Here is a 61,900-nt window from a genome sequence, read left to right as displayed (position 1 = left end):
TAATATTTTAACATTCTCATGACTGTGATTTATATATAACTTATTATTTTAGTGAAATGCATATCTCTCAAGGCAAACAACTAATTATCCTAGTAAACAACCACTAAACTAAATAGTAATAAATTACTATTTATTTTTATTATAATTTTTTTGAGAAATTTTATTTATTTTAAAAGTAAGTGGACCAACATGTTGAACCCACTAAATATATAGTACATTGATTTTTAACATTTTCAAGATTTAGTAAAAGGTAATTAAAGTGCAGATCATCATAAATTAGTTAAACTCAACTAACAATGGATGTGTTTTGACATTCAATCGTTTATGCTTTTAAAAATAAATATTTTATCCATGTTAAAAATCATAATAAATAATTATTTTTTGGAAAAAACTAAAAGAATTATTAAAAAAAAAACTCTTTCAAGAAATCATAATTTTTAAAACTTTAATTTCTTTTCTATCATTCTAAATAACCACTCTTACTTCTCATTTGAATCAAAGGAAGTATGTGTAATTTGAATTTCTTGGCATAACATGATTAATTAATAAATTACGTGTCATAAGAATTTGTCTTAGTGTGAGCATCTGATACGTGAGCCTTTAGTTAGCATGCCATGCATAGGCTATGCTTGATTGACACGTGTCTTGTTGACGTCACAATTCATCACCACGAGACATATCACTTTCTTTTCGAATAATATAATGCCACGTCTTTCCATAAATTAACTCTTTAAAATAATAAAGGAAAATGATAATAGTTTAATTAAAAAAATTAACAAATTTTGAGAAATTATCTATTTAATTAAAAAAGTATTATTTTATTTTAATTAAAAAATAAAAAAGTAATATATTTTAATTTTATTTATGAAAAATTGTCAATTTTGTCAAAAAACATTTTTGTCAAAGCATAATTTTCCAATAATAAAAGTATTGATTTCTCCGAAGATGTATTTTAACTCACCTATTAAAAAAGATATTAACTTAACATCGGAAGAGTGAGGCTCATAACTCAAACATTTGTATCTTTGTGATCTTATATTCAACATGCTTATAAAAGCAACTTCAAATATTACTTTATTCAACTTCTTTTTCTTTTTTTTTTCATTTTTAATATTTATAAAATCTCAAGTAACCCATATATATAGATGTAAATAAATTTGTACCCGTGAATATATGTAGATAAAATCTACAATAGGTAGGAAATAAATATTGTAAATAGATATTTGTGGATAACATGTAGAAATATTTTTTATACTCGAATATTAACGGAGCGGATACGAGTATCATAATATTTGTACCCGCGAATACTCGTACCCGCTACATTCTAATTTAAATTGAAAAATTAAAAAAAGATGATTAAAACATTAACACATTGATTTTGAATGCATTATTTTTTATCAATTAATTTTAAAACAAAATAATTTCTTTGTATTTAAATGAGTTGTTTGCACTATGCTTGAAATTTATAAATTTTATTCATTGTATTTTCATTTGAATTTATGCTAAAATATGTTATTAAATATTAAAATTTATTTTTGTAAATATTTATGGGTTTCCGTAGATATCCATAAATATTAAAAAAATATGTAGGTATCCGCATAATGGATACCCACACAGATATGAATAAAGGTATGAAGAGGATATTTATCTAAGGAATAAGATAAGAGGAGTTATTATCCATATCCTACCGCTTTGTTGACATCCTTATCCATATGTATGTATGTATATAGAATAAATATCAAATATAGCCGCATATTAATGATGAAATAGTAACTAAATGGGTGTATAATAATATTTATTTGTGTAAAGACCGAAATAATAATTGAATTCTTTTTGTTAGCAACTAGATAATATAGTATTAGAAACTAATAAAAAAAATTGTTTCTAATTTTTTTTTCCGAAACTTTGGTAATTAGTGACTAACTTTTAATTTAATCGCCAATTGATTTGCAATTAAGATTTTCATTATTTATTTTGGGTCACTAATTTAATTGTTAAAAGATTTGTAGCAGCTGGAAAAAGTGATTGTTAAATTTTTGTTTTTCGTAGTATTTTGAGAGGTTGTCATGATAAGTTTTTTTAAAATAGTTGGTTTATTAGTGTCATTTGTCCATTAAAAGGGTTGAAGAAAGCAAAAAATTAGGAGCAATAATGAAGGAAAAAAGTGGGTGGAGGCTATATAATATACACCTTTCTTGAAATTGGTTCTTCCGCAGATCCTCATTCCTAGCAAATGCTGGTCCAAACCCGTTTCTGCCATAAATTACAATCTTACCATTTCTCTAAACAACAAATTAGCGATATAGATATAAATAAGTGGGGGCAAAAAATCCAATTTTCATACCATCCAATTCACTTTTTCTCTTATCCAATCCATTTAATATTTATTTTATTAAAAATTCAATTCATTTAAAATCCATTTTATTGGATCTGAATATCAATCTGATCTACATCTTATATATTTTATGGATTGAATATCCATTATCTAAATCTAGATTTTCAAGATGGGTAATCCAAAATATCTAATTCAAATTTTCAATTTATATTTTTGGTTAGGTTATGCTAAAGGTTGAGACGGACTAGCCCAAATTTAGTCGCATTTGATTATGTTGGCGTGACCCTATACGAAATTTGGCTGAACTCGACCAAATTCAGTCAAGTCGGTCCCGATCGAAATTTGGTCCAGTTGGTCCTGGACAAAATTTGAAAGTATTCGGTTGAGTTCACCTTGACCCAAATTTGACTGCATTGGGCTGAGTCGACTTAGACAAAATTTGACTGTATTCGACCGAGACAACCGCGATCAAAATTTGGTTGTATTCAGCCTAGTTGGCTCCAGTCAAAATTCGATTGAATTCAATCGAGTTGACCCCGATTGAGATTTGCCAGAATCGACCCTGGCCCAAATTTGGCCGTATTCGGCTGAGACGACCTATGATGAAATTTGGCCGTATTCAAATGAGTCAAACACGATCAAAATTTAACTATATTCAACTGAGTCAGCCACGATCGAAATTCGGTCGAATTCAGTCGAGCCGACTCCGGTCAAAATTCGGCCGTGTTGGCATCGATCAAAATATGATATAAATAATATTTTTGTGTATGAGATGTAAGTGAAATAGAAAATTATTTATAATTGGCATGATGGTGATGGTGGAAGCGTTGCATTTGCATGCGAAACGTAGTGTTGAATTGAATGAAGAGGGACCATGATTTGGTGCAATGGAGTAAACTTGAAAGACACAGAACAAGATTATGGAATGGCCTACATGGCTACACCAAAACACCACTCACTTAAACCCATTTTACCATTCTTTCTTCTCTTGTCTGCTCCAACTATACACAAACTTTGCTATAACCAGATCAGCTCTTAGCTGTGGGCTCACTTTTCCCATCCCATCATTCTAGAACAAACCAATTCTTCCACCATTTTTTTATAAATATTTTACGTTACATCAATTAAATCTTTTCTTACGTGAAAAATAATAAAAACTTATCTACAAAAAATATTATATCATAAAACTAATATTTTGTTTTCAAGTATGGTTGGAAGTTGCTTTTATTTAGTAAATAAAACTAAACAAGTGATATATTCGTTCCTTTTTTTTCTTCTTTCTTTTAACAAATAAATTACAACAAACAAAACACACACACACACATATATATATATATATATATATATATATATATATATATAAATATATAAAGTGGTTGTAAATTTTAGAAACTAATATAAGTTAATTTTGAGATTTGTGCTTATCTAGTGAAATTTGTTGTTTATTGCTTATTATGGTATTTGTTATCGAGAATTGAACTTATCTAGTAAAATTTGTTGTTTGTTAGGTCCATTATTTCATTTACTATCAGGTCGCTATCAAACCATCCACTAATATCTAGTCTCACGTCTAATATGTATACCCTTCAGTATGATGAAAATGTGTTAACAATCATACATTGGACTAATGATAAAACGTTAAAGTCTCACTTTACAAACAAGTTGAATTATGTTTGAAATTCACTTATCATAAAAAAAAATTGATTTTTTTAATTTAATAATATATTCGAGCCTAGATTTCTTAAGAAAACATGAAACAATTTCTTGATGATCTTTTAAACACCACATTTCTATTATTTTAGAATATTCAAAATTGATATTTACCTTTTAAAATACTTAAAAATATCTCTAAAATTAGGTACGTAGGAGAATATTATTCAAAAACATATATAAAGTAAAGGAAGAAGGAAGTATGGAACTTGAAAGAATATAGATTTTTATTTATTGTTTTGCTATGAGATGTCCGCGTTTAGCGAGAAAAGAATATTGACAGCATTACATAAACAAATAGAAAGCGATGCACATATAGTTGGCGGGTCAACTACAAACTGATGTTTCATATATAACGCATCTTCTTCTACATTGGCGTTTAACCAAATCACCATAGATTTTAAAAATATAATTTATATATGAAAATTCGTAAAAAATAAAAATATGGTATATAATATTAGATTTTGAGTGTAGGAGTCAATTAAATATAATGTATTAACATTTTATCACGCTGGTTTGAAGACAATACTTTTATTTAAATATGCGTAAAAGATAGCAATGAGTTTATTTGTCTATTTTGACTTTTTTACATTTAGTTCACAAAAAGTTTGTCGAGCTAATCCATTTTATATAAGAATTATGAATTAATTTTGCTAGTTTATCTTTTTTTCTTTATATTCATTTCCCTATTTCTCAGTGTCACCAGAAAAGGCCATAATAAACAACCTCAACAAACCATGGAACACAATGTGACCTAGCTATTTTCTCACATATTTTTTCAAATATATTATTCAATTTCATCTAACAATACCGGCATATTTTTGCATTCCCTTGCATCTTAAAATGTTGCACCTATCTGACCCAGGAATTTCATAAAGACAAAAACAAAACTTCGGGATCTAGAAGCTGTTCATAGTAGCATAACTTGAATATGAATTGCGAAAATTTGTTTGCTTGATCCAACGTGAAAAACCAAATATATATTTTTTGAAATCCAAGAGACTTCTACCTTTTTACAGTATGCTCTTGGGAATTCTCTGTCACCACTACGTGAAGGAAGCAGCTGTTTCAATGTTCTGCAAAAGAGGAAAAAAAAGTTGAAAACGTTGAGAGCATGTATTGATATTTGCCACGTTGTTTCCTTAATGAATAGTTTAGTTAATACATGGTGGTTCCCTATTAATGTTGTTTAAGGAGTTGAATTATATTAACCACGTTAAAGCAATTCATTGTTGTTATCTCAACCGACTTAACCAAACCTCGCTTTTTGCTCTGCTTCTAGTGGGATGAGACAAGTACATTTTACACGTTGTCATTTGAAAAACACGTTAACACAAAAGAGGCCTCTCTATGTCAAACTCACTCTCTAAGCTATCTCCATTTGGCAGTCCTTCTTTCCCTTTAGCCCAGAGAACCAAGTAGAGTCCACTGAACATGAGAAACATGCCTCCAAGACTGCATTGAAGGTGTTTGTGAAAAGGAACAAATGAGACATCATAAATGGGAATACAATTTGTAGACTTTACACCCAACAAATTTTTACCCAGAAGCTACACACACTAGCTAGGAAACTTAGCAATGTACCTTCCGGTACTCATACTTTCTCCAAGTTTAATAACCGCGAAAATTACAGAGCACACTGTACCAATGGGGCTAAACATGGAGACAAACACTGGCCCTTTTTTCTTCAGTGCCCACCCGTTGAAACTCAGGCATATTCCACTCACAGCACCTGCCTGTGCATTCACAATGAAAATACACAAAGTTTCATACATGGTTGGTACAAATTTCTAATGCGCTTTAGTGTTGCTTTTCAATGAAAATGGAAGTTTTATTTCTAAATATCAATGTGAATCATCAAGGTAAAATTCTATCAGGAGAGAAAAACACTTGCAAACCATTGCTATGAAATGATGAGAGAAGGGAATTACCAGAATAAAATAGCCAATTAAATTTCCAGACCTCACAAGAAGCTGCCCAGTTTTCAGCCTGTGTTTTTCAAGTACCTGAACGGTTGCAGTCATGAATGCGCTCAACAAGGACGTTACTGCACCCAAGGACATCGGTGCCGGAAAATCTCCGAGAGTAAAAGCCTTCAAGAACAACAATTTTTGTTGAGTTATTAAATTAAGTACATTTGTGTTCTCACCCACATTTTATAAAACACGTTACCTGCAGAACGACGTTGCTCGACAAAATCACGACTGCAACCACGAGATAGAAGCAACCGATCATCTTTTGCGTGTTAAAGACAAAACCTGACGGAGTCTTTGATAATGGAAATGTGGAATTTTTCTCCGGTGCACCAGTCGAAATGCTTTGCATTATGCTCATTGTGAGAGCTCCCAAGACACAGAGCACTGTTCCCATGATTTTTACTTTGCTATACTGATTCCTTAAGTCCACTTTCTCTAACCTGCCCAATACCGAATTTCCATCTGAGTACCAAATTGAAGGTCCATTTTTGGAAGATTAAGCATTTTCTTTTCTAATCTAACAAAATAGTTGTTTTTGCAATAAACCCGTTTCACTTTCTGGCTTACCTACTACATTCAAAATTTGGTGATGATTTAAAGTTAGAATAAAAGTACCAAAAGTCAAGTAGAATAAGATTACCCAGAAATCCATGCAATGAGGAAGATAAGACCTGGGGCAATGTTTGGCATAGCAGTTCCCATTGCTGGCGAAGTTAGATCGAGTCCTTTGAGGAATAAATACTGGAACAGCAGTCTGCATAACAAGAAAACCAGAAATGTTTTATCTCAAATTTTAGAAATCGAAAGGAAATTAAATTACATTTGCTTACCCTCCAAACGATAGACATAATAGCTGTTTAGTCAACTTGAAATCACAATTCTTCGGCCACTTAGTCCTGCAATAGATGCAACATCCAAAATGAATATATAGCAGAAAAATAAAAAAGCAGAAGCATTTTTGTGATTTATTTAGAAGTGGAAGCAGAGAGAAAGAACCTTTCAAAGAAAAATGAAACGGGGAACAGAATAAGGAATGTAGCCAAAGATGTCAAAATGATAATGGTGAGAGAGCTGAAGCCTAATGACAGTGCATAACCCATGAACACAGCATTTCCTGCATAAATAAATTGGACTCCAACCAATCCTCCAATTATTGCCACATCTTCCATAGTTCCCCTACTCATCTTTTCCTCCAAACAAACTTATCAAAAGGGTTCTTTGATTTCTGTTATCGAGAGAGGAACTTATCCTCTCTTCATTCTCTTTTTGCGTTTTCTCAACACCACCACCACCTTTCTTCTGACTCCTCTTCAATTATGTGTCCAAAGTCAGAATTTTATTTTCTTGTTTCACGAAATGGTAATGCGTGTGCTACTGCTTCCTCTGCATTTGCCTCTTATGGTAAATCTTCGGTTCATAACATGCTTGAACCAACCCAACCTTCACGATGGTTGTGTCCGTACCAACCATGGCCAGACCTGTTTTACTGTTGCTCCGTTTTCCGGTACATAAATAGTGATGATTGGTTGGTTGGCGTTGATATGCTTCTTTTTTCTAAATCTAGATTTTTTCCTTTAGAATAGAAGATTATCATCCCTCCCTTTTTGCTGCTTAACAGATGAAGAGAAATTTTGACAGATATTTGGAAAAGTTCGATTAACTCTATATGTGGATTCAATGAACGGTGTGGAAGTGAGTTCCAATAACCCCTTCTACGTGACCATGTTCTGAATTGGAGGGCAGAATCTGAAAAGTCAAAATTTTGTCAAAAAACAGAGTGAGAAGATATTAGAAAAGTTGTGTTCTATCATACTTCACAAATCACAAGAAAATCAGAGCACATTTTTTCTAATTTTTATACTTATAAAGACATCTCTCTCCAACAAACTGCTTTAACTCAACTATATTTTTGTTGATTGGATTTAGTCATTAGGTGGATTGATTTTTAAGAAACCTAATTATAATTATTATAAAACATCTAATTTGAAATTTGATTAACATTTTTCTCTTAAAAGTCCATTTTTTAAATTATTTAATCCAATAATTCAATCCCTCCAATTATATTTATTAGGAGAATAATATATAAACATTATAATATTATTAAAAATAATTATATTTCCTTAATGTTATTTTCTAACTTGAGAAAGGGAGAAGTACATTTACATATTATATGAATAATTATATTAACAAAAATATTATTTTTCAGATGGGAAAGAACACTACTGTTAGAATGATAAGTATATGAAAGTATCGAAGTAATCTAAGAGCATGTGCAAAATAAAGTTAACAATACATATGTAGTGTAGTGTTTAATCTTCTTACAGTTTTATATTGTAAACTGATCATAACCTAAGGCATGCGAAGGTTTGTGTGCAATGAAGCACGCAAATTCCCATTACTATGTAGTACCAAAATCTTCAATCATATGCATTATATCGGACACAGTAATTTTCATTTGGTGGATGTTGCTGCGGTGCATTCCGAATGTGGAACAAATGCTGAGTTAGCATTATTTGAAGCCACTCGTGGAGTTAAACCAAATTCTTTCGCACTTGTTAACCTAATTGGATTTGCCAGTCAACTGAAATGTCCCTCGTTCGGAAAGCAAATCCACAGTTACGTTTCACGTTCTGGCTATTTTTCCAACATCCATGTCTCCACCTCCCTCGTCAAATTTTACGTCAGAATGCACTATTTTAGTGACGCACACGCACTGTTCGATGAAATTTCTGAACCGAACGTCGTTACTTGGAACACTGTGATATCTGGGTACGTCCACGCTGGCCAGTTTCGAAGCGCTTTGACGTTTTTCATGCGTCTATACAGGTCCCACGTTCGTGCCGACGCGTTTTCGTTCACGTCTGTGTTGTTTGCTTGTTCCCAACTGAGCCTTTTCAAACTTGGAAGCTCAATTCATTGCAAGACAGTGAAACTGGGCATGGATGATAGCACTGTGGTTGCAAACTGCTTGATTGACATGTATGGGAAATGTGGGCCTGTGGAACATGCTGTAAAGGTGTTCTCCGAAACTGTTGAGAAGGACGCTATTTCTTGGAACTCAATCATAGCGGCAAGTGCTAACAACGGATACATTGAACTTGCTTACAAGTTTTTGCACCTTATGCCCAACCCTGATACCGTTTCCTATAATGGCCTCATAAATGGAATTGCTCAGGTGGGGAACATGGAAGATGCTGTTCGGGTTTTGTCAAGTCTGCCAAATCCAAATTCTTCTTCATGGAATTCTGTAATTACGGGATTTGTGAATAGAAATCGAGCTTGGGAAGCTTTGGACATGTTCTGTAAAATGCACTTGAGAAATGTACAGATAGATGAGTTCACATTTTCAATCATTTTAAGTGGAATTGCAGGTTTGGCTGCCTTAAAGTGGGGAATGTTGATTCATTGCTGCGCAGTAAAGTGCGGTTTAGATGTTTCTATAGTTGTTGGGAGTGCCCTAATTGACATGTACTCAAAATGTGGGCAAGTTAAGAATGCTGAATCAATGTTCCATTCTCTGTGTGACAAGAATTTGGTAAGCTGGAATGCAATGATATCTGGCTATGCTCGCAATGGTGATTCTGGATGTGTTATCCGTCTCTTCAAGTTGCTGAAAATGGAAAGAGATATAAAACCGGATGGTATCACGTTTCTTAACCTTATATCCGCTTGTTCCCATGATGAAATACCATTAGAAGATGCAATTGCTTACTTTCAATCTATGATTGAGGAATATAAGATTGCGCCATCCATTGAGCATTGTTGTTCAATGATACGGCTCATGGGGCAAAAAGGTGAGCTGTGGAGAGCAGAAAAGTTTATACATGAATTTGGTTTTGAGTCTTGTGGAGTGGTCTGGAGGGCTTTGCTTGGTGCTTGTGGAACTCAGGAAGATTTACAAGAAGCAGAGATTGCAGCTGCCAAGGTGATTGAATTGGAGAGGGATGAAGATTATGTTTATGTGATGATGTCTAACATGTATGCATCTTTTGGAAGATGGGAAGATGTAAATTTAATGAGGGGACTCATGAACAGGAAAAGAGTTAAGAAAGAAGCGGGTTCTAGTTGGATAGAAATAGATAGCTCTGTCTCGTCTCTATGAACCCTAAGGGAGCTGTGTTCTCGAAGCCAGGAATGAACAAAATATTAACAGCCAGCATTGTCAAAAGTACAGTTCTGATTACCTTATCCGAAGATAATGAACGGAGCATCAACCATTGGTGATGACAATTGGTAAGAAAATGTGCAAGGGAAAAAGGTATTGAGGGAAGAGAGAGAGGTTAACCATACAAAATTATTATGTATACTATTCATATTATTTATTTAATATTTTTATTTATTTTGCAAATTCTATTTGATCCCATTATAAATATAAAAGATTGACATATTTAATTTTATGAAAAATCAATAATTTCTGTTCAAATGAAGCTAGCAGCGGCAGTTAAAGATGCAGTGATTGATTTCAGTACAATTTCGGCATATTCTTGTGTCGTTAGCTAAATTTTGACGGAAACAGAGAACATTGAATTTTTTTTTTAGAAGATCAAGGGAGCAAAAATAAACATTCTAAAAATAATCCTCAAATTGAATTTTCTGAAGAGATTAAAAAGTACTTTAACTTATAATATTAAATTGTGTTTTTACATAAATCCTGAAAATACTGTATTATACTTTTATACAATATTATTATATTATACACTTACCATCCCTGTACTCTTTTTTTAGTTTAATTAAATAGTTTATTTCATTGAGTGAAATATCCGTGTACTGGATATTATTTCAGTATCCGTGTCTTTCCTATCATGACTTATTTGTACTTCACCTTGGAGAGGCAAAAAAATAACAGTGCTTATGTCTTGCAATTTCAAGATATATAACTTTAGTGTCAAGTACTCTGGAGAAAATTTACTCTAATGGCCTAAGAAGAAACTCATATGTAGAGTGTGTTTTCAGATAACATTACTTTCCGTCTCTAACTTTCGGATCTGATGGCAATGGATGTGGAATAATAGGAACTTGTGAAGTTGAACCAATCCAGTGGATAGCAAATTTGACCCCAAATAGGAAAATAGTAGGAGCCTTGGGCGGGAATGTTAGTTAAGATTGATACCTTTTACGCCCATGTGACAGTTATTTATACTTCTTTCTGTCTATCTTCAATACACAGATTCCTTGGTTCCTCCCACCACTCGGGTTAGGTTAGCCATTAACTTACGGAATCTTATTCTATCCTCTTTCATCATTGTTTTTCATTGCCTTCTTTTTTTATTCCCCAAACCTTTTCATTTCAATCTTTCCTTTTCCATCGGTCTTGTCCTGCAATTTTTCCTCAAATCCAATCAAAAGTGTACTCACCTTTCCCCTCACAAAAGTTCTGTGGTGCATCTAATTTTCTATGTTGGGAAATTAAACAAATATCTATCGTACCCATATAAGATGAATCACAAGGGCTTCGCCCACGTGATCGAACTTTACTTTCTGTGCTTTCTTTTCCTTTTTACATACACATATATATGATCAAAGAATTAAAATACAAGTATGAAAAAATCAAACACATAAAAATAATACGAGCAGGGCAAGAGAAAGGGTCCATCTGAAGAAACGGGCTTCCAAGCCCACTGCAGCGTTTAATGAATTCTGCGACTGCAACAAAGAACTGAAAGTAAAGTTTGGGTTAGAGCCATAAAGAGATTGGACTCCTGCCACGTCATCAATCTTCAAGTCAACCTTTTTTCTCCTGGGGCTCAGGCTTGGGTACATCACCGCTTCTTTCACCGATGAGTGACCCAACCCAAGCACGTGACCTATCTCGTGCGTCGCCACGGATTCCAAATCAACGGCCACCCTCGAATCTTCGCGCTCGAAATCCACGGACCACATTTCCGCCGCATCCAAATGGAATCTCCCGTTCTGGGGGGAGAACGCGTGAGCCAGAACCCCCAAAACTCCATCAAACGGTTCTCCGTCGCCGTGATCCCCGAGATAAAACCCGATCGTGATGTCCGCCTTATCGTACTCAGGCGTCTCCCGGAAACTCACCGGAATCACCGACGCCCACCGCGAGAACGCGCGCTCGAACACCACCCTGATTTCCGGCACGCTCACCCTGTCGATCATGTTATACGGCGAGAACGCATACGTGAGAGTCATCGGAGTTCCGCGAGTCCACCGCGGCTTCCCGTTGAAGTAAGCGTAGTGACGCGAGGCGTGGATTCCATGCGTGGCGGCGTCGGAGACGCCGCACCTCGGCGCCACGATGGCAGATATAGTATCGGAGTCGAGTTTCCCTGTGACTGGCAGGCCGAGGCGCTTCTGGTAACGGAAGACGGCGGTCTCGAATTGGGAATCGAAGGTGTCCGTGAAGTTGGGCGTTGTTTCGGGGAGAGCGAGGTATCCGAAACGGTGGAAGTACTTTTTGAGTTCCGACATGCCGCTGACGTGGCTGCCTCGCTCGGCGTACAAGAACTTGGAGAAATCGTGCCACGTGGCGTTGTGCGTTTGTGTTTTTTGGGATTCGGAGGTTATTACGGTTGCGGATTCTGGTACGATCCTGGCGGGAAAACAAGGGTGAGAAAGGAAGATGGCCACACCGAGGAAGAACAAGTTAAAGTAACTGAAAAACAGAAACATAACTATTCGTTATGGTAGTTATGTTGTTACGGGGGAACAAACGAAGGAGCACAGAGCTGAATTATTAAACCCCGAATTAGAAAGAAAGGTTATTGAAAAACAGAATATGTGAGAAGCGGTATTATCATAACTGTGAGTTTAGAATCATATATATGTATGCGTATGGAGTTTGTCTTTGGTGATGGAAGTAAATTAGGGTTATAAAGATAAGAAGATTCTTCCTTTTTGGATGGGTGATCGTGACATCCTTTGAAGAGTGACGATGGTGGGTAAACTGCAGTTTCTGTTTCTAATTAAATAATATTACTTCAAATTTTACTTTGTTTGCCTCGTGTTGTTCTTGTTGTGTGACTCATTGAATTCGCAAAAACGGGAACAGGGAGTAACGAGTTGGATACGGTTTGTTCCAGTTTAGTTGGGTTGACGGAGAACAAGACTTATGTTTGTTGACCCAATTTGGTTCAGGGGAATCGTTTTCAGGTTGTGAGATGTTTGAGAAATAACTACGAAATAGTGACAATTTCTTTTTTATATGGTGCCCTACAATACGTTGATCTTCCAAATAATTTATATTTGAACGTAGGACGAACGAGTATCACTTATCCGTTCAGAAGCACGTCATGAATCACAAGTTATGGTCCATAATTGAATTTGTGTATTGGGTTTTCCAATTTTTTAGTCAGATAGTGCTGCGAGTTTGGTCCGAAGAACAGAATTCTGCGAGTTTTCAGACTGTTAGTTGAAATAGTAGAAAATAGGAGGGAAAGGGTCAACGCGACGTAGTAATGACATGAAATTTTTTGTTACGCAAGAGTACTGTTAAATATACTTTAACACTCTTTAAACCTTTGGATTGTTACGTATTTTTCAAAACGGATGAAGTTGGGAAGATGACCAAAACTAGAGATGGTTAAGGATTTTGGTTCTTTTGGTGTTGACTTGAGTTATTGTTTTGTTATAATATGGGGACGGTTAAGATCGTAGTGATGTATGTATTAGGTTTGATTACGCCATTTAATTAGGTTTATCTAGATGATGGAAGTGGCACTAGCCCTTCCTCAATTATTTCGTAATGGGGTTGAGGTTGCTTTCTGGGTGCCCCCACATTTCCGAATTTTAATTTTCATTCCAATAAAAATGTCTCAACGTTATTCTCACTGTGACGAACCCCTGAAACCCTATTCATTTATAAATGTTTCCATCCCAACCCATCGGTTATCGCCATCATCATAGGTAGTAATATTCGTTTTGAACTGTTCGGTTACAATTTTATCTTTAAAAAGATGTTTTGATAGGCTGAGAAAGAGAAAAATATTTAAAAGGTTTTAAACTTCAATTTCTAAATGAAACCAGACTGTTAAGTATGGTAACGACAACAAACAAGTAGAAACAATGAAGAAACGAAAATTCATGGCTGGAACGAAGGGTTGAACCTGCGAAAGGTATTGGAATTGGTCTTACCAATTCACTGTATTAATCAAAGGTTGACTACAATTTTCTGTATCTCAAAAGCAGCGATGTAAGCCTCTTTTTCTTGCTCTTGCTGAATGTTCGAAGAATAACACTTATATATTTATTATTATTTAATAGATTTTGAAAAAAACATCAAACTAGGTGAAAAAAATAAAAAGAGAACAATGTATTTTAACACTAGATTTTTTTTCCATTGACACTAGCTTTATTAATCATTACCGTTTTATCTTATAAAAGGTGTCATAATCGATGTAAAAAAAAAAAATCTGAAAAGAAAGCACAACAGATCCTGTATTGGTCCGTTAATAAAATAATATATTTAAAATTCATATATTTAAGACAAAATTTCTGTTATTAATTATTTGAACTTTAGTAAAGGTTCCTATAATTTAAAATTAAAATTCACATATATCTAAAAGGTTAATATGAATTTTCTCTTTTACAATTATAATTTTTTAAACTTTAGAAATGTTTCACTTTAATTCAAGAATTTAATCTTTAATATTATCTTTTAAAATATGTGAAGAATTTAAAATATATAAAATAAAATCTATTTTATTTTCATTGTTTCTAAGAGTATATTCTCTTATCATTTTTAAATAATAATATATTATTTTATTATTCATCTATATATCTATTTAAGAAAAATAAAAAATAATTTATCAAAATTTAATACAGAATTGAGGATGTAATTATTAAAAGAAAAACTAAAATTACTCGCAAAATGGTTATAAAAGAAATATATTCGTAGATCACTTTTTATTTTATATTCATAACAAAAATACATAAAAAAAAATTCAGAGATAAAAAATATTATTTATTAAACTAATATTTTATTATCAATAGACAAAATAAAATTATTTGTTTTATTATAATATATGAGAAATCAGAATACAAATGATGAGTTTGTATTGATCTAACTTCCTATTTTTTCATAAATAAAAGAAAATATACAAAAATAGAGAATAAATATAATATTTGATCAAATAATAATGAAAGAGAACATATAAAATATTTTAATAAATTTCTTTATTTTTTATTGCTTAATTTTATATTTTATTATTTATTAACATCATAATTTATAAAAAAATAAAAAGTATATCTAATTTAAATTTTATAAATAAAATATATTATATATAATTAAAAGAAATAAAATTGGAAGAGCATGACCTACGGATGAACTGAGATCCGTCTCTGGCTGCTGCTGAACTGAAGTAACTAACGATCGCACTGTAACAAATGACATGTGCGACGTTGGAATCATTTGCAAAGTAGAATCTTAACCTTAAACTCGAACAATAATAATATTTCCAATAATTTATAGGACATATTGTTGACGAAATTATTAGTTGTTTTTACATGACATTATTTTAAATTTATTATTTTGTTTATCCCTATGAAATATTGTTTGTGTGTTGATGAACGGTAAGTAAGAAGAACACTTTAAAAATCATTCGTAGTCGTAGTAAAGGTTAATCAATATATTAGTAAAATTTAACAAAAAAAAATATTAAGTTAATTGTTTTGATTAGTCTTGAATATTAAAAACGAGATAAAATTTTGGTGAATGTGCAATGAATTGGTAGAACTTAATGGAAACACAAAGGTGGGCGTGGCAAATTGCCATGATTTTGAAAACCACCTTCTAAAATCTAACTTTCAATTGCCTAATTATTAGATATTATACTTGTGCTTTTTTTTTTCTGCTGATTAACCGCGGGAAATTTTTGTTTCTGGTTCGATATTCTTAAAAATATATTAACTTTGAAAATAATATACAGAAATATAAAATTTTCATAGTGCAAATAATATACCTTTTAAAATATAAATAAATACATCCTACCTTTAATTTCGAACCTATTCACCTAATTTAATATATATTGATAATTGATAAAAGGTCAAAACAGTGAATAATTAGTTTTACTTTTAAAAAATTTGGGTCTAATATTTTTGTCAGAATCAATTATTATTTAACGCGCACTAAAACTTTCCCAGTGAATCAATTTTCTGTCTAATGTTGGACTTAGATCACTTCTAATTGACATCATGAGTGACATTAGAAAATTTTTAAACTTATACCACTTAATATTTTTTTTCCTATAGAATATGAGATTAATTAGTCAAACATCAATTATTATTATGGCGGGTAATAGTTCGAATAATCCGATTTTAGTTTCGGTCTTCAGAGGGTGAGTTTTTATTTTTGGATAAAAGCCCATTCCAGTAGTTGGATTTGGATAAGCTTAACATATTTCAATTTAGTGGTCTTCCATCATGGGCCCCTTTAGGAAAAAAAAAAAAGAACCTGGGATTGTCTTTTAAATTAAAATATATATATTCAAATACAATTTGTTATATAAAATTATATATTTCAAGATATAAAATGAAAATATATATTTCAGATTATAGAATTTGAAATTTATTTTTCAAAATAAACTTCTAAAAAGAGACAATACTCGATTCAGGCCCAAATTTAACAAAGCGGATTATCCTGCAGTGATTTAAGTGGACTGAATATATATATATATATATTTTCGTTTAAATGTTTCAGATTAGATAAAATATTAAATTTATTTAACTGATCAAAGTTTAATTTTTTTTATCCAAAAAAAGTTACATAAAAATATATTAGAACATATATGTTAAAAAAGAATTGCACCATACTCCTCAGTTGACAAAGAGTATTTATAATCAACATGGTAAAACCAAATATATATTTAATAAAAGTTAAAATTAATAAATAACAATTATTACACTTTATCCTATAAATAAAGCGAGTTCTTCCTCCACAGCACCCTCTCATAAATGATTTCACGTGTTTAATTACATCTTTAATTATGATTAGTGTTTTACTATCACATTCTTTGGTTTAGACTAAACAAATAACTTTATTTGTGGCACCATCGAGTAGCATGCATGGGTTCATTTTTGGTTTGAAAGCACAGGAATCCAGAATATGGTACTTTACCACACACTACGTAAACTTTTACAGTTCAAAACACTTTGGTGATGATGGAAGTGGAACATTTCAGTTTTCTTTATCCACCTTTTTGTCCCTTTGAGCAAAGAATCCACCACATTTTACGTCTTCTACAGATCAAGGAATTTTCCATTTCTTCAAAACCCTCTAACTTCATGTGTAACTCACTATCACCCTCAAAATAACTAATTAATTATCAAAACCAGTTTCTAGAAAGTATTTTCTTTTTATTTATTTTTTAAATAAACCAATGTACCAGTGAATTAGATAGAGCAGTGGTCCTATTGGGAAAATCTGATTTTGTTTATTTTAAATGGAAATTATATAAAGTACCTTAAACTGTCTTGTAGCTGCTACCCTGTTTTTGTCCCTTACCAGGTTACAGGTTTCAATATCTGTCTCCTTCCTTTTATAATTGTTTCTGTTTAAATTATATCTATTGCGAGACTTTAATTTATATTTTGTTAGAAATTTTATATCGATTAGAAATAAGATAATTTCATAATATATAAGTGAAGTGTAAATCTTATTTTATAAGTTAGTTTTGTGGATTTGAGTTAGACTTAAAAAAATTCACTTCTAATATAGTATAAGCAAAGTTAAAGTCTATCATAACAAATTTTATTAAAAATTTTACGGATAGTGTTTAACTTTATTTATTTTATTAAATATGAAACGTTGAATTTAACATGTATGATTTTGAATTTAATTTTCCAAATAATAGGTGTAAGAGTTGAAGTGAAAAATATATTTAATCACATATCCAAAATCTGTCTTACAAGTTGTTCCTAATGATTTTTTTTTCGCTTGCAATTATGTTAAATCGTTTTTTTTTTTCTCGTAAAGAAGTATTCTGTTAATTTCTTCTCGTAAAGAATTTAGTAACTTTCATATACGGCGATCCAGCAGCTGGTAGTGGTAAGGTACACCATAACTCCCAATAAATAAGAGCCAGCGAATTTGAATAAATATTAGTTGTCACAGAATCTTATACTGTTTATTTTACTAAATTACTTAATTTTTCGTATTACAAGTCTATTCCATATATATGGGTACTTACCGTATAAATATTGTTTATTGAAATTTGATTTTAGTTTTTTAACGCTAGTACTACTTTTGCATACAGATACTATTTTCAGTATTTTGGCACTCTAATGACATATTTAATGATTATGAGCAAAAATGTATTAATTAATATAAGATAAAAAGTGGTTTTTAACAGAATGGAATCTGAAGTAGGAAAGGAGTGTGGTGGTGTTTTCTTGAAACGGGGATAAACATGGTTGATTTTGTGCAAATTACTTAATCAATTTAGAAACCTAATTTCTCAGAATTTGTTTTGTTGGGTGATTGGGATGAGATCTGTGGTTTGTTTGTAGGGTAACCTTGGCGCTGAAAGAGTATAAAAAAACAATCGTAGTTTTTCAATTTTATTTGAAACGTTATGATTTTCCGAGTTTCCGTTTGAGGAAAGGACAAATCGGCATTGTTTCTGGCTCCCCTCTCCATTCCCACCGTTATAATAAAAATAATAATAAAAAAAAAAAGTGAGGAAGAAAGGCCCTACTAATTTAGGGTTCCTCTCCCTACACAGCGACATTACGGAGTTCTTTGTAGGAGAGGATGTGAGGGTTTGGGGTTAGTTAGTTTGGTTGTTTATGTAAGAAAGATAATGGGTGTGGGTGTGGGGAAGTTGAGCTTATTATCGCCGACGGACCAGCATGCGTGTTGGAGACCCAATGCGACGCCGTTTCAGCACCGGAAGTCGACTTCTTGGTCTGTGTCATGCTGTATCATCATGCTTTTCGGGCTGGGCCTCATTTCCATCTTGACGGGCCACATGGCCTCTGATCTCGAATGGTACTCTCAGCGATTGGTCCGTCGCACACTCTACTCTTCTGTGGTTCGTCATTTTTCTCCTTCTCTCTCTTTTTCCGTTTCGCTGTAATCGCAATGTGCGGGGTTGTGATGTCAATGTTTTGTTAGGAGGGGAGCTATCGCGCGCCAATCGATGTTTGGAAATCGCAGTATTCTAAATATTACTACGGATGCAGCGAAAGGGGACGCGGTTATGCTCGTGAGTTTCCTCCTCGCAATTCCGTTTGAATGCGTCTTCTTTCGTGAATTGCAATTCGGTGTTTTCTTGTGACATAGCATTCTATGTTTTCACTTTTTTTTTTTTTTAATGCTCGCACATGTTTCTCGCTGAGCTATGCACGTGAATGTGGGTTGGAGTGAAAAAATTTAGGTTATGCGGTAACTCGAGGATTGCGTGAACAGATTGAAGGGTTTTTGCTTTAAATTTTATTAGGTTGGGCATGAATGAATCCTAAAGAGTTGATGAGAAATGTGTATACTAACTTTTTTTCATGTGTCTTGTTCTCTCTTGTTTTGGTAACCGGATAATGCAGCTGCTGTGCTTGAGCGGTGGTCAAATGGATACTTGCTTATTGGAACTAGCGGAGGACTGAACCAACAAAGAACTGGGGTGAGTGGGACATAGCTTTCCTGATATGGTACATTCTGATCACTTGAACGTTGTATGTGATCTGCCATCTTAGTTGCTTAAGCATGAAAAGGAGAACCGAATCCGTTGTTTGCAGAGAAGTTCTCTTTTCTAGTCAGGCATATAAGCGTTTTTTTCTTTTTTAAACAATGAGTATGTTCTTTCCGTGGACATGACCGCAATCGTGTTCCTGCATCCAGATAACAGATGCTGTTGTTGTTGCGCGAATTCTTAATGCCACACTAGTTGTACCTGAGTTGGATCATCATTCTTTTTGGAAGGATGACAGGTAATTTGCAGTTCCTTTCATAGATTCACCATTAGAATCAAGTTTGTTAATTCATTTAATAAAGACATTCTTGTTTGAATACAGTGACTTTGTCGATATTTTTGATGTTGACTGGTTCATTTCTCATCTCGCAAGAGATGTTACCATTGTCAAAAGAGTTCCTGATAAGTTCATGCGGTCAATGGAGAAACCACCATATACAATGCGTGTCCCAAGGAAATCAGAGCCTGATTATTATCTTGATCAAGTTTTGCCTATACTTTTGAGACGGCAGGTATGTGGCCACTATGTATTTGAAATCTCTCAATTCATTAAAACATATTTAGATTTATTCAATAACTGTCAAGTTGAAACATTAGCAACCTGGTTTGTCAATTTAGTGAATAATTCTGAATTTAGCCCAGGTAATAAACACGTAGGAGATTTTGCAGGTTGTTCAATTGACAAAATTTGACTACAGACTTGCAAATAACCTCGATGGTGAGCTACAGAAACTACGTTGCCGTGTCAATTTTCATGCTTTGAAATTTACAAAACCTATACAAGAACTTGGTCAAAGAATTATTATGAGAATGCAGAAGATGGCACAGCGTTTCATTGCTGTCCATTTGAGGTTTGTTTCATGATTCCCTGCGCACAATTTCCTTATAGTGCTCTGAAATTTGAAGGTATTTGTTTAATTATACTGGGTGCTAAAGAAAGGGAACTTCTCAAATTCAATAGATTATTCCCTAATTTCAAGTTCAACTTCTTTTTCATTCAAAACTATGAAATATTATAAATGACAAAAGTTTGGGATGCAAGGAGCAACCTTGCCACTGACAACAGTGTTCATGACTGATTTGACAGGTTTGAACCGGATATGCTAGCATTTTCACGTTGTTATTTTGGTGGGGGAGAGAAGGAGAGGCGTGAGCTTGGTGAAATCAGAAAAAGGTGGACAACATTACCTGTAAGACTACACAATCCATAGACTTCAAAATATCAAATCTGATTCATTCAACTAACAAGATTATAACATTCCATCCTTAACCGGGCTGGCTTGTTGAAGGCATTGAGACCAATATTTTATTCCAGACGCATTGCTTGATGTGCTTTCTAATTACAAATTTACGCTTTCCATATAAGACTTCTAAAAGTTGAAGCTTATTATTTTACACTGAAATGATATTAATGAATTGTTTTCACGTGATAAAACAGGAATTGAGCCCAGATGGAGAGCGAAAGCGAGGGAAATGTCCTCTCACTCCTCATGAAGTGGGTTTGATGTTACGGGCACTTGGCTTTTCAAATGACACATATCTCTATGTTGCATCGGGAGAAATATATGGGGGAGATGAAACCATGCAGCCTCTCAAAGATCTTTTCCCCAACATTTATACAAAGGAGATGCTAGCTGATGAAGAAGAGCTGAAACCATTCCTTCCATTCTCTTCACGCCTTGCTGCTATTGACTACATTGTTTGTGATGAAAGTGATGTATTTGTCACTAACAACAATGGTAACATGGCCAAGATTATTGCAGGTCGAAGGTAAGTGCATAAAATTTCTCTATTGTCCTCCCTTTGTTTGTTTAGTGCATTAGTGAACTTATCTCTTAAACTCAAACAAAGACAATGAATAAATGGTTCTCCACATGTAATGAAACACTGGAATCATAATTATGATTTTTCTGTTATGGAATGTAGCAACTATGTTGGATTAATCACTCTTAAATTATATTCCTAATATTGATTTTACTTGGATTTATGAAAGCATATCACTCCTTTGAACTGAAATATAAGCAAAATTAACTACAGTTTACGCAAATTAAAAAAGTTATTTAATATCATAATTTTACAAGTCTCATTTAAAATATAACTTATTTTCCTAAAGTGTCCTTCTTTATCAAGAATAAGAGTTACTGAAAATATCTTAATAATTAGAGGGTATTTTTGGAATGGTAGCATTAAATAGGATGAAAGTAATTAAAAATTTACTTATATTTGAGTCCATCAAACCTTCTATTGTGTTTGCTTATGGTTGAGTCTGATGGAGTATGTCGCAATTTGTAGAAAGAAAATGAATAAATTATACCTTTAGCATCTGGAATCCTGAAGTCCAAAATTATCAGAAGATACAGGGTATAGTAAACAGATGGGTTGAAAATAGCCTAGGTAATAATAATTCAATCACTTCAGACTTCAAATAAGATGAGGTCTCTGTCTTATTTCTTTCCCTCTTCTTTTGTTGTATCACTCTACTATCTCTCACAACATGAAAATGTTGGAGAGCAGTTGATTTTGTACTGGGAAACCACATTTTTATTTTGCGATGTTTGGAGTTAGAAAAATCTTGCAAACCATAGGGACTAAAATTACGGCTGTATTTTATATTTAGCTTAATTGATGATGTCCTTCGCTAAGGACCATTTTCCTAGTGTGGTTTAGACCATTGGCACTTTGATTTAACTGAAAATAACAAAACCTATTGAGAAGCCAAATCTTTGCTTATATTCAAGCATTTAAACTAACTTGATTAATGTATACTGTCACTAATTGAGGGGATTCGGACGTCCTCGTTTATAAATAAGTAGTCATGTAGTTGATTCAGTTATCTTTTGGTAATGCAAAAATGCTCTTGGGAAAAGCATAACTTGTTTCTGCAGGTTTCCAGTAAAGCCTTTGCTTTTCACAACTATTTGTATAAACCGAAAATTCGATACTTGCTTTTAGTGTGACTTGCATTTTGTCATTTTTGGTTAATGTGCCTCCTGCTGTTAACCATTGATTTTGTTTACAACAGGAGATATATGGGTCACAAAAGAACAATTAGACCAAATGCAAAGAAGCTTAGCACGCTATTTGAAGCAAGGCATAAAATGGACTGGGATACCTTTGCCAGAAGGGTTAAGTCATGTCAGAGAGGATTCATGGGAGAACCAGATGAGATGAGGCCTGGACGAGGTGAATTTCATGAATTTCCAAGCTCTTGCATCTGCAAGAGACCATACGTTGAACAACTCGGTGCCATAAACCTGACAAAAGCTGGTTCCTCGTTTAATGGAATTAGAAGAAGAGGCAGTACATGAAGAAGGTATTTGATCCAGAGCGGTTATCGTCTTGTGGGCAATCAGAGTTGCCACTCTCTGTTTAATGCCAACTGAACGTGAATTGAAAATTGAATGCTATGGCAATGCGTCCATTTTCGCACAATTGATCCTTGTAAATCATGAGGGGTTCAGTTCTTAGGAAGGTGGCTCAGTTTAGATCCTAAGGACGTCCATGCGTTGCAAAGTGTAGATATATACATACATATATATATATATATGAATATATATGCTTAGTTTAGTTCAGAGATTTCTTTTCATCTTTTTTCCAGCCTTGTCTCCTCACAGAATTGCGTAACACATTTTCTCAATCTGTTCGCCTATTCTATCACCAGCAATCAAACGGATTCAAATGCATGAAAACTATTCATTTCTCAGGTGCAGTTACAAATGGGAAAATGAAAATTGAAAAACTATAAAGTGCGAGTGGCATATATATAATATATGTATATATATTTTACGTGTGCACGTACGCTTTAATGTATATATATATATATATATATATATATATATATATATCATGAGAACTCCGAATGTTAAAAATAAAAATAATATAAATCATTGATTTAGGAAAGTTAAAGAGATTGAATTTCTCGAGTAAACTTTCCAAGCGATGTGATTGATTGATGGTACAAATTTGAGTTCTGAATAATTAAGCATTCATATAATTAAACCGGCTTCCTATTTAATTTAACCAAACTTTAAAAAAAATCCTCAAGAATTCACGTTACTTGACCTTCTAGTTCTGATTTACAATTAAATTTAAATAGAATTAATAATCAATAGGCTAATTTATTGTAATTAAATATTTAGTTAATACGTTGAAAATATTTATTATGAATTTTAATTACATGAAAACAAAGATTCCATCACCTTGGATAAGTTGTAAAAAAAGAATTAGAAGGGTAGTAGTTGCAACGATTGACATGCAGAGCATGACGTTATGATTTGATGAAGAAAGCTCTACAAACAAGATAGAAGAGATGGAGAAATTTCCATATACAGCACAGTCTACGGATCAAATCACATTTAAATAAATACTAAAATCAACATGACCGACCGTCTACTGAGCTATAGTCTGCCTAAACATATGAAGCAAGAATTTCCATTCCTAAGTTGGTTGGTTGGTTCTCTATTATAAATATACACATCTATGCTAGCTATGTCACAGTCCCATCATTGCAATTCCCAGCTCCTTCTTCCATTTAACCTGCTGTTGCAACTAAGTCACTAAAACAGTCCCACCATACATATTAATAAAAGAATAGTCAAAGATATCATGATACTCACCCTTAGTATTACGATTATGTGAAACCGAAGGAATCTTAGAAATGATCAAAGAGCTTTGCAATCCTTCTAATAGCTGCAACCCAGCCACCACACCAGATCAGATTCAAAAACATAACGTCATAAGATTACACAACAGAAAAGAACCACTCAGTTACTGAAACTTACTCTTGATGTTGGCTGGATTCTGCGATTGGATCTGCGAGGCTCAACGACATCAGATGCTGATTTTATAGAATTGTCATTCAAAGCCTTATCGGTGTCACCTTTACCCATCTTATCCCGGGCCGGCGCAAGTTTTCCTTTGCTTGCCCTTGATGAGGATGCCCTTTTAGGTGGAAGGGCATCAACCGAAGATACCAGTGATGAAAACAAGATTGGTGCTTGAGTTGTTCCATCAGTCGTCGTCGTAGATTGGGGTGCTCTCTCCACCTTACTTTCGCTCTGGGAAGCATTCTTTAAGTGACTTGAATACTCCTTTATCCTTTCTGTAGTACCTGTCAGCTCAATGGCATGAGAAAAAAGAATTTGATAAAGAAATGTCTTTTGCTAGAATTACTACCCAAAAACAGTGGTTTTCCAGACTTACTTGTCTTGCCTTTGGAATCGGCTCCATGTTTCTCTTTGGAACCATTTTTCCAACCTCTAGACCCTGAACTAGGAGGCATCAAGAAATTTGCTAGTTTAACCGAATCACTTGTATCATTGGCCTTGCTGCTTTCATGTGCCACGTAGTGCTTGCTTACTTCCATGAATTTTCTCTTCTTCCCAGGTTTAGGAAGACCAAAAATAACTTTTGATTCTTTTTGAAGACCGTTCCTCATTGTTCTTTGTGCATCCTGTTTATTTTGATTCTTGCTGTTCTTACCGATGTTAAAAACTTTATCGTTTTCAGTCAAATTAAGTAATGTCGTCTCATCAGATTTTGCCGACTCCACAGCATCAACACCTTTCGGCATTTTGTCTTTCCCTTTTACCTCTACCGCATGAGTACCCAGTTTAGGTCGTTTTTCTTGCGGTGTATCACCCTGTATTCAAAAACGTGAAAGATGGTAAAGAGAAACATAAATTGGGGCACTAGAACACTCTAGAAGAACCAAAAGATAAAGTACCTCATGTGTAGAACTATCATTTGCTCCAAGTTTGGAAGATTGAATCCATTTACCATCCTTCCAAACAAGGGATGGACGGAGATGCCAAGCTCTGACAACCAATGTTTCTCCAAAAGCTGGATAAAACCAATATTATAAACATTTTCCGAGAATACGGAACTAATGTGTTTTATACCTTAGTAATAATTAAGAACCACAGAATACCAAAATGTTTAATTAAATAAAGTGCATACCAGGAAAGTGAACAGTAAATGTTGTTTCATCCTTTTTATTCTTCTCTGTGACTACTCCTTCCCGCCAGCTGATGACAAAAATTACCATGTGAGAGAACTTTAACAGATATTTATCTTGTTCAGTTTTAATTTCATAAATATTTATGCTTTAAAAAAATTATTGGAATAGTCGTTTGCTCACAAGTACAACATCTAATTGAACCATCATACCTTAATATATTTAAACTACTTGGACAGAAAAACAAATGGGAAATGATATAATTAAATTTAGGGAGAAGATGAATAAAAAAAATTCTAATTTCATATGACAACAAAACCAACACCATCTCCGTGATGAAGCAAATCAAATGAGAAAATATCATATATCCATACATAATAAGTTACATTGATATTGAAGAAATGGCCATCATTAATAGACAGCTAACTAAAAGAACTCTGTATTAGCAAACCTTTCTTGTAACCATGCATCAACTCTGTCTCCAACTGACCAAGCATAATCTCCCATAGCAGCTCTTCGTCTCTTTCTTGTTCCTTCATATTGTAAAGCAGTAACAGGGCGAGCAGTGCGTATTCTGGGGGGGTTGTCTCCATCACATTCAAGAGATACCCATTCTTTCAAGGGTCCTGCACCTATAAAAGATAGCAATATTTTTAATCACAATAATAAATACACTAATAAAAAATTGAATAAAATGTAAATCAACAAAACCATCTCAATTTTTTTCATGATTTATCCAAAATTAATTTCTAGCCAAGTTTGAATTAGTTTATGAACTTCGCCAACTAATGAATAAGATGCTTCTGTTCAAATCAAAGTACAAGCATAAAGATATTTGACCAACCTTCAGCAGCTACAAGTGAACTGTAGCATACATATGCTTTACCATCCTTCAAACTCAAAATATTGGCTGGGAACCATGCAGCTTTAAACCCTTCATCATCCTTGAAAACCTGAAACATTCAATTTATTAGGATTATTATAAAATGAAAGAGTAACATTTTTTCAAAATGAAAAGAATGCATTCCAGACCCAAGCAAACATTATAAAATGAAACAATGGCCACTAATCTGGTCACTTTAACTACTTCTACATAAACAAGAAAAAACAACAAATAAAAATAAAAGCAACCTCTATGAGTAAGCCCTCCTTGATGCTACTTCTATCCAGACCCTCAAATCCACCACTAACAGTAAAAGGAGCCTCAGTTTCCGGCGTAGATACATGAACCTCATCAACAGGCTTGATTAAATCAGAAATAACCTTGCGTCCCTTTGATCCTCTTGATTTCTTTTCATTGGTCTTAATGGAAGACGAAATTCCACCACCAGATAAAATGTCTCTGTTTTGTGCATAAGAAGTTTCAGGAATATCTATTACATTGTCAATGTTCGCCATATCTCTGGTACTGTCCTTGAAATTTCCAAATTGCTGAGAAGAGTCCCGGGCTGATTTCAAACATCCCTCTGGGCCAGCTTCTACTAACTGGCTTAATGTAAAAGGATCACCCATACTTACAATTTTTCCTGCTTGAGATACAGCTTCCGCTGCCAGCTCAGCAGCCTTCACAATGGCATCCATATTTTCAGCTCTTTTAGTGGCAGCTGAAGCAGCATCCACTCTCCTTTTAACAGCTTCCTTGGCAGCAACAATGATAGAACCAGGACTACTAGTTCCATTAGCACCATTCAAGATAGAAGCAGGGGTAGCTTTACCCAAGTTATTGGTACCATCAGAATGAGAAATCTGATTAATTAGGCTTGAATTATCATAACCAGATGAAAGTAATGCTTCATCAGCCATTAATTTTGCTTGAAGAGCAGCATTTGATGCAACATTTGCAGCTGCAGCTGCTGCCTTTGCAATGGAAGCTGCTGCTGCAGCTGCAACTGCCGCAGAAGCTAATTTAGCCTCAATATCTGGCATCAAGCCAGAATTTTTATGCTTATCCAACTGATTCCATAACTCTATGGTATGATTCACTGCAGCAGCAGACAGAGCAGCAGCCTCCTCGGCATGATCTTTTGCCTCCTTAACTTTCATAAGAGATTCGTCTGACATAATTCTTTTCTCAACATTCTGATCATTTTTTGATTGATCAACAAGAGGAGATACAGACACAACTGACTTTTCAACAGTAGTTATTGGCAAATTCCCGCCAGGGGCCACTACTGCAACAGAAGTAGAGCTATGGCTACCAACAGCAGAAGCCAATGATTGCAAAGCCCTCTGGCCAAAATCCTCAGATACCACAGTTTTTTTTCTTTTTTTGGGCTTTGGATCTGAAGAATGTTGAGCAGGTGATACTGCCATATTGTTTGCATCAATCAAAGAGGCAGTTCCTGCAAAGATACTTTGCAAACCTGCACCGGAAGTAGGGAGACCAGAAGTAACATTCTTTATGCTAGAGGAAGGAGGCTGAGATACTTTGATTGGGCCTAGCTTAATTGTATCTGAGACAGGTGACGCAGAAATATGGGTGCTATTGTCAGGTGCGGGAGTTGGAGAAGCAATCCACGTTCCTCGAAGGGGTGTCTGGGATATCCAAGGTGTGTTAGGTCCAAGAAAGTTCCTTACAGGAGTAGTTTGATAAGGATGCAATGGAGTAATTGCCGGTGGATAATCCACAACCGACCCTCTTGCAAGGGCACTAGATTGCAGAGAATCACCACCCAAACCCAGAGTTGATAGACTCCAAAGGGGGGATGAAAGAGGTATTAAGGGGTTTACAACTGGTGGAGTAGCCTTGCTGTTGGTTCGACCAAGTGGTGAAGAGATACTTTTCCCTTGAATAGCACTTTGCTTAGGCGGCAAATCAGAGCTTCTAGCAACTGCAGATCTCAATTAGCAGGAGTTAATCAAACAAGTCAAATAACATCAAAGAACAAGCTATATCACAAGAAATACCAGATCGTGGTTGCAAAGGTGTTTCTGGGTTAGGAGGATGAGATTTTTGACCATGTTGCCTTTCCATGCAGGCACGCCAAGCATTCTCCCAAAGGCCCCTACCACCATCTAAACACAATGTCTACGAACTCAATATTTACTTTTATCAAAAAGAAAAGAACATGTCAGGGAGTCATGAAAACCAAAATTAACCTGATCCCCCAAAGGCCGATATCATGTAAGCCTCATCCGGTATTGTGCCTTGTCTGCAGCAACATAAATAAGAATAAACAAATAGCGAGTTATTTGTTATTCCATAAAATGCAGAACATTAATAACAATATCATGCAGATCTAAATGGATCTGGTGACCTAAGCCTCAATATTTTTTTATCGAATATGGAATAGGTTTAAGTTCTACACATCAATTAAAAGAAAAAGAAAAAGTCTACAATGAAACAAGATTTTCCAACTTTTCAACTAACCATGGGACCACGGATGTTATGTGAAGTCTAAAGTAAGATAGTAAGCGAAAAAATGCAGATTTTGGACACATAACCACATGCACACATCACATTGGTGTAGCATCCATAAAAATTAAAATCCATACAATATTTGAACTCACATCAAAGCTCCATAGACAAAGATCTGTGCACGTAATTGTACTTGCTGCACATCTGTGAAAGGCTGATGAAATAAAACAGGAGAAGCAGAAGTGTTCAAATCCGGAAGGCTAGATGTTGAAGTATTTACAAGAGCAAATGACTTTGTACTATTTGACTCAATGTGCCCATACTGCTGCACTTCATTTGACTGCATCATCTGGAAACCAGGAGATGGACTCAGGGAAACTTTGATTGGTTTATCACCTCTGTCAGACTGTCTAGTCAGAGTAGTGTCCTTTGCACGACTTCCTCTTTTAGAAGATTCTTTTCCAGCACTCTTATTAGATACTCGCCTAGTTTTGCGCTCAGGTGTAGCTTTAGAAGCACTGTGTACAGCCCCTACATCTGATATTTGTTGATTTCCATGAGATGATTTTCTTACAGCTTTGGTTTTTGAAGGACCTATCCCAGAAGTAGGAAATCCCTCCGTAGCCTTCAACAATAGTGCAAAGGGAGAAAAAAAACACATGAAAAGTATAAGATCATTTGTCATTCATAATATACAAAACAGATCATACCAGCCACACATTTCACATAAATAAGCTTTCAAGAAGTCACCTTATACATTCAGGAAGATGCTCAATCAGGAAACAAAAGCAATAACAATAATAACAATAAGATTCAAAACCCTTAGTTTGGATTGTAAACTGCAACAAGACTTACTGATGATTTTTTTACTGTTTCAGTAACAGGAATTGATTGCATCTTGTCAACATCTTCTGTATTCACATCTGCGACATCCTTTTTGGATAAATCAGTCACTGACTTTAACTCAGGAGTTGAGCTTCTTTCATCTTTAGATGAATTATTCTCCTTTAAATCTTGAGCAGTAGACAATGTATCTTTTGAACTACCATTTATCATCTCAGAAACTTGGGTGTTCTGTTTAGCAGAAGCCTTGATTTGATTTTTATCTTTTTCTGTTTGGGAAGGGCTTCCAAGTGTGCTAGAAGGATCACAACTACTGTTTTCAGGAAAGCTTCCACCTCCAGTCTCACGTAAATCAATGCAAGAGTCCGGTACAGATGCAGAAGATATAGAATCTTGGTTTCCAGGTGCAATGTCATCTACAAAGTTCACATTGAAATCGGTATGGAAACATTTGAAGAGATCTTAAAATAAAAATAAAAAAACATACAATAAACATAAAAAACTAAGTCGGATGACAAAAAATAACAGTACCATCATGACGTGGTTATTTATCACCCTTGTTACAGATAGAATAGTGTAGCATCTTAATAAAAAGGAAATTATATATAACATAAAGGTATGGATTAAAAACATAGCAGTCATCATAATCACTAAAACGCCAAGACTGACACATAACACTCACATGAAACCTAGAAGACTAAATTCTTCTTAGGATCAACACATTTTTTTCTACTATTTGCTTTTTATACCTGAAGATTCTCCTTGTGGAAGGATTTGTGGTCAATATCTACTTTCAAATAAAATTTATCGGTTTTAACCTTTCTACCGGCACAAAGCTCCAATTCCTCTGTTCTTTTGTACACAGGATTCCTCCAGTGCAAACTCAACTTTTTCAGGTCTGTTTGCTACGGCATTTCATTTCTCCACAATGTACCCTCTATTGATGGGCAGTTGCGTATGTTTCTTGAAATTTATGGATGACCTACCCTGCCCATTTAGATATCTTTATCTCCCAATTTATTTGACTTTTTAGGCGAAGCAGTAAACAATGATAGTGTCCATCCTCATAAATTTTTCTGTCCTCTCCATGGGTTTCAGCTTAAGGTAGAACTTTTACTTCATCATGTATCAAAAGGAATTGGATGATTCTCTCAACACCATGGTAATCCTGTCATTTTTGCTACCCTGCTACCTATTATTTTTTTCTTCTTTCAAGTGACACTATTATCTTAATAATTTCTTAGATTTAGGGTAATAGCATCACAAAACAAAGGGGAAGGTTTTGAGAAATCATTAAGCTCTCTTCAACATAAAATTTAACAAAAATTTAGACAAAACATGAATGACTGGCCGCCATGTAATATATATGTTTTCTCCACTTTTTATAACTGATAAGGGAAGTTACAAGTGGACAACAAGAATGGATTAAAAATTACCTAATTTTTCTGAGGAAGGCTTGTCAGGATTCTCCTGCACGGTCTCATTGTCATCCTTATTGGAAGAGACTGCAACACCATCACTCTTGTTGTCCGAAGATGCACACATAACTTGAGGAATACTAATCTCTTTTGCAAACTCTCGAATATCTTTATCATTTTCTGTTCCTTGAGTTTCACCAATCTTTACAGCACTGATAGTTCCTAAAATTTGCTGACTATCACTACCACATAACAGTTGACTAGAAATATCAGAAGACTGGGGTTTTTCAGCTTCTGTGACGACAGGACATGGAGCAGTTTCCCTTTCAGAAGATCCAATAATGGTAGATGGGCCTGCTTCCCCAGCTTCTTTTCCTGCAGATTCTTCATTTCCCTTGGCAGAAGAATATCCAACAGGAGTTATCCCTTGAAAATCATTGTGACTAGTAACTTCATGACTGGAAACAACTTCGCTAAAAGGTGGAATGTCTACCTCATGTAATGTCAAACTACTATTTTGCAAAACAACCTGTGAAACTGAAATGATGATGAAAAGAAACCTTTTAAGTTAATGAGTTAGTAGAAATCCAATTAAATATTAGTGTAGGACCTTTTACTATATCAGTTAACAAGTGACACATCATTGTGGAACCTAAAGGGTTGTTCGGTTTTGAGAAAAACAATTCATGTGTATCTAATTTTTGGTAATAATTTTTAAGAGTTACACTGTTTCCTAGTTTTCAATGATTTATACAAGAAATTGTGAAAACAACATATTAGTATTTATATTGATTAGTGAAAACAGGAAACGACATTTTCTCAACCCAAACAGGCCTGAGATTTTCACCTGTAGTGCAAGGTTTTTTAAATATTAATTTTGACTTTGCTAATATGAACATTAAATCCCTATAACGTACCTGATTTGTTGACAGGTGTAGAATAGGTTGATATTGAGGAAGTCATTAATTCAGTTTCCAAGGTACTTTCACTAAGACATGATGAAACCACTCCCTTATCCACGAGATGGGATTGATCAACATCACAATCCATTTGGCTAGAATCAGAAGGAACTCTTTTACTTTCATCATTGACAGAGACAAGTTGATTGCATTTATCACTGTCATTCTGTCTGTCAGATTGATTGCTCACACACATTTGAGTAGAATCACCTAAAATCGAAGATTTTGTTGAAACAGTCAACACACCACTGCTTGAAAAACCTCCTACCCTATTGTCACTAATTCCTTCACTAATAATAGAAATGTTGTTTTCCTCTGCTGTAAAGACAGATGCCTCCAACTTGCTTGACAAAATATTTGTATCCACATGATTAGCATTGTTCAGCAGCTGATCCTGATCATTGACAGACACAGCTTGCTCGGATTTTCCATATTCATTTTGTCTATCAGGATCATTGTTTGCACATAGTTCAGTAGGCTCACCCAAAATGGAAGATTTTGTTGAAAGGTCGGTCACACTGCTATTTGTAAAACCTATACTATCGTCACCATTTCCTTCACTAGTATTGGAAATGTTATTTTCCTCTGCAGTGACCATAGATGCCTCAACCTTGCTTGATAAAATCACTGTGTTCACATTACCACCAGTGTTCAACAGCTCAACTTCCTCAGTAACACTGCTCCCACCATAGGTCATCTTAGTGACATCCATAATTTGCTGCATATTGGACAAATTTTCACAATTGGAATTACTAACCTCAACCACTTGCCCCTCAGAGATTGAATCATCTTTAATTGATATTTCTGGCAATCCATGTGTATTTGGTACAGACTGATCATCCATTACCACATCTTTAAGCAACATTGTATCTTCACTTGCATTGTTCTGAGACTGATCACCACCTTCACTGCTTTTTTCAGCAGCTTTCTGCAAGTCAGAAAGAGCAACAGAATCCATTCCCCTGGAACTCTCTAAACTACCTAACCCAGTCTGAAGACCATCAACTACATCCCCACCTTCCAAAGTCACATCTGCAGGGATTGAATGAAGGGATTTATCCAGATGGTGCACATCACCCCCAACAGCATCTCCATCCTGAGTCTGTGTGTCTACCAAAACAGCTTCATCCATCACAGAAGATTCCAAATCTTGATTATTAGTATGTTCTTGAATAGGACCTTGCTTCTCATCATGCATATTATTCATAGATGATTCAGCAAAATTAGTATGAACGGCAGATGAATCACCTTGAGTTTTGATAGGAAATGAATCATCATCAACAATCTCAACTTCTCTTTGACTTGAATTCTTATTTTTGTCATTAGTATAGAGAGACAGACTCCCTTCAGACATCGGCAAGTCATAATTTCTACGGATATCACTTAGTTCAGGATTACTTGCAGTTCCATCAAAGGATAATTCCCCTTCATGGCCTTGGGACAATCCATCCTCAGGTTTATCCATTCCTACATCTTTCAATTCAGAAAAACTTGCATGAGTACCACCAGATGGATGAACATCTGAAATACTGTCTTTAAATTCATTTATGTCCTCAAATTTGGAATTGGTGTCCATTTGCTTAGCTAAGCAAGCCAGTTCATCACAGGCATCTGATTCCTGAATAACTGTTTGTCTAGGAATATAGTCTTCCTGCCCAACAGATTTTAAAAGCATTTCAACAGATTCCGAGGAAGTGGCCTCCGACCAAACATTGCCATGCCTTGATATAGTGCAAGATTCAGCTGCAGTTGAACTGAACTCTATTCCACTACCACCTCGAGAGAATGCGTCAATCCACTGGTTATCTTCGTTGCTTTCAATGCCAAGGAAAACTTCAGTTTCTACTAAACTATCAAATCTTAAATTTGCTTGAAGACTTTCATCAAAATCAAACTTGGGAAGAGCATATGGCCTTAATACTGGAGGAAACTTGGCACTACCTTCACCAGCTAAATGGAGATTCTGGTTTTGAAAATCATTGTCATCATAATCCATGGGTGAATCCCTAAAACAAATATGCACGTAAGAATAAGAGTAAGAGAAAGAACAGTGATAGAGACCTTAAACCTGATAAAAATATGTGCATGAATAGACAGAAAGACCTGTACAGATACAAATGCAAAAAAGTAGACAGAGGTACATACAAGATCCCTCACATTCATCATCCAAGGATAAGCATATACACATTACACACAGATGGAAGCACAAAATGCATAGAAATTAAAGAATAAATTGTTGTCAAGTTGCCAGCAAATTACAGACCACACATAAAGCAAAAAAAATACATAGAAACTCAATTTAAAAAAGCAAAAAAAAAAACATATTAAAACATACCACAACTTTATAATTTGATATTTCAAGGCTGCTACACTACCTAATATAGCCAAAGAAAAGAAAAAACAAATACCATGGTACTGTTAAATTAGGTTCTGGTATTGTAATGGTACACTTTTTAGGCTGAGGAAGTAGAAACCAATCCCTAAGATTTAAAGGTTTGTTACTGAATAGAGAAGTGATTTTGAATGTGGAAGATAAAGCTGTATAACTAAGGACCAAATTAAGATTCCATAAATGATTCCTACATGTTAATCTTGACTGTCATACTGTGAGAAAACTTCTTATGCAAGGGTCTAAGGAACATCACCGACCTATTTATTAGTCTGATTAAAAACATGGCAAGGTCAAAAATGGATACATCAGACAGTTCTTTTCAACAAAAGAGTACAAAATAAAATAAAATTCGGATCCAATTGAAGTGTTTCCTTGTTCAGACTGAGTATGAGAAGAAAAAAAGGAAAAAATCAAACAGTTTACACACACAGATTTCACTATAGTAAAGTACCATGTAGTTGAAAAAAAATTATGTGCGTGAATTAGCCCATTAGAGCAGTTAAGTAGAAAGTAATCATTTTTCAAACAAGACTCACCATTTCAAAGCAAAGGAAGCAAAAGTCTTAACCTAATCACAGCAAAGGAGAAGATTAAGAACCCAAAGTTGGACATGAACAGTACCAGAACAAGTAAGTCTAGAGACGCTACCTCCCTCCATCCGGCGAGGAAATCCAACCCTGCGTGATCTCACCTATTCCCCAATCGTGCAGTCATCTACTCCCTTCAACACAGAAATCTGAGTGTGAGCGCAATTTCACTGCACTAAATAAAAACAAAAACGGAACACTGACAGAGTCAATTGAACCTAACCGGTGGATTCAAGTTCCGGCAGATCAAATTAGGGTTCCGGCGATGACGGTGAGACTTACGAGGAAGAACGCAAACGAAACTGAAAAGGTGAGGAAATGGATTTGTTTTGTTGTTCTTTGGGTGTGGCTGTGGAAAAAGCAGTGAGTGGAGAATTTTGTTTTTTTCCCAATGAAGAGAAAATAAGTGTCAGCAAGGGGAATCCAAAATAAAAAAAGTGGGTGTGTTTGTAAATAGTCAAAATCGAATGGGCAAAGTGGGTGAAGTTTGACACGTGTGTGGTCCCGATTGGCGCGCATAAAGTATCTAATTTCTAGGGTTAAGCATGCAACCGCTATCTCTGGGAAACAGCGTCACTTCTCAAGAGGGTTGATTGGTTATTGGAAGAGAGAAGAGGGGCAAATAAGTGTCCCTCAAATTCAGATGCTCTTATCCAACGGTTCTAGGAAGTTTAAATAAATGAATCAAAGATCGGACGGTGCAATTCAACCCATTGGATTTTCCAATTTTATTACAGTTATAAGTTCAATGAAAAGCAGATAGAAAGTACAACTGACATATTACTATGAATAATAATAGTTATTATTATTATTTACAGAGTTATCCTCAACTTGGATCAGTTTAATTAGTGATTATTTAAAACTATGTGAGTTAAATTGAATATGTAAAGCTTGTGATGTTATTTATTATAAAAACTATATTTATGTGAAAAAAATTCATATTTTGAAAAGTATATTCATTTGTCTCTGTTTTAAATAAATAAAAGAAAATATAATATTTTTTTAAGATGAAAAAACAAAGAAAATAATGATTTATTTGTATTTAAAGAGGAAACTTTTTTACATTATTTTTATAATATAATTATTGACTGAATTTCTAAAAAAATATAATTGTTAAATGATTATTTAGAAGTAACCGTTATTGTAAAAAAAAATTATATTTGTACTTTCTGTGAGTTACATTTAGATATATTTTATTAACTTAATTAATTTACATATATAATTAACTAAATATTAAAATATGAATATTTAAAATGTGCAGACAGACAAGACAATGTATCCGTTTACTCTTGTATCTATAAAAATCATTGGATAAGTATAAATGTAGGTACTACATAAAAGGGTGTGATTGAAGAAATATACAAAATGTAAATATGTAAATATTTAGGTTGCTCTAACAGTTATTTGTGAGCATGCTTATTTAAAAAATAAATAAAAATACTTTCAATAAAACAATTACTCATTACAAAAATTATAAATATTTATACTTAATTTTAATCTTAAATGAGCTAAAATAAATATAGTTTAATTATTAAGCATATTTTTTCAATTCATAATTTTTTATAAGATTAAAATTAGTTAATTATAGACAAATTTATAAAATTAAGGATTAGTATTTATATTAAAATTGAATAATTAAAATCATATTTAATACATTTTTAAAATATATTTACATATTATTATATTATTTATATTAATTTAATTTAAAAAAAAATAAAAATTATGTTTTTTTTCTGTTATAACTTTTTTTATTTGTTTTTTTTCTTTTTCGATATATTTCATTCTTTTTATATCACAATTTTTATTATCAATATTATTTTTAAAATTAAATTACATTACAATCAAATCAAATTAAAAAGTTAAGAAACATTTTACATAAAACAATTTATTTCTTTGACTAAGTTTATTTTATATGTTCGAAACAATATATTTTCTTATTATGTGTGACTTTTTTATGCTTTAATATTTTCTTATTATGTGTGACCTTTTAATGCTTTAAGAAAATGGTACAGGGAAAAAATAAATTAATACTTTAAAATGAGCCGAAAATATCTACTGGAGCTCTCATTTCGATTGCATTTGTAGCTTCATCGACGTATATGACAACCTTAACCACATTATAAGATTATCGGTGCAATGCTTCACATGGAACATGTGTAGACATTTGTAAAACTATACGACGTAATTAATTTTTTTTAAACAGATTTAAAGGGAAACCATAATGATATACTTCTAGCCAGATAAGATAAGTCGAGTAATTAAATCTTAAGATAAGTCGAGTAATTAAATCTTAAGAAAATTTAACATATCTAAACATAATCTTTTATTAATTGTTTATAATAATATGGTTATATAATGTGATGACTTGTAATTTTCACTGCAATGACAAATTTTGACTATAATTGAATGGATGAAAAAATAAAATTATAAATGTAGAAATATACAAGGTACGAGAGGTAAAATAAATAAATTCCTATTAAAATTGTTATAAATAGAAAAAAACTATTTTGTTTGTAAAGTTTAAATTCACTCAAATGTTATAACAGACAATTAATATATTTTCTATTAGTCTATTTACATAAATAAAATACACAAATTTAAGTTGTTTATTATAATTTGATTATATTAAATCAGAGTTTAATCAAATATAATTTATCTCATATTTTACAAATACTCGTGAACTTTATTTACGTATCAAATTTTATAACTCACACCACTCTTGAGATGAGCTTTATGTTGTCCGTTCAGAAAAGAAAAAAGCCAAACTAATCCCACCCTTCTCTCAGAGTGAAAATCCCATTTCACTTTCTCAGAACCACATCTTCTCTAAGCAGACGGAGTAGCGACGCCAGCAGGTTCGTTTTCTGGGCTTGAAATTTGTGAATTAGGGCTTGAAATTGCTGAGTTTGAGATTTTCTTTTGTAAGTACTCTTCCCACCACTGAAAATGTGTGAATTAGGGCTTGAAAAGATTTACTAATCTTCCAAAAGAGTAGCCGATCTACAGTTTTCATTGAAAATTTATGTTATCTTTATCACCACTGGTAAACTATTAATATCGTTGCCCATAACTAAGCCAAACTCATCCAAATAAGATTTCTCGTTAGCTCCAATTAAGATTTCAGTGTTGTAATTGATGTTTCAGTGACTTGGTAGAAAGGGTATGAATTTGATTTGTGGTTGTGATTGTTGTATAAGCACAATGACATTTTGACAGTGATTGGTTATTAGTGGAGTCGAGAAGATGGATGAATAGTTGAAGGAAGGGGAGATTGGAGGGGTTGTGAATACTGGAAGAAAATGTGCTTGTAGGAAGGTGAGATTGGAGGGGTTGTGACAAGCCTATTTAGTCATTAAAAAAATTATGCAAAAAACTGAAAAAAAAATTTAGGCCCAATTATCCATAAAAAAGAAAAAAAATTGAAAAATCGCTGGCCAGCCACCAAGTGGCGGGATGGGTTGGATATCTTAACTCGTTTTGTAATGTCAGATTGGTCTGATCCGACCAACTTTGACGGTCCAACAAACAAAGGACGGGTTGGCCGTTTTGTCACCGACCATAGTACATTAATATATGAAATAAAGACATTTTTAATGCACATAAAAGACTAAACTTTCTTTTTATTGTAAAACTAATTTTTATATAAAGAGTCTAATGTCCAGTTTACCCTTGTCATTGGTGGAACCACTTGGTCCCTAATCTCCAATTTTTTACTTTCCTTTTCCACTGCCTTAGATCTGGTCTCTCTCTTCTACCTGTTTACACTTGATTGCTGCCGATAGCCTCAGGTTACACAGCCAGTGCTCGCCGGGTTGCCAATGCCTCTCACAAAACACTGAAAAGGTAAGTTCGTGCAATCAGTTTCATATTCTTCTTAATTTGTCCGACTCCACTCTTCATTTCATTTGTTTAGTTCATTCTTTATTTCTTTAATTTTTCACTAGAACTACCCAAGAGAGCACAGTATTCTACAAACAAGAGAGCACAGTTCTCTGCCTACCTTGCCATTCGGATTAAGATTTGTTTTCGTTTGTCAATTATATTTTGTTAGATATGATGTATGAATGCTAATGATTGAATGATTATTTGGTTCACTAACAACGATCAATTAGACATCCCTAGAGCCTCCTGAAGAGGGTTTAGGGTTTTAGTGCAAAAGCTTAAATAAGAGAAGGCTGTTCGCCAAGTCCAACCAACTTGGTTGCTTCTTATTGTTTCCCAGTGTTAATGATTCTTTGTTTTTGCTAGTGCTATTTGCGGCAATTAAGGTTTTATTCATGCAATGTACAATTTTTTCTGGTCTGAAATCGTGTCCTCTTTTTGTGAATTATTCTTTTTTTTTTATTTGTAGTTTCACCTGGACATCGATAATGTATACATTGCATGGCTAAGTATTCAACTATTATTTCGGCCATTGTGCTGTTAATCATTATGCATTTAATGGTCATCCTTCCCAATTTTTCTCAGCTCTATCACCCACCTCTGCCAGGTAATTTGACACCTTACTCAGTTTAACCTGAATCCAACTCTAGGTGATCTACCTAACACGGTTTCTTTTGATCCCAAACTGGATCCAACCCAAGTTGAGCCCCAATTTAAAGTGAATTTGGTAGATTTAAATATCAAGAGAATCCACGCTTACATTTGACCAAACCTTACGCGCACACCTTCACCGCTGCTCATCACCAGTAATCTCTGAATATACTTATAGTCCTACTTTACATTCACCATGAATTTCTCTTTCCTTCTTTTTATTTTGGACTTTGAAGAAATCTTGTTCATTAGTAATTTTGAAACTGCAATTTTGGATGTCACACAATTGATTTGGGGCTGACCTTTGCTTTTAGAGTTCTATAATCTTATTCTGTTTGAAATTGCTGACAATATTATCAGTATTATGGTATTTTTTAATGAATCAGTAAGTTGCATAAATTGACAATGGCAGCTAACAATGACTGTATTCCAAACAAATGATGTTTGGAGTGCGTTATGGTGAATATTTGCTCTTGCAATATGGTCTTATTCTTCGTTGTTTGGAGTGTGCCAATGCAATTTTTAATTGTGTCGAATTCTATTCTGTGAAATTGTTCCTCATGTATATGGTGGTTATTGGCCAATTATGAAGGTCTATTAATGTGATGAGCATACATGTGTTAGGGTTTTGATTTTTCGGTGATTACCAATCTATTCATCCCTGTTGATCAAGAATGCAATTCTTTGGGGGTTCTGAGATCAGTCCTTCACCTCCTGCCCCATCAGCTCCAGGAAACAATGGCCATATGATGTATGTGTTTAATAGGAATGGTGTGTGCCTGCTCTATAGGGAGTGGAATCGCCCCTTGCGGACATTGGATGCCCAACAAGACCATAAGTTAATGTTTGGTCTGCTTTTCTCTCTGAAGTCTTTAACTGCCAAGATGGATCCCACTAGGTATGTTTCTCTCGTGCATTTCGAATAAGTGCAAAATAATCCTTCCAGCTATTCTAATCCTATGTTTACAGTTTAAGTTTACTTCCACGATTAATTTCTGAATACAAGAAAGCAACTTATCTCCTTCAAAGTAATTTGAAGACTGCATATACTAGTAATGTTTGAAATTAAAGGAACTTTATGTCAGTGTTGCAAAATTTGCCATGTTGCTAGCAAGTTATTTTGGTATTTCTGGTGAAGTAATCACTGTCTTCAATAGTCTTCTTGGAAAGACGGCACAAATGAGCAATTATTTCTTCAAAATAAGCTAAATCAAACATATGCTAAGTCTTGTAGCTGCTGTTCTTATTCTCTGAAGAACTGTTTTTGCAGCATATTTTATTTTCTTATGTGTTGCATTAAAATTGCTTTTAGGTGTAAAATATAAAAGTGGCAAGAGATGACAAACCTGCTATTTAAAATGTATACTTTCTTTCTGCAAATAGCAAAATAAACATGTGAATAATACTTATTTACTGTAGACCTTTCTAACATACGTAAGTTGATGTTGTATGATGGTGCTTGGCTTCCTTCATAGTACCCAAGCTTGGTTAATTTGATCACCAGGAATTTAATAGGGTATTTGTTTGTTACAATGCTCTTTTATTCTTTATCCTTATTTTGATATGTTTTCCATTTTCCTTATCCTTACACCCTTTTATGCTTTGTATGATTGTAATTGATTATGTTAATACTTTTACTGAATTACTGTCAGAGTAAAGATCAACAAGTCATGGATTGTGTGGTGGACTTTTGGTGTATTCAATAAAGGAATTCACGTTGCATGTTGCACTGGCAAGTTTAATTAATTATGCTCCATATTGTTGTGCAGTGCTGCTGAGAAAGGAAACCTTGGTATGCCTCAGTTACCTGGCCAAGGTTGTTCATTTCACAGTTTCCGCACTAATACATACAAACTTAGTTTTATGGAAAGTCCTTCTGGAATAAAGGTCAGCAGCTACAATAAATTTTCGGTTTTATTTGTATGTTTGTTAGAGAGCCTTATGGATGAAGTTACTTCTTGTTCTGGAGTGTAGTGCCGAAATGTTTTGCACCTTGCCTTTTGTTCATTGATTATTGTAGCTATTTGACACTTATTCTCTATTTGTATGTTACATTTATATTTATTAATCTCATTTTGGCCAGAAAAATATTAGGTTTATTGACATGATTTTAAATGAAAACTGAAGTGGCATAGAACTGGAAAAAAAAAAGAAAAGAGAACAGGATAAAGTGAAAGAAATATTATACACCATGATATAATCTTTGGATTTACAAATTTTGGTCTGATATAAGTTTTTGAGTTACTTACAAATCCATGTATATTTGATCAATTGTGAGGATGATTAGCTTCTGTCTCACTTCATTGTTTTTAAAGCGTGTATGTTAAAATCAAGAACAATAAACTTGCTTATAAGATGCATAGGTTAGTGTTTATAATGCTGCATAGGTGATAAAATGGTTTAGAAACTTCAGATAATGGTATAAATAGTAGTGAATTTTAGTTTAGTAGATTTTCACTAAATTTATCCTTTACACTTTGTATGGTTTTGAGTGTCCTCAGGACGAAATTAAGATAGGGTGTTTGGTGGGTGAGAAAGAGAAGGGAATAATTTGAAAAACGGTAGGAGTTACTGTACTATTTCTCTCATTTATTTTTAGTCAACTCTGCATCTCTCTTCTGATCGCTTCTCTACTTCTCTTTCAATTAAGTACTTTTAGTTTTAATTTTATATCCCAATTATTTCCACTCTACCAACTTATTTTTATCCATCCTTTTTTTCTCATCTTTACCAAAGAGAGCATTAGCAGTTGTCTTAACACCTACAACAGTGGTATCTATCTTAGCAATTAAAGAGATGTAGGTGGTTGTTATAACGTACCAATTGTGACTCTGTCCTTGCTTTATACAGATAATCTTGGTGACTCATCCTAGAACTGGTGATCTACGTGAATCCTTAAAGCGTATCTACAATTTGTATGTTGATTATGTGGTCAAGAACCCGCTTTATACACCTGGATCTCCTATTAGGTAAACATAATTTATACTTCCCTCTAAATGACATATTTGTCCTTTTATCAGAAGAACGACTTATATGTTCTGTGAACGAGGTTTCAAAGTGTCATCCTCGGACACTATCATCATTAGTTGGCATCGTTCTATGACTTCAATGCATTTGGTTTTGAGGAAAGAAACAGAGAGGATGAAAAAAAAAATGAAAAAATAGGTAAAAAGTAAAATTAAATGTTTAGTTGTTTGATAGGGAAGAAACAGGTGAAAAATGAAGTGTTTTTGAAGGTTATCTAATTTGATTGATTTGATAGAAAATAAGGAGAGAGATAGAGATATCAATAGAAATAAATGAGAAAAAAGATACAGTGCTTCTCGCTATTTTATTATTATTTTTTTTCATACTCCCCCTCACCAAGCAAACAAAAAATACTGTGTCCCTCATTCTTCCCTGTAGAGGTGCAATACTGATGAAGGTGAGCATGTGATACGTGGTTAGGCACACTGTCGATAGATTCAAAGCCAAACTTTGCTTAATCTATAGAGTTAGGCCACTGGGAGTCTAATGTAGATTGTCAGTTCAAGGAAGTAGACTAGTTGAAATGTTTGTAAGCTGGAATAGTACCACTTGAGTTAATACTAGACATCGAAAAAGAAAAAGTAGGGCAGGGCCATCATCACTCAATCTTTATAATTATTCCCAGTAAGTTCAGAGCTATCAATGTGGGTTGCCCAGCTAGGGTTAGAAAGCTCACTTGATAAATTTGCCACCGGAACCTTGATCCTAACCAACCCCATGTTTGCATGGAGTTCAGCTCACCAACTACAGAAAAGTATATTTAAATTTTAAATTAACTCAATCCATAAATTCAGAAAGTCATTATCTTTTCCTAGTTCCTATATAGTAAAGTCAAACAAACTACGAACAATTTATATTGATTGATACAGTAAATAAGAGTAGAACCTACCCTCTCATTAGCAACTACTGTATTTCGTGATTTTAACTACTACAACATCATATAACATGAGAGCATGGAGTTGATTTATATCTAATTAATGTCTAACTTGTTATCATATTTTATCAGTAAGTGTGACAATTGTTTTTTGTTTATAATCTAATATATTTTTGTTTTTTATCTAAGCTAATTTGTTGCTAGTTAATTATTTTCCCTATTAGCTAAAATGGTCTGATGAATTATTTTATGGTTTTATATCTTTCCTTGTTGCCACGAAAAGATTTTTGACTGGATAAACTTTTAATGGGCATTCATAGGTGTGAGCTGTTCAATACAACGTTGGATCAGTATGTGAGAGGCATTGGGTAGAAGTTGAGTTGTCTTCATTCAACACTGTTTATGACTATTGGGGTATAACGCCTTGTTTTGCATGGTGTATGTTGGAGGCACTGTGCATAGAAGCCGAGTTGTTTGACTTGTTTCCATCAAACACTGTTCATTTCATTGATTTTATTGAATCCTACAATTTATGTTACTCTGTATTTCTCTTCAAATATACATAACAAACTCAAGATACCTAGTTTGACACATGATTAGATATGATCTCCAATTTTGTCCTCAACGCTAAGATTGGGTGCATGTTTGGATTAAACTTTGCCTTCTGAAGTTTGAACTGTATTTGACAAAAATATATTTACTAATTATGTTTAGATATTTGTTGTTCAAAAGTATATTGATGAGACATTTGTTTGGATAATACTAATCAAAGTACTGTTATAGTTGAATAAATATTGCTATAACAAAAAATGAAATTTCAAAAGCAGCTCGGAGTCTTATTTTTCTGTTTGGAGTGTCTCAAACTCAGATTGGAGAGTAAATTATTAAAATAACTTCTCTTGTTTAACCTCTTCCAAAATTTAGAGTACAAAAATTCGTATTACTTTTACGAAAGACTATGTCATTTTATTTTCTTTTTCAACGTCATAGATCTTATGCAACTGAATTAAAGATTATTTTTGGTAACTATTCCAATAGGAAGGTTTAAATGAGTTTCTTGTGAAGAAGAGGGTTAGCAACACATTCCTATAAACGTGTATTTTATTATTTATTAAAATTTATTGAAAACAAAGTTAAAAGAATCATAACAAAAAGTGAGACCTACATTTTATGTTGAAATTTTTAATAATTTTCATCTAATGACATAGAGCTTTGTAGATGATTGATTAGGTCAAATACAATACAAGTCTGATAAATGAGAAAATACATACTTTTTTAAATGACTGCGGAATATCATGAAATAAAAGAGAAGTAAGAGGGTTTGTACGAACTCTTTCTAGGTCCCTAAATTTGTTACTCCTAGTGAGTATGGGTCTATGCGCATACATAACATGCATTTGTCATCTCGTCAAAACTTAATGCAAAAAATGAAAAACTGCCGCATGCTACTCGTAGCCCCTTCACTTTTATCATACCTTAGCTAGAGTTAGAACTAAATTAATTGAATCTTATTAAGCCACATATTATTTTGAAAATGTTTTTGTAAGTTTATTGCAATATTAAAATTTTTAAGCCTCACATTTCTATAATTTTTTGTTTATATAAACTTTTTTATAATTTCTTTTATAAACAGAAAACCTAAATACAAAACATACGTTTTAGATTTAAAACTCTCAATTTAAGAACTAAGATTCTTTTATTATTATATTCTATAACTTCCAAGTTAGGCGGCTACATTTATAAAAATATTTAGATAGTAAGAGTACCAAATCTTATACAAGAAAAAAATAGTGTTAAAATGTACAAGAAATTTCTATGAACACCTACAATTAAGTTCCTCGCTTTCCTCAGAACAGTGAAGCCTAAAAGAAGTAAAAGATGTCTTCATTGCAGTAAGATGTGATAGTTATACCCACCATGGCTTGTCTATTAGATCCTTCGACAACATGTACCTGAACCGAGAACTATAAGGTATCCATTCAATGATCTGAGATGACTTTTTATTGGATTTACGACCAAGGCACTTCTGTATTGAATCATGAAGTTTCTTGTCAACACTTTCCATTACCCATCCAAGGAGATCATCTAAACTGATTGAGGCTTCTCTAGTAAATCTTTCCACCAATTTAGGGAGAAAAACTTTGCTCGACTTCTTTACAATTACATTTGCTTGAAGAAACTCCCTTTTAGCAAAATTCAGCTGTTCTCTTATGTTTGATGCAGTGTAGACCTTTAGCTGCAGCTCAGTAACAAGAAGAGTCTTGATCAACTAACTATTTAAAATCAGGTTATAAGGGAGCAGGAATTGATATGGATGCACATGTGAATATCATACCCTATATTTTTAGAATTTCTCTTATTTACTACCTTCATTTTTTTTTACTTACTATGCCTCATCAATGCATCAAACATTGATCAAGATGCAGACTCAAGAAGAGCAAAGCCCCAACTAACATAACATTTTGCTATTGATATCAAAACTGCAATTCTTGGAAAAAAGTAAATAAAAGAAAATTACCACAGGATCAGACAAAGCCCCAGTGCAAAGGGCAAAGCAAACAAGGGGTTGGAAATCATTAATATACAATTTTGAGCTGATAAACTGCTTTTCTTCACCATTTTTCTTCCTCAGAGCTGCAGCCATAAAGCTTTCAAGCCACTGTGCTTGACAACAAAAATAATAATCAGATGAAACATGAGATGTCATCCTAACATCAAAATTTGGAATTAGAACTTTTCACTTCAAATACCCGGAAAATAAGATTTTAATAGAGTTCTAAGCATCTCACTCAGAAAATAATTATATTAAAACTTCATGTGAATCATGGTTTTCTCTTTCCAGATGAAAAGCAAACCCCAGGGCTCTTCTGCTTTAGGATAAGGATAGAGGAAACAGTCAAATTCTGCTTTCTTCCATCTAGTGAGCTAATCAAATAGGACAAACTCATCCTATTCTGTTCATTAACTTAAATTTATACAGAAAAGGAAGTAGGGTTAGGAAAAGTAATTACAGAGATAAACAATGTTTTCGCCTTTCAACCTCATCTCCAGAGAACCAAAATAGACTTGTCTCGTCGCTTTCTCACAATAAAAAATAACAATTTAAATGCACCACTTGGATCATTTGGATCATTAATCACTTGGATCAGTCAAAATATTCCACCATTTAAATGCAACCACAAACTGGCAACACATTAAATATTTACAGGAGCACATGTTAAACAAGGGTCAGATGAGTACCCGTCCAATGCGGGGGGTTCGGAAGCCAAATATTGCTTGTTCTATGGCATTTGCACTTATGATATGACCACCAATATTGTAAGCTGCCTGCACTACACAGTTGTACTCATCATTTCATATTTTCCACAACGTATCAATTAAAAAATAATTAAGAACAATATCGTACCAATGAGAAATTGGAAGTTCTAAAGGTGTATCTCTATGATATTATGTGTTAAGTTACAACTCAACGGAATCTAAATGCCCTCAAATAGCCAAGCATATTTAGATGATATGCCTTTTGACAACTAAATTCATGTAAACGATAACAAGTAATCAAGAGTAGGTGAATATGAGTTTCTTTTTCTTCCTCCTACAAAGGAAGGTTTTAGTTTATGTTCCATGTAGACGTGACTGTTTCTTTGTAATTTGTTGGATAAAAAAATGAAATAAACATTATTCGGACATGGTTGATGTGAATGTTTTATTGTAATTTGTTGGACTAATAACATTGAAATAAACATCATTTGGATATTCTTAAGTTTTAATAAACATTCTTAAAGTGTTAATAACTTGGAGCTGACTAAGTACAATATCCAATTGAATAAAGAAATACACTACCTTGTGAAACAAGGCCAGCCTCTTCAGAGAACCCTGGGGAATTCCATATGCTAAATATGCCTATTGTCAGTAAAATAAAGTTATACACGCTGAAAGTTGGCTAAATAAAAATCATAGTCATTTGAGTGTGAGTGTGAATATTACATGCATCACAAGAGCATTATGCACATTGATCCAGAACGCAATCTGTCCATCATGTTCCATGTGACTGATATTCACCCTTTCAAGCTGTTCAACTAGTACTCTGAAGGAAGTTAGGAAGGAACTGGTTATGTCCACAATTTAATCGTAATAATCAAGGGAGTGGTTGGACAAAAATAACAGCTACACAGAAAACTAAAACTGAAATCTGTTCCCTTAATAGACTGTCAGTTAAGCAGATTAAGCAAACTTTTTATGTTCTCTAAAAAATTAAACTGTAAGGAATTACATTACATTTATATAAAGGTTTCAAATAGTTTAAGAGATATTATTGATGTTTTCCTATTTTATTTATTGGCTCATCCTTCATATGACGAACTACTTTTAGTAGGACCTTTATGAGGCAAAATTTTGCCATTTATTTCTTAAGATTGTTGTTCTAACATAATTTCCAATTTATCCATATATGATACTAACTTTCTTCTGTATTAACACTCGTGTGCTGCATTATTAAGTGAGCACACACCAAATAAAATAAAGTGCATTATGAACCAGTAAAGTCATTTGACTAGCTTGGAGTCCATTGTATCAATATTGACATTCTACAATAAAGATTTTGTATGACAAATTGTGTGAAATTTAAGTAAACTTTAGAATCTATTAACGGCCTTCCAGTAGTCAGACTTTCTTTTTTGGCCACAGTACTATAAACATAAATCACAGAAGATTAATGCAACTGTATTTGATACTACTACTTAAGATGTCTAGAAAAAAAGAAAAGTCAATAAAATAACAGAAATTGTCTCGGAAATCATTGTACAGACCACAATAAACATATAATAGGGGGTAATTGTAAATAACTCTTACTAAAATTGCCAGAGAACTGTTAGTTGTCGAGTTTCTAACTTTTCAATCAACAAAAAAAAAAATTCAAGGTATGCCACTGCATTAAGAAGACTCTTTGTAAGTGCATGAGAAGCATCTTCTTGGTATTCATACTTTTAATATAGCATCATCTTAAACTTTCAATTTTAAAGAACCAACCTGTAGTTGTCAATGGCGTAAGAAGCATGTGAAGAATGGCGTTTGCGAGTAGCAATCCAAGATATTTCCACCACTGATTTGTGGGAACAGTCCCGATCCTCTACAAAAACACCATGTTTTGGCCGTACAGCATGAGTGGATGACCTACTCTTTTCAGTATTTACAGAGGTTGCACTACGGAGCCAGCAATATACAGTTGCCATACACTTTACCATCTCCTCAGAGAGCCTGTTCGGGCACAAGTTTAGATGATCCTTTAAAGTTCGCAATACTGGAGTTTTCTCCATTTTGGTAAACTTCTCATGAACCTGACATGATTGAGGTCAAAATGTCGGAACAAACACCACAAGAGAATTTTTAGTTCATTGGGTTCTTCTTTTGGATGCTATTACATATAAGCGTTTTCCGTTCACAGATAAGACAGAAAACGGGAACTGTAGCAGTATATTTTACCTTAGTGGAATCAGGACAAGTCTTCCCAAAATAAACTTTGCCCTTGCCACAAGATAAAGGAGTATAACTTGACCCAAAGATTCTATTCTTCAAGTCATTGTTAGAAACCAGAGCTTGCAAGGGTCTCATGGGAAACTTTTTTGACGAACAGAAAGCACTTGAAATTATACTTGGATGCCTCCTAGATTCATGCTTTGGGTGAGCAGGTGAAGCCACCCCAGAATTTTGTTCAGAAGGTGGCCGGCTAACACAATGTTCAAAAATACTTCTGTACATGGCAAGCACGTGCTTCTCTCGGCTTGTAACTTCTTCTTCAAGTAACTCAATTTCAGCAATTAAATCTTTTGTCTAAAAAGGGGAAAAAGAAAAAAATAGTTAATTTCTAAAACCAATGATCACTTCTTACTTATGGCCATATCTTGAATGAGAAAAATTATATAGCACATTATACATGTCAATCAAAGTTTGCAATTGAACCATAGCGTCCCTTTATCACAAGTTACAGTTCTTTTGCAAGTGAATAAACTCCTCTGGTACTAATAATATATAATCCTAAATAGCTTATTCTATGTTTTGTCGTGTTTGTTCAAACTTGAACACTTCAGTAACATAACATGTAACAGTACTTCAGTCTGAAGACTACACATACACAGAATTGCACATTATAATAGTCAATAACCAAATTAACCTGAAAGCAGTTGTTTGGTGGGTGTCCAATGTCCATGAATGGTTTATTTCTCTACCATGTCCACCACTATCTTGACAGATTAAGAAAGTGTGAATAGAACGCAGGCCTGTGTATCAAATGTCAAATTACCTGAGCAGCAACGTGCCTGTGTCCAGGTGACAAAGTACTTGAGGCACGGCCCATTGCTTTTTCAAGCAAGATACGCATAGATTTTTCCTGCTGTAGGCGTAGCTGTAGCTGCTCAACCTGCAAATAAGTAAATCATATGGTTCGGGCATCAATGAACTACCAAGCTACGGCCCTCTTACAGGAAAATAATAACCCACACAATCTGGCATTGCCTTTCAATAATGTAAAGTCCTTCATGTTTCACATACGAGTTTTCATAGATAAAATACAAAAAATGCATTTCCCCAAAGACACTATGTTTACTTAAACTTAGCTTATATCCATATGAATATTTTCTACAATTCTTTTCCATTGTGATTTATTGATCTTAAGATGCTTCTAAGTTTGTCATTATTGACAACGATCTTTTCAGAGGAATTGTACCCCGGCTCCCACAATAAAGTATTTTTAAACTTATTATCAAAAAAGAGTATGCCAAATACTAATCATATTATTTTATATCAACTAGTGCCAGGATCTTATACTCAATTTCTTTCCTTTTAAAGGATTCTTCAAGGTATATACTCCTATGTAATTGGAACTTGGAAATTCGGATTTTCAACTTCTAAATAAAACTTCTATTATGCATTAAAGAGGTAAAAGAAAAAAACATTAACTCAATTTTTGGAGAAAGGTGAGAAAACCTAGAAGCAGTATAGTGCCATTTTGAGTCATCTGAGCTTCGGTAAACTTGAAAGAATAGTCACACAAGAAATACATAAGAATCTATATATCCAGAGATTCCACCAAACCAAAATGAGAGGGAAGATTCATTGTGATTATATACAAATACAAATATAACTTACATCTTTTTCCAATGATGATCTATGATTTGAAAAAGTTTTATGGTTACAGGTGAGGTTGTCATGTAAAGGACTTGGTACCCTAGAAGTCGCCACTGAAGTTGGTGAAACCTGTTCAAGTAATAGCAAATGAATTACTTTAATTTCAAAATTACGATAACCTATAGCCATTGCTTCCTCCAAAGGATTATAAGATATGACTTAAAAAAATAAAAGATCAAATTTATACTTCAATCTCACAACTCACAAGATATTCATCATGGCCTTTCTCTAAACGATGCAAAACTACACCTCTTGAAAATTTCAGATTCCTGTCAGAAGAAGCGCTGAGAGGCGAACAACAAATCATATAAATGAAGCAGCTCAAAACGATAACAGCAATTTATGAAAAAGAAAAAAAAAAATCAACATTTACCCTAAAACCTTTTACCACAATCCACAAAGTACCCCGCCCAAACCAAGTTTTCTTAAATCGTTACTTCATCAATATATTCAGTGGGAACCTATTATTCTCTCCGTTTTTTATTTTTATAATGCTCTTGAATTCAAATTCAAAAAAAAAAGGAAAAAATTACAATTTTCATTTAAAAAGCCAAATAGTTAAACTTATTCACACAAATGGAGATTCATTAACCAATGTTTATTCATTTCTTAAAAAAATCCATAGCTTAAAAAAAAACTTATTTATTATGCTCTCCAAACGGTATAATAAGCAAAAAAGAAGGAGGCACGACTGAGTTTCAGTTTAAGCAAAAACAAAACCTGTTAGAGCGCCTGTGTACCCTAGAACTTGCACCCTGAGGCTCAGCATATGCACCCACTTGTGCATCACCGTCTTTGTCAAATACACTATGAAAGTAAAACTCACCCATCATTAATTCTTAACTAATCTAGAAACCCTCTCGTGTTCTTCTTCATCTATCTAGCCATCCATCCATCCATCCATCCATCAACAACACTATGAAATCCCATACACTGTATTTACTACACAACGGAACACCAGGGACCGAGTTTCAAATGCAAGGGCGAGTGTGGGCCTCGAATAATTAATTGAGCATAACACAAACAAGGATGGTTCACATAGAAGAAGAATCAAATTGAAAAAAATAAAATAAAACAAAAATGCGAAACAGTGAAACCGTTTTCTTGGCAAAGGAGAATGTGAAGTGAAATAAATAGCAATAGTTACCGAAAGACTGCGATGATCAGAGAAAGTGGCTGGCTGCACTGATCGGAATTGAATTGGATGGGCACTGAGTTGTTGAACGCATTCAATGTTGCGATTTAATTCGCGTACAGCTTCATCACCCTCTCTTTCTCTCTCTTACACATGCATCGATGTTGAGTTGGTCATGGAAATGGAAAGCATTACTACTATCAGTAATGCAGATTCGGTGATGATTCCACCGTTGATGCTTTGAATTTGAAGTGGAAGTGTTGGTCACACACACACACACATTTACCCGCCAATTTCTTTTTGCCCTTTTAGCTTCTGTTTTCCACTTTTCCCTTTCTCAACCTTCATAGCTTAAATCGTTCACACTTTTGGATTTTAGCTTTCACTTTTACCTCTTTCTGATTTTCTCAACTTTTGCTACTACTGTCAAATGTTACTCTCTTTCCTTGTAATTCTTATTCATGATAAACAAATAAACAAATAATCACCTTTTTGAAGTGGAAGATCCAAAAGCAATAACTGACAGCGAAAAGCACTTTTAGAACGTGTAAAACTTAACCAAACAGATTACACGGACGCGATTTTTGAGCTTTGTTAGCTCACTGTAAACAACAGGTGGAAGAAGTAGATTGACTTCAATTTTATTGTTTTATTTTAAAAACTAAAATATATTATTTCTACATTAATTTATTTTACAAATTAAAATTAAAATATATTAATTATTATATACACCAATTAAATTACCTATAATTCTCCACTTAATTTCTTTCACTTCTTATCTTTTTTTTTTTCTCTCGATAAAGATGATCTTATCTTTTTTTTCTTCTTTCCTTCTTTTTTCTCTGTTCTCCTTTAATTTAAACAAAACATATAAAAACTGAGATAAAATACTAATTATTTACTATTTATTTGAATAAAAATAAAAATGATAAAATTATTTCCTGGAATTTAAATGAAAAGCTTTTCTTTCATATTTATATGAAATGAGATAAAATTATACATTTTTTTATTGTTTAATTTTAATTTTGAAGTTATATAACGTATAGCAACAAATTGGTTATGTTAGTGAAAAAAATAATTGGTTTTTGAAAAAAAAATCTAAAATTTTGTTTTAAAAAATACAAATAAAAAGATAAAACAATTCAAAATTCGCTGTATTATGTAAAAAGGGGAGTTAAGAAAAGAAAAGGATCTCTCTCTTTTTTTTGTCTATTCAATTTTTCTTTTTAATGTACTTTTACCATCTCAATTTTTAACTTAATCGTTAGTGCTTTTGTGATCACACTCACATACTTCATATTTTGTCATAACTCTAAATAGTACATATAATTTATAAAAAACAATATATTATTTAATAATTTATAATTATATGATTTATCTCAAAATCCATTAATCACAGTTAATGTTCCTTTCACATATTTCATATTAAGAATGTTTCGTATTAATATAAAATTATTTAATATTACGTCCTTTATACTCGTGTTTTTAGAAACGCAAAAAAGTAAATTAATTTTTAATTTTGATAAAAATTGATTAAAGGATTATATGATTATTTATAAGTTTGTTTGACAAAATACTTATTTTGTATAAACTGCAACGGCTATACTTTTACTTAGTAAAGCACAGGCTATTAATAAACTTCGACTTATTTTAGAAGAAACATTAGAACTTGAATTTGGCAAGAATTTTCTTAAAAAACAACATATTTGTTAATCCTATCTTGACACTCATGTTCACAACAATTAATCATAAGTAAACAGAGAAATCAATTATCAATAAATTATTTTTTCAAGTCAAAACAATTATACTATATATTTTCTACAGTACTGATATTGATTGATGTTATTTTCTACCTATAAGAGAAATTGACTTCAATTAATAGGTATAATACACACACTCCAGAATGTTCATCTGATAAAAGACTAAAAAAGGAAAAGAAAAAAAACAAAGACAGAGAAAACATAAACAAGAACTGTTCCAATAGCCGTCCAACCACTACTTATCAGTTACCATGACATTAAAAAACCTCAGATTCTGGAATAAACTGACATGGATTTATTTAAGAAATCCAAAATTCAAGTGTTGAACATGTAAAATTAGATATTAACAAATATAATTTATTATATATCGTTCTTATACCCTTTAGATCGGATTCACACTGCGAAATTATATGTATATAATCGATTCAACATAATCTAGTCATAATGTATAAATATTACTATTAATTATTTCGGTACAGAGACCTAATACTTATCTAAAAACACTCGATTTTTAATATTTTCTCGTTGCAGTTCCTATCTTTTGTCTTCCTTTTCTTAGTTATCGTTCGATCTCCTTTTGTTTTTTCCGTTCGGTTGTAATTTTCTCTCATTGTCGTTCCTACCTTTCGTCTTCCTTTTCTTAGTTATCGTTCGATCTCCTTTCATTCTTTTCCTTTCGGTTGTACAGACGATCGGGGTATCTGTCAATAAAGTTTTGATGCTTAAATCAATTAAAGTTTTCTTAATCACAGCTCAATTGCTTTCTAAACTTAATTACTGACTTGTATTACTTTAATTTACAGATTTAGTTTTGGTGCAGGCACCCAATCGGAGGACCGTGTGTGCTATCGAAGGTCCCATAATTATGTTATGGCGACAAAGTTCTACTAGAATGAACTGACTGTCGAGTCGTGAGCTCCCTAAAATCACTTCGAAAAAATATTGTCACATTAACAACCCATGAAATTATCCGCCTGTAGTAAGCAGCCTTCGACTGCTTATCCTTGAACCGTCTGACCGATGGTCTGGTTAGAGATATCAATAGGTCATACGATACATTAATATTCTCAAAAATTCAAGGTCACAGTATATATAAAAAAGAAAAATTATACATTAACGAGGATGACTAATAACGCGCACATTCTATGAAGGAAAATGATATTTTAACCCACTTTTTTTGACCCACTTTTAACCCACCACTTCAATCACCATTAGATCATCTTTTTTTATTCTTTTTGGTGATGTGATGTATGATCTAATGGTGATTGAAGTGGTGGGTTAAAAATGGGTCAAAAAAAGTAGGTTAAAGTATCATTGTCCTTCTATGAAATTCCATAACTCGAATCATATAATATAAAAACAAATAATACGGTAGAAGAGTCTTAACTCTAGTGCATCCTTATTACAATCACCATATCTGATAAAGTTGTTTACTTTTAAAAAGTTTGATATCTCTATCAAAAATTTACCCAATTTAAATAAAAAGTATTGTCGAAAAAAGATATATATGTAGTTGATAAAAAAGCAAAACAATATCAAATTGGCGACTACTTTAAATGTTTGTTTTTCATTATTTATTGATACGAAAAAGAAACATGGGCATTATTATTAATACGTAGTCAATGAATAAAAACGTGAGCATATATCAATGTACAATCATGGGAGTTTATGAGCCACAAATAAATAAATAAATATATAGTTAGAGAGAGGATTCTGAATTCTCTCTAACCATGTTCTTGCCACCATTGTTATCATTAGCATTTAATTTTAGCCACCTTTGGTTGATTTGGCTACAAAGAAAACGACGAGTGACGCATGTTTTTTTAAGTGCAAGTGGAGTTTCTTATAATAATATTCCCTTAGGATGCTTATCCATGGAATTTTGTTTTAAAGTATTCCTCCTTTATTGTTGAATATTATCGATTACTATTGAGCTTATGACTAAAAAAACAAAGATGAGAGTTTTAAAATGGAGAAAAAGAGTGAGGTATGGGATTAGTTAGGTGTTCGATTATTAATGAAAGCCTTATCCAACCACTAACGTGGGCCATGGTCGGTGCCATGACAGCCAACAATGGCTGTCCCTTCGTAATCATGCGTATTATAATTATGTGAATTCTTGTTATATAAACCTAAGCAGAGATTTATGAGCCAAAGTAGTGGCAGTTGTTAATAATAGAAACATAGGTGTTTGGTTTTGAAGTGAGTGAGGTGCCAAAAATGGTGAAGATAACTTTTGGTAGCTTTGAAGACTCTTTTAGCGCTGCCTCTCTCAAGGCCTATTTCGCAGAGCTTCATGCCACTCTCATTTTCGTCTTCGCCGGCGTTGGCTCAGCTATTGCTTACAGTAAGTGTTCACCGATAGAATAATGATATTTTGATATTTTTTTTTAAAATAATAATATTTTAATTATTAAATTTTAATAACTTTTTTTTATAATATTATGTGTTATTTTTCAAAATAATTTTGAAATATTAAAAATGAGAAAATAAAAAAATAAAAAACTACTTAGAAGATATCATCTAAGACTATAAAAGAAAGTTATCAAAATTTAGTAATAAAAAGTTATTTTTCTTTTTTTTAACATACAAGATAACGTCTTTAAGGAATTTTGAAATATAAAAAATAAGAAGTGAAAAAATAAAAATCACTTAACTTTAAATTATAAGATGAAAATTTACTAATTTTACAAAACCTCAAACTTATTTTTTCATCCGTCAACTCCTAGTATGTTCCAATAAAAAGTTGAGTGATAATAAGTAACATATATATCAGGTTTATATACGGTACAAAATCAACGTGTAATACTTTTAAAAGGATTCGAAACTTATTAAAATAATATTATTCATCTATCTTTAAACAATATTCAGAAGAAAAAAAAATATAAAGATTTGAGATTTAAAGAAAGTAAAATAAAAAATCATTTTACAAGTGTTAATTTTATAAGGACTAACGGCAATAATTTATATTCTAGGAAGATGAATAAAGAAAAAAAATAAAAATAAAAACCCTTATTTTGTAAAGATTAAAAATTGAATTAAATATTTTACAACACGAACTTGCCTAACGAACGATGGATTAAGTTTTATTTAATTAAAGCATCGAAATAAATGCAATGATATTAAATAACAGCAAGTGGTCTACAGGCCACACTTAATAATATAGGACAATGATATTTGAACTTATTTTTTTTTGACTCACTTTTAATCTATTATTTCAATTATCATTAGATCATCATATCATATCACATCACATTACTAAGAAGAATAAAAAAGATAATCTAATGATAATTGAAGTAGTGGGTTAAAAGTGGGTCATAAAAAGTGGGTTAAAATATCATTTTTCAATAATATATCATCTATAAAACAATGTTGCTGAAAGTATATCCATAAAGAAGAAGAAGAAGAGGGAATATAGTATAATTGTTTTATGATAGTGCATGCATGTTCAGAATCCAAATTTTCTATTGGACTTTTGTATGTTTTCTTCTGCTGAATATTAAAAATACACTATTAGTACTTTAAATATTCTTTTAATATATTTTAAAAAATGAATGATAATCAATATATTACGAACGTACCATAATAGAGTAAGATAAAAAAAAACGTGCAGAAATCCAAATTCGCATGTTTGGGTTTGAATTGCATAGTTTTGGCACAAGGGAAGAAATATTGAAGTGTTTGGTTGTGTTTGTTTTACATAGATGAGATTACGAAAGATGCTGCATTGGATCCAACGGGGCTGGTGGCAGTAGCGGTGGCACACGCATTCGCACTGTTCGTAGGTGTGTCTGTTGCAGCCAACATCTCAGGTGGACATTTGAATCCAGCTGTCACATTTGGATTGGCTATCGGAGGCAACATCACCCTCCTAACCGGTTTCTTCTACTGGATTGCTCAATTGATTGGTTCTATCCTTGCATGTCTCCTCCTCAACCTGGTTACCGCCAAGGTACGCATTATTCATTTTTTCAAAATACAATGATTTTGTTTTCACACATTCTAATACTCTTTTGGTTGCTGTCACACAACACAGAGCATTCCAACCCATGGACTGGCTTATGGTGTGAACGCTTTCCAAGGTGTGGTGTTTGAGATTATTATCACTTTTGCGTTGGTTTACACGGTGTACGCAACTGCAGCTGACCCTAAAAAGGGCTCGTTGGGCACCATTGCACCCATTGCTATTGGGTTCATTGTGGGTGCCAACATCTTAGCTGCGGGCCCATTCAGTGGTGGGTCCATGAACCCAGCCCGCTCATTCGGCCCAGCTGTCGTAAGTGGAAACTTCGCTGATAACTGGATCTACTGGGTTGGCCCATTGATCGGAGGGGGTTTGGCTGGCTTCATCTATGGAGATGTCTTCATTGGTTCCTATGCCGCTGTCCCAGCCTCTGAAACCTATCCTTAAAAACATCACTTCTTCTTCTTGTTTGTTCCTTCAAGCTTTTTTTTCTCTTTCTTCAACGTTTGCTGTCTTCACCATCTTCGCTTCTGCTATTTCACACTGTACCTTCGATTTTCCTTTCGCCGCTTGTAATAATTCTGTAAATTTTAAATTCAACTCCGACCATGCCTTGTTGGAACTTCCGTTATTTTTCAGTTTTCATCGAATAATAATAACCGCGAGCGAGTTGTTTTTTTGACACAGTCAAACTAACCGGTCGCTTTATTACCCCTGCTGCAATCTAAAACGTTGCTATAATCTGAAATATAACTACTAACAAAACTTTTCCACGGATATGTAATCCTTTTCCCAGATTCTAAATGTCGAGATCATTAATGCCTATTTTAATCCTTATGTATGAATACGAGAGAATATTTACTTAAATAACTTCATCATTTCTCATAGGCTTCTATATTTTCGTATGATTCTCAATAGAAAATTATTTTGGATTCACGGACCATGTAAATAAAAAATGAACCTTATAAATTACAAATTAGAGAATCCATAACACATACTTATGTGTTAAATTAACCTTTCACTAATGAAAAAAAAATGGTAGGTTATATTGCAATGAAAATAATAAGACCCAAACTAAGCACGTCCAACCAAAGCCATGCCACAAAGAAATGCTTGAAACAAACTTTTTACTAAATTCATTATTAGTAGTTGAAATTTATTCAAAATTTCAATAAATTTCAATCGATAATAGACTGTGATTTATTAAGAGTATTTCCTAGTTTGATGCCCACTATTAAAATAAATTAAAGCAAGGAATTTTAGCGATTAATCTAACTCAGCGACTTTCAATTATGCTCAATCTAAACAGTAAAATGTCAGGAAATAAACTCTGAAATCCAGCAACAACAATAATTTGAATAACATTTTAGTATGATTTAATGGTATTATAAAATAAATTAATCCATCACCATAATAACATTACGGTACAAAATGTATTTTTCTCAATAATCAGAAAATTGACAACTTGGCCAAAACGATGTAGAGTAAACAAAGAAGGAGGTGTAATAGAATTAAAAGCATCTTTGAGGGCACAGGACAGGAGTACGAGCCAAACTGAATTCTACATCGGTAATTTCCACCAAACTCTTGTTATCCACAAAAAATGTTCAAGCTCCCCAACCACAACAAAGCATAATTTAGATCAGGTTAATCATGCTACATCATATCGGTGAAGTTGAATACAATCGCAACCTGCAAAAGACAATAACATGAGCACGTTTGCACCCAGACAATAATGATATAAACACTTTGCTAAAAATTTCTAAAACAGGAAACTAGAGCAATATCAGTGGAGCAATTATTTTTTCAGATATAACGGGAATGCTAACTTTCTAACTAAAAATTATTCTCGAGCAACTATACAAAAGAATATTTTTTAATAGAAAGAACTTTAAATTCTAACTCAAATAGAATTAGTTAACACACTCTAAAGGTTCAATAACTTGAAAGGTTCAATTTACCAAATAAAAATAAATAAAGTTCGTGTTTAGATTACAGGAACAAAGAGGAAACTACGAAAATAGTTGAAGGGAAAATTTCTAGAAACTCACCCAGTAGCTACTGAGTTAAAAAGATGGCAGTTGGATTTCCAGGGGATGGAGGATTTTGATTTAGTAAAGTAGCATATTTTCCAGCTCTGGCCAAGGAATCCGCATCTGCTGCTGATAAAATTTCAACATCTTCTAGACCTATCTGTCTCTTGATCAAGTCCAAGTTTTCCTTAAGAACCTCAATTTCACCAAATGGCAATCTCAAATCCAGGGCTTGTGCCCCGATTGAAATTGCTTCCTCTTTCTTAAACCTCAAGAAAGGCATACAAAGCTTTTGGGTTTGTTTAAAATTAGAAGCTTGACCTACAGAACTCTGTTGTAGGGCCTCCAATATGTCTGAATCGGGTGCAAAAGTTCGAGTATCTCTATTAAATTTTTTCTGAAGAATACTCAGGCACTCAGCTTTCCAACCATCAAACTGTTCATTTACATATACCAAGCCTGTCACCTTATTTTCTGTCAGTGATGTGACTGGAGGACCTTTCTTGTTACCCTTCTTTGAGCCCGAAAGTTGCTTCTGAAGCAACTTCCTCATCGTAACAATCGAGTCCTGCAGATATTTATTAGCACTCTTCAGTGTGAGATCAGGTGTATCAGCTGTTGGCAAGCCAGCATTCACGACGAAACCATCCTTCTTCAAAAGCTCTCTCCAAATAAATTCTGCATAATGTGGACAGATGGGTGCTAAAAGACGTGTCTGCACATCCATAAAGCGCCATACTAAGTCACGATTGTAACCCCCGACCCCACACGCTAATCTATACTCATCTCTAGCAGTCTGAAGATCATAAAAGCCAGTCTTGAGAGCTTCTCGAAACATATAGTTGGAGTAATTTTGCTCAGTTGTCTTGATAGCAATGTTAATCTCATTGGCAAATACACGATCAGCATAAGTAGATGGGGGACCAGTTCTCATGGAAGATTCTGCTGCCAGATTATCTTCATACCATGCAATCTCTTTGGTGAGCCGTAGAATTGCAGCATTTGCAGTCTCAAAGACAAAATTTGCATCATCAACACCATCACCAGCATCGGCCAAAGAGAACCGTGTAGCATCGGCAGAAAATTCTTCAATTGCCTCACGCAATGTCCTAAAATTTCCTGTGGACTTTGACATTTTCTCTGAATTGAGCATAATGTGACCATTGCATCTGAACCCACGAGGCCAGTGATGCTTGGCCATAATTGCTGTATGGTTATAAATGGAGAAGGTAAGATGATTCTGGATGAGGTCCTTACCAGAGACTCGAAGATCAAATGGATACCAATACTCAAACTCCCGCTTCATTTTGTCCAAAAGGGATGATGAAATATCAGTTGACTTGGGATATGGTCCATCACAGAAAATATAATCCCATACATCATCAGTAAGTTGTTGAGGTTTAATGGCAGACTGGCTGGATCCATACATGTCACCATTCTGCAAATGGTGTGCAACAGTGTAATAAGCCATGTAAATTGTGGAATCTGATAAAGACTCAACCAAGAACTGTTCATCCCAGGGTATGCGTGTCCCAAGACCAAACGATCGTGAGCATGCCCACTGGTTCAACCAGCCCAAAGTGTGCTCAAATCCATGTCGTGTCTCGTCTGAGTAGAGGCTCATATTAGCAAGGCACTCCTCTGCCAACTTCTTCCATTCTGATTCTCCGTATGTAATGTACCACTGATCTGTAAGTGCTACAACGCATTCATCACCTGATCTTGACATTACCCGTTTCTCTGGTTCACTGTAGACAATAGCCTGACCTGGAAGGTGGAGCCAAAAAAATTAGTAGTGGTGGTAAGATTACAGAGAACAGTACAGACACGACATTAAAGAAAATGCTAAAAACCTCAGAAAAAATTGAACAATCTCAAACTAATAAAAAGAAAAGTACAAAACAGTTTTGGTGAGGACATTATCAACTCAAATTTGAAGGTAAACACTATTCCAAAAGACATGCATGTCGTTAGCCTCAGCAACGAAGTTTACATGATACAGTATTCATAAATAATTTTTCAATAGATGTTTTGTAACAAAAACAAATTGAAATAATTTTGACATTATCCAAATTTAATTATACTTCTAAAAATTACGATACTATAGAATTAAAAAGATGAATATTTATTTGACAAGAAAGGCAGAATGAATAAATGTGAAATAGAACTCACTGTATTTAGTAAACCAAAAAAAATCTCAATCTTTTATTCAATTGTTTGT

At 33.5% G+C, this 61,900-nt stretch overlaps 9 protein-coding genes across 17 annotated transcripts in view; 4 read left to right on the top strand and 5 right to left on the bottom strand.

Moving 5' to 3' along the window:
- Nucleotides 1-4,736: 4,736 nt before the first annotated feature.
- UMAMIT7 (Nodulin MtN21 /EamA-like transporter family protein) lies at nt 4,737-7,775 on the bottom strand. 2 transcript variants are annotated; one of them, XM_028059189.2, is made up of 8 exons: nt 7,018-7,775; nt 6,852-6,917; nt 6,662-6,775; nt 6,218-6,461; nt 5,977-6,138; nt 5,630-5,781; nt 5,305-5,500; nt 4,737-5,121 (listed from the first exon to the last, which is right to left on the bottom strand). In XM_028059189.2, the coding sequence occupies exons 1-7, from the start codon at nt 7,203-7,205 to the stop codon at nt 5,374-5,376; spliced, it is 1,053 nt and encodes a 350-aa protein (XP_027914990.1). In that variant the 5' UTR covers nt 7,206-7,775; the 3' UTR covers nt 4,737-5,121; nt 5,305-5,373. The 2 variants fall into 2 exon arrangements, with proteins under 2 accessions (XP_027914990.1, XP_027914991.1); XM_028059190.2 differs by having other exon boundaries at nt 4,740-5,121; nt 5,409-5,500; nt 7,018-7,767.
- Nucleotides 7,776-8,274: 499 nt separating this feature from the next.
- Nucleotides 8,275-10,374, top strand: LOC114174172 (Pentatricopeptide repeat (PPR) superfamily protein). The gene has a single exon (XM_028058955.2). The coding sequence runs from the start codon at nt 8,378-8,380 to the stop codon at nt 10,121-10,123; it is 1,746 nt and encodes a 581-aa protein (XP_027914756.1). The 5' UTR covers nt 8,275-8,377; the 3' UTR covers nt 10,124-10,374.
- A 1,084-nt stretch (nt 10,375-11,458) lies between these two features.
- On the bottom strand, nt 11,459-13,111 carry LOC114172021 (Matrixin family protein). The gene has a single exon (XM_028056763.2). It carries the CDS (start codon nt 12,649-12,651, stop codon nt 11,569-11,571), a length of 1,083 nt encoding a protein of 360 aa, XP_027912564.1. The 5' UTR covers nt 12,652-13,111; the 3' UTR covers nt 11,459-11,568.
- Nucleotides 13,112-18,347: 5,236 nt separating this feature from the next.
- Nucleotides 18,348-23,233, top strand: LOC114167125 (O-fucosyltransferase 29-like). The gene is made up of 9 exons (XM_028052090.2): nt 18,348-19,007; nt 19,091-19,181; nt 19,516-19,592; nt 19,811-19,899; nt 19,984-20,173; nt 20,331-20,512; nt 20,749-20,851; nt 21,100-21,431; nt 22,684-23,233. Exons 1-9 carry the CDS (start codon nt 18,777-18,779, stop codon nt 22,967-22,969), a joined length of 1,581 nt encoding a protein of 526 aa, XP_027907891.1. The 5' UTR covers nt 18,348-18,776; the 3' UTR covers nt 22,970-23,233.
- Nucleotides 23,234-23,896: 663 nt separating this feature from the next.
- Nucleotides 23,897-35,602, bottom strand: G2484-1 (protein). Of its 2 annotated transcripts, none has more exons than XM_028057192.2 (17): nt 35,398-35,602; nt 35,209-35,308; nt 32,154-34,201; nt 31,255-31,773; nt 29,831-30,234; nt 29,128-29,600; nt 28,717-28,769; nt 28,525-28,632; nt 26,749-28,448; nt 26,462-26,570; nt 26,069-26,249; nt 25,620-25,687; nt 25,387-25,502; nt 24,864-25,302; nt 24,443-24,771; nt 24,278-24,350; nt 23,897-24,200 (listed from the first exon to the last, which is right to left on the bottom strand). In XM_028057192.2, exons 3-17 carry the CDS (start codon nt 34,189-34,191, stop codon nt 24,193-24,195), a joined length of 6,618 nt encoding a protein of 2,205 aa, XP_027912993.1. In that variant the 5' UTR covers nt 34,192-34,201; nt 35,209-35,308; nt 35,398-35,602; the 3' UTR covers nt 23,897-24,192. The 2 variants fall into 2 exon arrangements, with proteins under 2 accessions (XP_027912993.1, XP_027912996.1); XM_028057195.2 differs by having other exon boundaries at nt 23,897-24,197.
- Nucleotides 35,603-37,868: 2,266 nt separating this feature from the next.
- On the top strand, nt 37,869-44,321 carry LOC114174024 (SNARE-like superfamily protein). Of its 2 annotated transcripts, none has more exons than XM_028058757.2 (6): nt 37,869-38,029; nt 38,910-39,017; nt 40,332-40,605; nt 41,477-41,594; nt 42,558-42,676; nt 43,929-44,321. In XM_028058757.2, exons 3-6 carry the CDS (start codon nt 40,382-40,384, stop codon nt 43,978-43,980), a joined length of 513 nt encoding a protein of 170 aa, XP_027914558.1. In that variant the 5' UTR covers nt 37,869-38,029; nt 38,910-39,017; nt 40,332-40,381; the 3' UTR covers nt 43,981-44,321. The 2 variants fall into 2 exon arrangements, with proteins under 2 accessions (XP_027914558.1, XP_027914559.1); XM_028058758.2 differs by having other exon boundaries at nt 37,894-38,095.
- Nucleotides 44,322-45,356: 1,035 nt separating this feature from the next.
- On the bottom strand, nt 45,357-52,331 carry LOC114172257 (uncharacterized). Of its 6 annotated transcripts, XM_028056848.2 has the most exons (12): nt 51,935-52,331; nt 51,508-51,729; nt 50,993-51,071; nt 50,749-50,856; nt 49,904-50,020; nt 49,087-49,434; nt 48,634-48,941; nt 47,593-47,692; nt 47,449-47,508; nt 46,849-46,935; nt 46,127-46,267; nt 45,357-45,844 (listed from the first exon to the last, which is right to left on the bottom strand). In XM_028056848.2, exons 2-12 carry the CDS (start codon nt 51,618-51,620, stop codon nt 45,515-45,517), a joined length of 1,791 nt encoding a protein of 596 aa, XP_027912649.1. In that variant the 5' UTR covers nt 51,621-51,729; nt 51,935-52,331; the 3' UTR covers nt 45,357-45,514. The 6 variants fall into 6 exon arrangements, with proteins under 6 accessions (XP_027912649.1, XP_085523974.1, XP_085523978.1 ...); XM_085667848.1 differs by lacking the exon at nt 51,508-51,729 and having other exon boundaries at nt 51,935-52,323; XM_085667852.1 differs by lacking the exon at nt 51,508-51,729 and having other exon boundaries at nt 50,993-51,056; nt 51,935-52,323.
- A 3,476-nt stretch (nt 52,332-55,807) lies between these two features.
- On the top strand, nt 55,808-58,268 carry LOC114167515 (putative aquaporin TIP-type RB7-18C). Its single transcript, XM_028052618.2, has 3 exons — nt 55,808-56,029; nt 57,387-57,634; nt 57,719-58,268. Exons 1-3 carry the CDS (start codon nt 55,903-55,905, stop codon nt 58,091-58,093), a joined length of 750 nt encoding a protein of 249 aa, XP_027908419.1. The 5' UTR covers nt 55,808-55,902; the 3' UTR covers nt 58,094-58,268.
- Nucleotides 58,269-58,999: 731 nt separating this feature from the next.
- LOC114167468 (ATP binding/leucine-tRNA ligases/aminoacyl-tRNA ligase) overlaps nt 59,000-61,900 on the bottom strand; it is a 5,147-nt gene continuing 2,246 nt past the window's right edge. Inside the window, exons 3-4 of the mRNA XM_028052563.2 lie at nt 59,698-61,446; nt 59,000-59,338 (exon numbers count right to left, since the gene is read on the bottom strand). Coding sequence (XP_027908364.1) covers nt 59,705-61,446 — 1,742 coding nt within the window. The 3' untranslated portion in view covers nt 59,000-59,338; nt 59,698-59,704. The remainder of the gene's footprint in view (nt 59,339-59,697; nt 61,447-61,900) is intronic.

The sequence above is a fragment of the Vigna unguiculata genome, chromosome 2 (assembly GCF_037176805.1).
Source record: "Vigna unguiculata cultivar grain cowpea cultivar isolate G323 ecotype 2 chromosome 2, ASM3717680v1, whole genome shotgun sequence".
Taxonomy (NCBI): Eukaryota; Viridiplantae; Streptophyta; class Magnoliopsida; order Fabales; family Fabaceae; genus Vigna; species Vigna unguiculata.
Note: the sequence above shows the minus strand (reverse complement) of the source record. Positions and strands in the feature narration are given on the sequence as shown.

Coding starts and splice junctions, on each gene's coding strand:
- LOC114174024 (XM_028058757.2), top strand. CDS start 40,382: ATGCAATTCTTTGGGGGTTCTGAGATCAGTCCTTCACCTCCTGCCCCA. Junction 41,595..42,557: donor AAAGTCCTTCTGGAATAAAG/GTCAGCAGCTAC, acceptor TGCTTTATACAG/ATAATCTTGGTGACTCATCC. Junction 42,677..43,928: donor ACACCTGGATCTCCTATTAG/GTAAACATAATT, acceptor GGGCATTCATAG/GTGTGAGCTGTTCAATACAA.
- LOC114172257 (XM_028056848.2), bottom strand. CDS start 51,620: ATGATGGGTGAGTTTTACTTTCATAGTGTATTTGACAAAGACGGTGAT. Junction 51,072..51,507: donor GTACACAGGCGCTCTAACAG/GTTTTGTTTTTG, acceptor TTCGCCTCTCAG/CGCTTCTTCTGACAGGAATC. Junction 46,268..46,848: donor GAACCCCCCGCATTGGACGG/GTACTCATCTGA, acceptor TGTCAAGCACAG/TGGCTTGAAAGCTTTATGGC.
- G2484-1 (XM_028057192.2), bottom strand. CDS start 34,191: ATGGATTATGATGACAATGATTTTCAAAACCAGAATCTCCATTTAGCT. Junction 25,688..26,068: donor GATGCATGGTTACAAGAAAG/GTTTGCTAATAC, acceptor TTTTGTCATCAG/CTGGCGGGAAGGAGTAGTCA. Junction 24,351..24,442: donor GAATCCAGCCAACATCAAGA/GTAAGTTTCAGT, acceptor GCTGGGTTGCAG/CTATTAGAAGGATTGCAAAG.
- LOC114167125 (XM_028052090.2), top strand. CDS start 18,777: ATGGGTGTGGGTGTGGGGAAGTTGAGCTTATTATCGCCGACGGACCAG. Junction 19,182..19,515: donor AAGGGGACGCGGTTATGCTC/GTGAGTTTCCTC, acceptor CGGATAATGCAG/CTGCTGTGCTTGAGCGGTGG. Junction 19,593..19,810: donor TGAACCAACAAAGAACTGGG/GTGAGTGGGACA, acceptor TCCTGCATCCAG/ATAACAGATGCTGTTGTTGT.
- LOC114167515 (XM_028052618.2), top strand. CDS start 55,903: ATGGTGAAGATAACTTTTGGTAGCTTTGAAGACTCTTTTAGCGCTGCC. Junction 56,030..57,386: donor TGGCTCAGCTATTGCTTACA/GTAAGTGTTCAC, acceptor TGTTTTACATAG/ATGAGATTACGAAAGATGCT. Junction 57,635..57,718: donor TCAACCTGGTTACCGCCAAG/GTACGCATTATT, acceptor CACACAACACAG/AGCATTCCAACCCATGGACT.
- UMAMIT7 (XM_028059189.2), bottom strand. CDS start 7,205: ATGAGTAGGGGAACTATGGAAGATGTGGCAATAATTGGAGGATTGGTT. Junction 6,776..6,851: donor TTATGTCTATCGTTTGGAGG/GTAAGCAAATGT, acceptor CTTGTTATGCAG/ACTGCTGTTCCAGTATTTAT. Junction 5,782..5,976: donor TAATTGGCTATTTTATTCTG/GTAATTCCCTTC, acceptor GTGAATGCACAG/GCAGGTGCTGTGAGTGGAAT.
- LOC114174172 (XM_028058955.2), top strand. CDS start 8,378: ATGCGAAGGTTTGTGTGCAATGAAGCACGCAAATTCCCATTACTATGT.
- LOC114172021 (XM_028056763.2), bottom strand. CDS start 12,651: ATGTTTCTGTTTTTCAGTTACTTTAACTTGTTCTTCCTCGGTGTGGCC.